The sequence below is a fragment of the Salvelinus namaycush genome, chromosome 35 (assembly GCF_016432855.1).
Source record: "Salvelinus namaycush isolate Seneca chromosome 35, SaNama_1.0, whole genome shotgun sequence".
Classification (NCBI taxonomy): domain Eukaryota; kingdom Metazoa; phylum Chordata; class Actinopteri; order Salmoniformes; family Salmonidae; genus Salvelinus; species Salvelinus namaycush.
Genome location: NC_052341.1, coordinates 29519292 through 29591380, shown reverse-complemented (window position 1 = coordinate 29591380; position 72089 = coordinate 29519292). Strand labels below are relative to the sequence as shown.

Sequence of the window (72089 nt, the reverse complement as noted above, 5' to 3'; positions counted from 1 at the left end):
GATGCAGTTCTTGATGGCATTGAGGGACTACAATCAATGGCCCTTTGTGCCCATAGAATCCATGTTGGACGATTACCAAATCTAGACTAGAATCAATGGCCCTTTGTGCCCATAGAATCCATGTTGGACGATTACCAAATCTAGACTAGAATTTCTGCTGAACAAAGACACCGCGCAGACATGAAGAACGGAAGGATTTTCAAAAAGTACAAACTTTTATGATGGTAAGAGGGCATAATATTGGCCGAGGCGTCGTGCAGAAGACAAAGTACTAGTACTACAAGGGAGACACTACATCGCAGGTCTGTTTTTGTGTGAACGGTCTTCCAATGACACAGCGCAGAAGATCACATGAACCACATAAAAACCCAGCCACCACAACAACAGAGAGCCATAGCCAGAAAAACAAAGGCTTCTCTTGTTGTGTGGACTATGATTAACCACGGCACTCCTGTAGTTTGACAGAACTGTACACAGCATTTGGAAGTGACTCATCCATAGGAATTCACTTAGTGACATTTACACATGGACACATTTCCCCAACCAGTATTTATTATAAGCTGCTTGATGTTCGTTCTTTCCTCAGGAATGAGTGACTTTGGCAAGGTTCCCTGTACCTATCTGTCCTCTATAGAGAACTTCAACAGTACGACAGCTATCAAATCTATCACGTAACAGTCTATGTACTATACATGTTTTCCCTCTGATATCAGCCTTAGCTCGACTCTCCTGCCTATCCAACCTCCGTCCCACTGTGGTCATGTATTAAGATTAGTGAACTTCCTCAGCCGAGTCCCAAGGGCCATAATTATACAGTTTGCAGATAGCATCACTGAAAATATTTATGCATTTCCGGAAAACATGTTTCATCATTGTCAATAGGCTATGCAATGGAGGACTATAATTTGTGCTAAAGAGGATCAGTTGTTTAACACTGATGTCCAGGCTTCCTCTAAAGTTCACGGAGACTGAGACATGTACAGGATATACAGTGCCTTGCAAAAGTATGCATCCCTTTGCCGTTTTTCCTATTTTGTTACATTACAACCTGTAATTTAAATGAATTTTTATTTAGATTTCATGTAATGGACATACACAAAATAGTCCAAATTGGTGAAGTGAAATGAAAAAAATTACTTGTTTCAAAAAAATGTAAGAAATTAAAAACAGAAAAGGGGTGGTGCATGCATATGTATTCACCCCCTTTGCTATGAAGCCCCTAAATAAGATATGGTGCAACCAATTACCTTCAGAAGTCACATGATTAATTAAATAAAGTCCACCTGTGTGCAATCTAAGTGTCACATGATCTGTCACATGATCTCAGTATATATACACCTGTTCTGAAAGTACCCAGAGTCTGCAACACCACTAAGCAAGGGGCACCATGAAGACCAAGGAGCTCTCCAAACAGGTCAGGGACAAAGTTGTGGAGAAGTACAGATCAGGGATGGGTTATACATTTTTTTTCCAGAAACTTTGAACATCCCACGGAGCACCATTAAATCCATTATTAAAACATGGAAAGAATATGGCACCACAACAAACCTGCCAAGAGAGGGCCGCCCACCAAAACTCATGGATCAGGCAAGGAGCGCGTTAATCAGAGAGGCAACAAAGAGACCAAAGATAACCCTGAAGGAGCTGCAAAGCTCCACAGAGTTGGGCTTTATGGAAGTGGCCAGAAAAAAACCATTGCTTAAAGAAAAAAATAAGCAAACACGTTCACCAAAAGGCATGTAGGAGACTCCCCAAACATATGGAAGAAGGTACTCTGGTCAGATGAGACTAAAATTGATATTTTTGGCCATCAAGAAAAATGCTATGTCTGGCACAAACCCAACACCTCTCATCACCCCGAGAACATCATCCCCACAGTGAAGCATGGTGGTGGCAGCATCATGATGTGTGGATGTTTTTCATCGGCAAGGACTGGGAAACTGGTCAGAATGGAAGGAATGATGGATGGAGCTAAATACAGGGAAATTCTTGAGGGAAACCTGTTTCAGTCTTCCAGAGATTTGAGACTGGGACGGAGGTTCACCTTCCAGCAGGACAATGACCCTAAGCATACTGCTAAAACAACACTTGAGTGGTTTAAAGGGAAACATTTAAATGTCTTGGAATGGCCTAGTGAAAGCCCAGACCTCAATCCAATTGAGAATCTGTGGTATGACTTAAATATTGCTGTACACCAGCAGGAACCCATCTAACTTGAAGGAGCTGGAGCAGTTTTGCCTTGAAGAATGGGCAAAAATCCCAGTGGCTAGTTGTGCCAAGCATATAGAGAAATATCCCAAGAGACCTGCAGCTGTAATTGCAGCAAAAGGTGGGTCTACAAAGTATTTACTTTGGGGGGGTGAATAGTTATGCATGCTCAAGTTCAGTTTTTTGTCATATTTCTTGTTTTTTTCAAAATAAAAAATATTTAGCATCTTCAAAGTGGTAGGCATGTTGTGTAAATCAAATGATACAAACCCCCCAAAAATCTTTTTAATTCCAGGTTGTAAGGCAACAAAATAGCAAAAATGCCGAGGGGGGTGAATCATTTCACAATGCACTGTATTCCAGGCAATCCATACAATTATAATACGGTAACAGCAACACCTAGCTCTTACTGTATCGTCAACCATCTAGGGTTATTAAAGTCAAGACAAGAGAGAGTTCCAGCTTTCTGTTTGCACATGCCCAGAAGGTGTAGGACCTCAACAGCCATGCAGACTAAAGAGAACACTGGCGATTAGCACCGCCATGACCCAGATCCACTCAGCCATTTAGTCCGTCAGTCACTAAGCAGCGAGAGATACAGAGAAGCATAGTCATGTCCTTGTTGCCAACAGGAGACTGCCTGTCCATTGACGCCGCCGAAGCTTGCACAGACTCATCCTCTGACGTGATGGAAAGAGGAGCAGCGAGCAAACCAAGGCACACGCAGATACCCGTCCAGCAGGGTGCGTCTGTGTGGCTCCGGCGCCGCTTTAAGGACGATCCGCAGACTAGCTACCACCGTGGCCCAAGTGGACACAGACCTGCAGCCGCCATTACACCAACGCCATTACCTCTTTCCACCTCGTGCTCCAGGACAGGGTCAGGGAGTTTGGTCACTCCGTCTGGAAGGGGTCAGTCAGTCCTTGGGTTCTCTCCTAATGGTTCTTTCTGTGCTTATGGTGGGGTTATTACAGTGTAATTGTCATTTAATGACTTTCAACAATTTAGGTCTCTAAGGGTCAGATGTTATCTGGAACTTACAGGCCTCCAGAACTAATACTGTAAGATACGTTTACTGAGAACAGTGGAACAGTTCCTAACTATTAAAGAGACTTGAAGTCATTATGGGAGAAGAAAAAACACACTGTCCATGCTCAGACTTGAAAAAAAACTTTCAGAAGAGGGTTTATGATGTTGAATCTTGCAGTTGCCACATAAAAAGTGACAAGCTATCGAGCAGCATCCAGGAATAAGCCAGAGGCCTGAGAGGATTGACAGCAAGGTGGCACAGAAAGAAGCCTACCATGCTCCGGACACACACCCACACATACACATGCACGCACGTGTAACACATGGGGATGTGTGAAACTTACTCTGCAGCCTGAAGTGTACCCACTTGCACCAGCAAATAGCTAGCTTTTCGTGTGGTGCCGACTGGTAATACACTTCAGGAGGGCGGTAGCGTGTGCTAGCAAGGCTAAAAACAGTAAATTACATCTAAATCATAGCACAAAAAGACCCTCCTGCTCTTGAACGTTTTTCACCGTTTTTACAATTAATAATGTTCGTTGCTGAGGCGCCCTATATCAACAATCCCGCCATGCTAATATATTAAACCTGGCCTGCTCCAAGAATATTATGAAGACCATTTTTTCATGCAGGAATTTGTCGGCCATAAATAAATGAATCCCGTCTGTGTTGGCAGATGAAAGACTATCTAAAAAAGACTTATGATATTTGTCTACTCCATTAATAGCCGCTCTTAATCTCTCCATTGCATTCCTGTTCTCTGGCACCATCTCAGAGAAAGAGATGGAGAGGGAGAGGGCAAGAGAGGGAGAGGGAGAGGGCAAGAGAGGGAGAGGGAGAGGGCAAGAGAGGGAGAGGGAGAGGGCAAGAGAGGGAGAGGGCAAGTGCGCGAGCGAGATCAAGATGGCGAGCTAGATAGGAAAGGAGGGAGTTAAAGAGAGAGAGAAAAGCGAGGTTGAGGTCAACAGAAGAGCTTGTAAAGAAAATAAAAAAATAAGCACCAGTGCATTCAGAGATGGCTGGAGAAGAGAGAGAGGTAAGAGGCCATACCGGGGTGTCGATCTTGATGAGGGCAATGTCGGCCTTCTCGTCCACGTCTGTGATCTTGGCGTCGAAGGTGGCGCCACTCTTCAGCTCCACCTTCACCCGGTGCTTATTGGCCACCACGTGGGCGTTGGTCACAATCAAGCCGTCCTCTGACACCACGAAGCCAGAGCCGCTGGCGACCGCCACCTCACGCTTAGAGAACACCATCCTGGGGAGAGGACAGACAGGAGACAGAGTGTGAGACAGGAGGACAGAGGGTGAGACAGGGAGACACAGGGTGAGACAGAGAGTGATGGTGAGACAGAGAGACAAGGTGAGACGGGGGGACAGAGGGTGAGACAGGGAGACAGCGGGTGAGACAGAGAGACAAGGTGAGACAGGGGGATAGAGGGTGAGACAGAGAGACAAGGTGAGACAGGGGGACAAAGGGTGAGACAGGGAGACAGCGGGTGAGACAGAGAGACAAGGTGAGACAGGGGGACAGAGGGTGAGACAGGGAGACAGCGGGTGAGACAGAGAGACAAGGTGAGACAGGGGGACAGAGGGTGAGACAGAGAGACAAGGTGAGACGTGGGGACAGAGGGTGAGACAGGGAGACAGCGGGTGAGACAGAGAGACAAGGTGAGACAGGGGGACAGAGGGTGAGACAGGGAGACAGCGGGTGAGACGGGGAGACAGCGGGTGAGACAGAGAGACAAGGTGAGACAGGGGGACAGAGGGTGAGACAGGGAGACAGCGGGTGAGACAGAGAGACAAGGTGAGACAGGGGGACAGAGGGTGAGACGGGGAAACGGGGCAACAGGGAAGCATTATTTATCTGTTTGCACCTAAAACACGTACAAGTAGAAGAACTGTTCTGCAAAATGTGTAAGTCCACATGTTCATGAGGAGACCACATGCTACTACTGCCAAACATACACCGGGATTTTGCTCACCGCAATTCCTCTTGAAGATCACTTGAACAAATGACCTGATGATGTGTTTATTAACAGGAGGGCCGGGGAGCATGTTTGTCTCCTTATGGCTACAACAGGATCCACTTTGTCAGGCTGACAACTATGTACACAGCTGTGCAAGGCAGGAGATCTGGCCTGACATCGACAGTACTAAATATAGGTATTTATTTGTCTAACACTCCCTCCACCACAATATAATTGATTAGGGTAATAGTTGGTAACTTTGTTGTCATAAGTTTTACTGGGAAAAACAGTATCAGATACCTGAGCCCGTATTCACAAAGTGTCTCAGAGTATAGCAGTGCTGATCTAGGATCAGTTGTGACTTTTAAATGATAATGAATAAGATACGGAGGACCTAATCCTTGATCAGCATTCGAACTTGGAGACGCTTTATGAATACGGCCCAGATACCTGTAAATCTACTGTGGTCAGTGTGTGTGTGTGTGTGTGTGTGTGTGTGTGTGTGTGTGTGTGTGTGTGTGTGTGTGTGTGTGTGTGTGTGTGTGTGTGTGTGTGTGTGTGTGTGTGTGTGTGTGTGTGTGTGTAGTAGGGGAGGTCCTTACTTGCGGTACAGTTCAATATGAACCACAGCGGGAGCGATCTTCTCCACCACATCAGCGATGAAGTTATATCTGTGGCGCAGACTGTCTGGATTATCCTGGCCTGAGAAAAAATTCCAGAAACACACTATTAACATATCATCAAATACATACAGGGGAATTAGTTCAGGGTTATACCATGTTTCCACAAGCCCTGAAATGAGAGGGTATCTCATACAAGCCCTGAAATGAGAGCATATCTCATTTCTGGGGGGGAAATGATTATTTTGGCTTGGACTGGACCAGTCCACAGTATCAATCTGTATAAAATGTTTGTTCAAAGTCTGAGCACTAAACTATATATAGATATACACTGCATTCAGAAAGTATTTAGACGTTTAGTATTTAGAAATGTTTGCACATTTATAAAAAATACATATATAGAAATACCTTATTTACATAAGTATTCAGACCCTTTGCTATGCGACTCGAAATTGAGCTCAGTTGCATCCTGTTTCCATTGATCATCCTTGAGATGTTTCTCCAACTTGATTGGAGTCCACTTGTGGTAAATCAATTGATTGGACATGATTTGGAAAGGCACACACCTATCTCTAGAAGGTCGCACAGTTGACAGTGCATGTCAGAGCAAAAACCAAGCCATGGGGTCGAAGGAATTGTCTGTAGAACTCCGAGACAGGATTGTGTCGAGGCACAGATCTGGGGAAGGGTACCAAAACATTTCTGCAGCATTGAATATCCCCAAGAACACAGTGGCCTCCATCATTCTTAAATGGAAGAAGTTTGGAACCACCAAGACTGGCTGCTCGGTCAAACTAAGCAATCAGAGGAGAAGGGCCTTGGTCAGGGAGGTGACCAAGAACCCGATGGTCACTCTGACAGAGCTCCAGAGTTCCTATGTGGAGATGGGAGAACCTTCCAGAAGGACAACCATCTCTGCTACACTCCACCAATCAGGCCTTTATGGTAGAGTGGCCAGACGGAAACCATTCTTCAGTAAAAGGCACATGACAGCCTGCTTAGAGTTTGCCAAAAGGCACCTAAAGGACTCTCAGACCATGAGAAACAAGATTCTCTGGTCTGATGAAACCAAGATTGAACACTTTGGCCTGAATGCCAAGCGTCATATCTACAGGAAACCTGGCATCATCCCTACTGTGAAGCATGGTGGTGGCAGCATCATGCTGTGGGGATGTTTTCAGTGGCAGGGACTGGGAGACTAGCCAGGATCGAGGGAAAGATGAACGTAGCAAAGTACAGAGAGATCCTTGATGAAAAGCTTGCTCCAGAGCGCTCAGGACCTCAGACTGGGGTGAAGGTTCACCTTCAAACAGGACAACGACCCTAAGCACACAGCCAAGACAACTCAGGAATGGCTTCGGGACAAGTCTCTGAATGTCCTTGAGTGATAATGCCAAGAGTGTGCAGAGCTGCATCAAGGCAAAGGGAGGCTACTTTAAAGAATATAGAATATAAAATATATTTTGATTTGTTTAACACTTTTTTGGTTACTACATGATTCCATATGTGTTATTTCATAGTTTTGATGTCTTCACTATTATTCTACAATGAAAAACCCTTGAATGAGTGGTGTGTCCAAACTTTTGACTGGTACTGTATATACAGTTGTAGTCAGAAGTTTACATACACCTTAGCCAAATACATTTAAACTCAGTTTTTCACAACTCCTGACATTTAATCCCAGTAAAAAGTCCCTGTCTTAGTTCAGTTAGGATCAACACTTTATTTTAAGAATGTGAAATGTCAGAATAATAGTATAGAGAATTATTTATTTCAGCTTGTATTTCTTTTATCACATTCCCAGTGGGTCAGAAGTTTACATACACTCAATTAGTATTTAGTAGCATTGCCTTTAAATTGTTTAACTTGGGTCAAACGTTTCGGGTAGCCTTCCACAAGCTTCCCACAATAAGTTGGGTGAATTTTGGCCCATTCCTCCTGACAGAGCTGGTGTAACTGAGTCAGGTTTGTAGGCCTCCGTGCTCGCACACGCTTTTTCAGTTCTGCAAACAAATGTTCTATTGAACTGAGGTCAGAGCTTTGTGATGGCCGCTCCAATACCTTGACTTTGTTGCCCTTAAGCCATTTTGCCACAATTTTGGAAGTATGCTTGGGGTCATTATCCATTTGGAAGACCCATTTGCGACCAAGCTTTAACTTCCTGACTGATGTCTTGAGATGTTGCTTCAATATATCCACATAATTTTCCTACCTCCTGATGCCATCTATTTAGTGAAGTCCACCAGTCCCTCCTGCAGCAAAGCACCCCCATAACATGATGCTGCCACCCCCGTTCTTCACGGTTGGGATGGTGTTCTTCGGCTTGCAAGCATTTTTCCTCCAAAACATAACGAAGGTCATTATGGCCAAACAGTTTCACCAGACCAGAGGACATTTCTCCAAAAAGTACAATCTTTGTCCCCATGTGCAGTTGCAAACTGTAGTCTGGCTTTTTTTATGGCGGTTTTAGAGCCGTGGCTTCTTCCTTGCTGAGCGGCCTTTCAGGTTATGTCGATATAGGACTCGTCTTACTCTGGATATTGATACTTTTGTACCTGTTTCCTCCAGGATCTTCCCAAGGTCCTTTGCTGTTGTTCTGGGATTGATTTTCACTTTTCGCATCAAAGTACGTGAAACTCTAGAAGACAGAAACGTGTCTCCTTCCTGAGCAGTATGACGGCTGCGTGGTCCCATGGTGTTTATACTTGCATACTATTGTTTGTACAGATGAACGTGGTACCTTCAGGCGTTTGGAAATTGCTCTACAATTGTTTTTCTGAGGTCTTGGCTGATTTCTTTAGATTTTCCCAAGATGTCAAGCAAAGGTGCACTGAGTTTGAAGGTAGGCCTTGAAATACATCCACAGGTACACCTTCAATTGACTCAAATTATGTCAATTAGCCTATCAGAAGCTTCTAAAGCCCTGACATAATTTTCTGAAATGTTTCAAGCTGTTTAAAGGCACAGTCAATTTAGTGTATGTAAACTTCTGACCCACTGGAATTGTGATACAGTGAATTACAAGTGAACCAATCTGTCTGTAAACAATTGTTGGAAAAATTACATGTGTCATGCACAAAGTAGATGTCCTAACCGACTTGCCAAAACTATAGTTTGTTAACAAGAAATTTGTGGAGTGGTTGAAAAACGAGTTTTAATGACTCCAACCTAAGTGTATGTAAATGTCTGACTTCAACTGTATATCCTATACTGTATACTATATAATATGTAAGAGATAATCAACAGGGGCTATGCGTTCTCTGGAAAACAATGAATTAAGTGGAAGGTGTGTTCCACGACGCGCTAGTGGAGTGGAACTGACCTTCTATGGAGTTGCATTATTTTCCAGAGAACACACAGAGCCACGCTAGAAATGTGTTCAGCATCCACCGAAGTAGCTAGCAAGTTTACTAGATAGCTACAGTAGTTGCCATGGTAACCAAACAAACAGACTTGCTATTTTAGCTAACCAAGCCATCAGTCCTGGCATGCCATTATGAAATTCGAATTCAACCAATTATGTTATCAATTCGAATTTTGCTCTAAAAAGTAGCTCAAACATAGGACACGTAAGAATGAACTGTAGCCATTGAATTATACCACGCAAATATATTGTGCGTTATAGGGAAATAATGCACGCTCTATAATGCCTTTCAAGCCAATCAGAAACAAGTATTCAACCATGCCATGGTATAAACAACCGTTAAGAGCGCATTTGGCCTCCCTATCATCACTATATCACTATATAAACAACTCGATTGATAACATCCACAAGGGTAGTGTGACTGACAGAATCCAGATCAATCTGAAACAGGGAAATTGGAAGATTCGCTTTGACGCTAGATATTGTACAGCATGGTCAGTCTTCTGATCTCCTCACTGAGCTTATAAAACTCAGGAAGTGACTCAAATCTGAACTTGTATAACCAAAACACTTTATTTTAACTTGCACAACTTTGGTTCGGGAACAGCTGCAGCGCGTGCAAAAACGTTTGCAATTACCCCTTTTCCTTTGGTTATTCATCTCTTCCACTTGGATCTGTGTCGGTCCAGTTAACGAATATCTCCAGGCCTATACTCCATTTCCTCCTTCTAATAAATAGCACCTTTCCAACCCACCTCGGAAACTGATGAAAGAGTTATTTTAAAACCCCTATTTGGTGTGGTTTGGTCTCACACAACCTATGATAGGCTAAACATAATGCACTGCAGATGGGCTGAACTGAGCTCTCCCAATCACCCCCAACCACAACAACAGAGACAGTCACACGGACACCTACACTCTAAGAAAAAAGGGTTACAAAAGGGTTCTTCGGGCTGTAACCACAGGAGAATCCTTTTTTGGTTCTAGGGAGAACTCTTTTTGGTTCCACGTAGAAGCGTTTTGGATTCCATGTTGAACCCTCTGTGGAAAGGGTCCTACAAGGGACCCAAAACGGTTCTACCTGGAACCAAAAGGGTTCTACATGGAATCAAAAAGGGTTCTTCAAAGGGTTCTCTTATGGAGACAGCCAAAGAACCATTTTAGGTTCTAAATAGCACTAGATAGCGCCAGACAGAGTGCTGGATGATGCGTAGACATTCTCCTTGCTCTGCATTGTGGTGTATTAGCTTCTGGCAACATGGTATCCATCCAACAGGTCCTAACAGCTCCATTAATATTATCTCATTCTAAGGAGTTTCACAGACCTAAAAAAATTCCCTCGACCCGACCTGCAGATAGAGACATGCACTCTGGCATGCCATGTAAAATGGCCTTTAATCAAATCACATAAAAATACCTTTTTATAAAGATCAAAGAATATGCTGTAAATTGAGGACTTTTTTAATCACTATGAGTCACACCATCTCTTTGGTGCACTGAAAGGCTACAGCATGATTGAACAGACACACAGGCAGGTTGGGAAATAGATATACAGAAGTAGTATTGTGGCATGTTGTTTTGACTCCAGTTAGCTAAACATAATGGAATTATCATCCAAGATAAACATATTTTGTGGATGATATGCGAGAGGAATCAGAAAACTCTTGACACACACACACGCGAAAACCGACTCACACACACGCACACACGCACGCACGCACGTACTCACACATACACGCACGCACGCACGCACGCACGCACGCACGCACGCACGCACGCACGCACGCACACACACACACACACACACACACACACACACACACACACACACACACACACACACACACACACACACACACACACACACACACACACACACACACACACCAAATTTAAATCACGTAGAGAGAGAAAATAATATCCCACTACCCTTACAGATGTGGGTTTCTCTGCCTAGCAGATCTCTTGAATATAGGGCATGGCCAGTCTATTTTTGCCCACTGAAGTGCCCATCAGTTATACTGTATGACACTGACACTTGGCTTGGCTGTCTGGCCGCATGGGTCCCTCTCATATCACACTCTCTGAGTGAAGTGAGAACATAGAAAGACCAAGGCTGGCAGGAAGGGTAATTGTAATGACCTAATACTGTAGATATGGTCTAAGACAACTGTGTGGAATAAATCTACTTTAACAAGTTATTTTTCATTTCCAACGGTCTGCATGTTTGAGGGATTTCTTGCAGAATCTGTGAGTCTATTGAAATACTACCACGATTCGCAATAGATCAAAACCTCTGCTGGGCTAACGTTGTGCCCTTGTCCTTGAAACAACTCTTGTCAATCAATCAATCAATCACCCATCCATCCCTGCCCATTCATGTGACCAGCGTGTCCATGCCTGCACATGGGCATTCTAGTCAAGCCTCCACTGGTATTCCCATGATGCTCTTGACACCAGTGGTTTATACATTTTTCCCCATGCGGAAGCTGCCCCTCTCCCTCTACTGAACGGCTGCATTTCAGTCTGGACCATCTGACTACCTTCAGATCACCCTTCAGCTCTTCAGAGTCTGGGCGATGGTCTTTCACTGTCAGATGGTCTGTCGCAGCGATCTCCATCGTGTCACTCAAACAGAGAACAGAGCATCATCAAGAGAAATAAATAAAGAGGTATTAACTAAGTATTAGTTAACTTAGCTACCAATTAAATAAAACAAACTAAACCAATTTGATTTGAACCAACTAAGTCTGTTGTGTACAAAACACGTTATGGTGGGAGATTTCATTCACATTTCTTTCCATTCAAAAGGTATTAAGTCACCAGCCCAGTGAACTTTCTACCTACAGTGTTTCGTTGATCTTGTATCCATGTCTGTCAGTCACACGTACTGTACATGCGAAACGAGTCACCTCATGAAGAACTGGGTTGACAAAACATGGCTCTATGACTGTAGAATTTGACCTAGATCTGGATCCATCTGGTAGAAGTTATACAATCTACTGACTCCATCAGGACCAGATGCTATGACATCACAGGTGGAAGCAGCTCATGTGACTCAGAGACCTTCCAGATCTTTGGCTTGGCTGAAACTCCTGGAGACCTCACTCAGCTCTGAGCAGTCCTGTGCTCGGTTATTGAGTGAAACAGCTATTTTTGGGGTGGTGAGGTAAACTCATATCAAGGTAAGCCAGTCCTCTGACCTGAAGGGGGGAAACAGAGTCCCAGAATCTGGGACGGAGTTTTGTGTTCAAAAGTTAGGAGAGGGAAGAGAAGGAGGAGGAAGAGGATGAAAATGAGGGAGAGGAGGAGGAGGGAGTGAAGAGCGGGGAGCAGGAGTTGGATACTCAAATGTTCAGACAGGGGCTAAACTGAGCTGAGATTTCACCTTCCTGTGCTCTGTCGTCTGTCTAATCTGATAGGGCTCAAGTTATAACAGAGAGGCTCTACTGTAGCTACTGATCTAGGTGTGAATGGTGTGTTCACAGCTGTGTATGTGAGTGTGTGTGTGTGTGTGTGTGTGTGTGTGTGTGTGTGTGTGTGTGTGTGTGTGTGTGTGTGTGTGTGTGTGTGTGTGTGTGTGTGTGTGTGTGTGTTTTCGATATATACCTCAAGGCCAAGCATCACAACTATACACATCGGCAGAAAGCCAGTATTTATTTACACTGCATACACCAAGTTCCCAAGAAAGTCCGATTTCAAACAGGTTTTGACCCTGTATTAATATAATAAAATGTGACTTTGGAATGAAAGACCTCTGGCATAAGATGCACTCAACTGAAGTACTGAAGTGCTGAGAGCTAATGTTTGCAGCCAGCTTTGTGCCAACTCAGATCGAACTATCTGCATGTGGAGCCCTACAAGTCACTTAATTAGTCAAAACAGCCATGAAGGCACACCACTGACATGTCAATCAAACTGCATTAAAATGTATTATTAACCAACAACTTAAGATATTTTTTAGACACGATATCATTAACATCACTTATCTCCTTGTGAAAAACATTTAAACACACTAAAGCTCTGTCTAGTTTGACTGGTAGGCTACTGTTAAATGTCTTGGGTGTGATTGTGATACATTCGACAAACTGGCTCTACCACTGGGTCCAAACTGCTCTACGCCACAGTGAAACAGATCCCTTTGAACCTTCATATTTACAGTCATTTCATTTCATTTCTTTGCAACATATTATTTAGGGAGCATAATTTACCGCAGACCAATTCACTGGATAATATCATCTCCATTTGGTTGAGGCCTACACCCTTACACATTATGGTTTTACGCACAATATCGTACATGCTTGCTGATGGGTCTACCAAAACATACAGTGATTTTGATACATTATGTTGAATTCCAACATTGACACATACCTTTGCTACAGGTTCCTCTCTGTATGAAGATGATCGGTGGCTGCTGAAGCTTCAGAGCCCGGTTACTCAATCTCTTCAATTCGCAGATGTTTCGGTAGGACACCCCGTCACTGCCGCACACCGGGTCCGCACCTTTGCAGACGCACACACCGTTTTTGCCCCGACGCCTTACTGTGGCGGACACCCCAATTCCGTCCGATATCGAGCAGTCCATGCCCTCTCCGCACTCCGGGTCCCCTAGTCTCCCCGTGCCGCCGCATACCTCACCTTCTCCGTGCGCACAGACCGGACAGCAGTCGCATTGGTCAAGGATATCGCCGGCCATACAGTCCGCAGGGATCGGGGGACATAGAAATTTGTCACATTTATCTGGACAGCCGATGACATATCGCTTGGCTCTTGACTCGCAAACTAAAGGAGCAAGAAGAAAAGTTGCGCAGAAGACGGACCAAAACATTGTTAAATATTAAAGTATCTAAAAATGTACAAAGTTGCCACAAAACTACTCTTTAAACTTTACGACTTTCTACAAAAAATATGTTTGATCTGCATAAATAAACGTTACATAAATTTGCAAATAAATGTCAGACGTTTTTCACTAAATTGAGCTTTGTTGGTCTACTGCTGTCAGTCGACAAAGATGCTCTAACTCGCTCTGTGAGCCTGCTGTGTGAGGTTCCAGAGTTTATAAAGGCAACTGGCACGTTGTGGCAATATAAACAAGACAGGCGATTGGTGGACTCTTCTGATGTGCAGAGGGTGCAGTATGCGTGCCTCCTCCACCCACCCCCTTACAAACACAATGTCAGAGTGTTACGGAGTTCATTTCAAACTGCGTATACTGTTCTATGTTCCTATAGGATACATTGCTTCATTCAGTTGAGCAAAGAAAATATTTCAACACACTTTTGCTCTTGTAGTAGCATAAGCCTACCCTTCAATTTCCACTGTGTATAATTGAGTAGGCCTACTATAGATGCAGTTACTGCACTGGACAAGGCCTAATTATTGTTGTGCTGCAAGTAAAAGACGCCAGAAGCAACTGCATGCCTGTTGATCATTGACTTTTCCATTGCCAGACTATCAATGTTAAACAAACTGGTTACGTAAAAACAAAAGCCACCATATGCTTGGTGCAGTTGTCAACAAAATGCATACAATCCTCTGAAGTTGAATTTACAGCAGGAAAAGTGATGGAATGAATTGAATGCAAAGGTTATCGTAGTTCAGTTTAAACGTTCAGAGTTGCAGCCCTTTGTTTTTGGGGTTGATGGTCTGGGTTGGGGCCAGGCATCCGCCCGTGTTGTCTCCCCTCTCGGAGTGGGTCAGGATTAAGTCAAAGGTTTCTGCATGCTACAGAGGCGTATCACATTATTCCGAGAGCCCTAATGTCTACGTCAGTATTCCCGGAATGCTCATCCATTCCATGGCATTCTACACGAACTCAAAAGCAAATGTAATCACTTCCATGTGCTGTTTGGAATGGATTGTCCGATTACCCTAAACTCATATTCCATTTTAAACGACAGATGCTCGCAGCAGTCATTTCCACGAGTGCTGTGAAACTAACTGTGTTTGTATGTGTTAACGTTACCTCCCTCATTGCCATAGAGACCCATAGAGTTTGAGTAGACCTGAGGGAGGCCTTTAGTATGACCTAAGGACTGACTACAAGGCAACAGGAACAGCAAGAGAGCTCTCTGTTTGTCTAAGTGTCGACAGCTACAGTGAATGTAACACTAATTCACAGGCACTTATGCTGGAGAAACAGTCTACTCTCCCTTTCTATCATATCCACCGGGAGTGAGAGCATTGGGAGTGTTTGGGAGTCGTGTTGATCACTTGTAGGATTTGACAGATTGTGACAGGAAATGGTGACGTATGATCATAACTAGCTTTCTCTAGGATGCCACTACAGAAAACCACTAACATCAACCCTAGATCAGTAGTACATCAACGATTGTCAGAGTTGAATGAATCAAAGTGTAATATAGTACATGTACTGTATTACAGTGCCTTCACAAAGTATTCACACCCCTTTACTTTTTTCCACATTTAGATGTTACCAAGTGGGATTAAAATGTATTTAATTATTTTTTATTTTTTTGCCATCTACACAACATACTCTGTAATTTCAAAGTGGAAGAAAATTTCGATTTGTTTTTTCAATTAATGGAAACTGAAACACTAATATATTTTGACGAGATAAATATTGAACCCGCTGAGTCAATACATATTAGAATCACCTTTGTCAGCGATTACAGCTGGGAGTAGTTCTTGGTAAGTCTCTAAGAGCTTTGCAAACATGAATTGTACAATCATTTGCCCATTATTCTTTAACAAATTCTTCAAGCTCTGTCAAGTTGGTTGTTGATAATTGCTAGATAGCCATTGTCAAGTATGCCATAGATTTTAAAGGCAATTTAAGTCAAAACTGTAACTAGGCCACTCAGGAACATTCAATGTCATCTTAGTAAGTATCTCCAGTGTATAATTGGCCTTGTGTTTAGGTTATTGTCCTGCTGAAATGTGGATTTGTCTCTCAGTGTCTGCTGGAAAGCAGACTGAACCAGGTTTTCCTCTAGGACTTTGCCTGTGCTTAGTTATACTCCTTTTCTTTTTATAAAAAAAACACCCTCCCTAGTCTTTGTCATTTAGTTTAGTATTGTGGAGTAACTACAATGTTGTTGATCCATCCCCAGTTTTCTCCTATCACAGCCATTTAACTCTGTAACTGGTTTAAAATCACTATTGACCTCATGGCAAAATCCCTAAGCGGTTTCCTTCCTCTCCGTCAACTGAGTTAGGAAGGATGCCTGTGTCTTTGTTATGACTGGGTGTAATTGATACACCATTCAAAGTGTAATTAATAACTTCACCATTCTAAAAGGGATATTCAATGTCTGCTTTAAAAAAAAATGTATCTACGAATTGGTGCCCTTCTTTGTGAGGCATTGGAAAACCTCCCTTGTCTTTGTGGTTGAATCTGTGCTTGAAAGTCACTGCTCAATTGATGGACCTGACAGATACTGTGGGGTACAGAGGTGCGGTAGTCATTCAAAAATCATGCTAAACACCATTATTGCACACAATGAGTCCATGCAACTTATTATGTGACTTGTTAAGCTAATTTTTACTCCTGATGTTATTTAGGCTTGCCATAACAAAGAGGTTGAATACTTATTGACTCAAGACATTTCAGCTATTAATTATTTTGTATTAATAAAAAATAAAACTAATCTAAAAACATAATTCCACTTTGACATTATGGGGTATTGTGTGTAGATCAGTGACACAAAATCTAAATGTAATCCAATTCAAATGTAGGCTGTAACACAACAAAATATGGAAAAAGTCAAGGGATGTGAAAACTTTTTTAAGGCACTATAAATTTAGAGTTCGCATGTTAATTAAGAACAATCACTTGTAAAAATCGACTTTGCAGTTTCATACGTGAAAAACATTCACATTCAAAAATCTCACTTTCACATGTGGAATTGCAAGTTCCAATATGAAAATCAATCACGTGAAAATCTAATTTGTAGGTTCACATGTAAGAAAATTCCACATATGAAAATCTGAATTTTACACGTGGAATTGCATTTTCACATGTGAAAACCATTCACGTTAAAATCACATTTGCAGTCTCATATGTGAAAAACGTCCCCATAGTTTTTCATGTGAACTTGCAATATCCACATGTGAAAGTGAAAATCAAATATGCCGTTTCACATGTAAGAAAACTCCAACTGTGAAAATCTCACTTTTGCATGTGGAACTGCAGATTCTCATATGGGGTTGAAATAATGTTATTCTCCTCACATGTGAAAAGATGGTGCTAAAACATGTTGTAGTAGCAATGTTTCCACCGGTGGAATAAGGGTGACCACATCTAAAAAGTCAAAATGCGGGACAAGGGAACAATTTTGCGGGACATTCGCGGAACAGTGGACAGAATACATTTTTGGGGGCAGGTTAGTGGATCACTTTCAAATGGCGACACACAGTAGTTCTGCTGTATGAAGATTCACTGCCTGTTAAAGACGCCGTCCTTAGTTGCTACATCCAAGGTAAACAACTACTGTATAGAATAAAAAACATGGTTAAAACTATAATATTGATATCATGGATGGTCAGTCCTTGCATCCATAGCGTAGTCTATGGATTTGAGAGCGGTTGCATTTCTCCAGCCCCATCCCTCAGCTTTTTACTGAAACGGGGAGAACACTTTGGCGGGAAGTACACTTTGTTAATGTTTCAATTAAAGATTGCCTCTTTAAACACCTTTAGTAGAGTCATAGTGTTATTATATGGTGCAATTCCTTAGTGGGGCGAGTTACTTTGTGCAATTAATATTAAAGAAATTTGTGCTCTAAGCAAATTGTCTGAATTACTGTCTGAATTATTATTATATCTAAATCTGAATTATTCATTTTGGGTGATTTTAATCTGGATTGGTTGATGCCAGTTTCAGATAGGCTGAAAATATAAGGATGAAATATATTTGTACTGAGCTAAATATAACTCATCTGATAACTAAACCTACTCGCTCCAACTTTAAAGTTACAGACGTGCAAATATCATACCCCCAAGACATGCATTTTTTTGGGGGGGTATGATCTTTGTGCGTCTAACTTTCTCACTCATCCTTATTCACGATTCATTCAGGACTATCCGTAATCATAGTAGTATCAACATTAATGTAGAAGTGTTTAGAAACATATTATATTCTTATTTACAATAAATGTGACTCCAAAATGACACAATACATGATTTACTATTCCTTTCTATTGGGCACAAAATAATCTGAAACTCAACCAAAACAAATAACAAATGCATCCAACAAGTTTGTAGTCACAAGCTTTATGTAATCATTGTGTGCTAGGAATATGAGACCAAATACTAAACTTTTGACTACTTTAATACAAGCTCTGTCAGGTTGGATGGGGAGCGTCGCTACACAGCTATTTTCAGGTCTCTCCAGAGATGTTCGATGAGATTCAAGTCCGTGCTCTGGATGGGCCACTCAAGGACATTCAGAGACTTGTCCCGAGCCACTCCTACATTGTCTTGGCTGTGTCCTTCGGGTTGTTGTCCTGTTTGAAGGTGAACCTTCACCCCAGTCTGAGGTGCTGAGCACTCTGGAGCAGGTTTTCATCAACGATCTCTCTGTACTTTGCTCCGTTCATCTTTCCCTCGATCCTGACTAGTCTCCCAGTCCCTGCCACTGAAAAACATCCCCACAGCATGATGCTGCCACCACCATGCTTCACCGTAAGGATGGTGCCAGGTTTCCTCCAGACGTGACGCTTGGCATTCAGGCCAAAGAGTTCCATCTTGGTTTGATCAGACCAGAGAATCTTTTGGCAACTCTAAGCGAGCTGTCATGTGCATTTTACTGAAGAGTGGCTTCCATCTGGCCACTCGACCATAAAGGCCTGATTGGTGGAGTGCTGCAGAGATGGTTGTCCTTCTGGAAGGTTCTCCCATCTCCACAGAGGAACTCTGGAGCTCTGTCAGAGTGACCATCGGGTTCTTGGTCCTCCCTGACCAAGGCCCTTCTCCCCAATTGCTCATTTTGGCCGGGTGGCCAGCTCTAGGTAGTCTTTGTGGTTCCAAACTCTTTCCATTTAGGATTGATGGAGGCCATTGTGTTCTTGGGGACGAGTCTCGAGTCTCATAGCAGAGGGTCTGAATACTTATGTAAATAAGGATTCATTTATATTTTTTACTGTTAACACATTTGCAAAAATGTATAAAAAACAGATTTTTCCTTTGTCATTATCGGGTATTGTGTGTAGATTGTTGAGAATTGTATTTATTTAATCAAGTTAAGAATAAGGCTGCAACATAACAAAATGTGGAAAAAGGGAAGGGGTCTGAATACTTTCCGAATGCACTGTATCTTGCCCTTCCAAAGGTTCAGAATCCCTGGCCAGCTCTCAGGTAATAATTTTTAAAGTTCTCATTCTATTCTAAATGTGCACCAGTCTGGTTTTAGACCTGGATTTAGCACCGTTTCAGCTGCTACACTTGTTTTAGATGTGTTAAATTGCCTAGATCATTAAAAACATTGTGCTGTCTTATTTATAGACCTTTCCAAGGCCTTCGACACTGTTGACCGTAACATTCTTATTCAAAGCCTGACTGAAAGAGGCCTGGATCAGGCTTCTTGCCAGTGATTTGAGAATGATCCTTCAGATAGGACACAACGTGTGATTTCTGATGGTGTCAAGTCTAGTTTCCTGGATATTACAAAAGGTGTACCGCAGGGGTCGGTTTTGGGACCTGTTCTCTTGACTGTTTATATAAATAGTTATCTTGTAATATTCATCTGTATGCAGATGACACTTATGTTTGCCATTTCCCCAACTGTTGACCAGGCTATGTTAGAGCTGCAATCTGACTTTGTTGCCTGACAGAAAGCCCTGTCTGGTTTAAAACGTTTACTTAATGCGGGCAAGTCTAAATATACAGAATGCTGTTCTCTAATTCTCAAAAAAAATCAGATGGACTACATATTTATTCATTGGATGGTTCTTCCATCGACCGGGTTCCCCCCTATAAATATCTGGGCACTTGGATCGACAAAGATGTAATGTTAACAAAACACATGGATGAGCTAGTTAAAAAGCTAAGATTTAAAGCGGGCTTCTTTTTAAGAAATAGATCTTATAGAAGCAGATTGTACAGTCAACTTTCCTGCCAGTTTTTGACTATGGTGACACCGTTTAACAGATTGCAGCTACTTTTTAACCTTTGGATGTTGTCTACTACAGCGCCCTTCGATTTATCACAGGGGACAGTTTTTTATTTTTAATTTTTTTTATTTTAAATTTTATCCCCTTTTCTCCCCAATTTTCGTGGTATCCAATCGCTAGTAATTACTATCTTGTCTCATCGCTACAACTCCCGTACGGGCTCGGGAGAGACGAAGAGAGACGAAGGGTTGTGCGTCCTCCGAAGCACAACCCAACCACGCCGCACTGCTTCTTTAACACAGCGCGCCTCCAACCCGGAAGTCAGCCGCACCAATGTGTCGGAGGAAACACCGTGCACCTGGCCCCCTTGGTTAGCGCGCACTGCGCCCGGCCCGCCACAGGAGTCGCTGGAGCGCGATGAGACAAGGATATCCCTACCGGCCAAACCCTCCCTAACCCGGACGACGCTAGCCCAATTGTGCGTCGCCCCACGGACCTCCCGGTCGCGGCCGGCTGCGACAGAGCCTGGGCGCGAACCCAGAGACTCTGGTGGCGCAGTTAGCACTGCGATGCAGTGCCCTAGACCACTGCGCCACCCGGGAGGCCCCACAGGGGACAGTTTTAATACTCAACACTGCATCCTGTATCAAAAGGTTGGCTGGTCCTCATTAAACTCCCGTAGATCACCTCATTATTTCCTTTCTGTTTGCAAATCTCTACTGCACCAGGTTCAGACTTCCCTAACTTTCCTGTTCCAAATATTAAAAAACATGAGATACCAAACACGTTCACAAGGTTGGTTAACTCTTGAGGTTCCTCGGGTCCCAACCGAACTAGGTAAATCCGTTTTTTTCAGTTTTAAAGCACATTTTGATTTAGAAATTATGTATGCAAGGCTCCCTTGTGAAAGGAGACCCTGGTCTCAATGGTGACTCCCTGCTTAAATAAATAAAGAACAAAATTCCTAGTATTGCAAACAAAAAGAATGATATTGAAATAGAAACATAAACCCCAAAGTATTCATAGCAAGGCAAAATAATGCAAGGAAATAATTTATAAATGCGCGTAACAAATGATTTGTAAATGGATGCGCGATTGAATAAAACACCTCCCTCTTTCCTGTAATTGTCCCTATCGATGGCTGTTATACTAGCCTTTGCTTTTGCTGCCTTTTTCCAGTTGCAAGTTTCAAAAAATGAATACCAGCAACATAGCACCCTGCGTCCCACTGCTGGTTTGTTTCTAAAGCTAAGCAGGGATGGTCCTTGATGGTCCCTGGATAGGAGAAAAATAAATGTGTGGAAATGAGGTGAAAACCAGAAACAATAACATGAGGGAAAGTTTTATGTGAAACTTCACACATATGTCTGAAAACCACATATCTGACTCATGAGAATTATTGTGACATTTTTCACGTGATTTGCTCACACGTGTTTTTTCATGTGTTTTTTGTTGTTGTAAGGGCCGTTTCATGGGACCCTCGACATCTCATCACAGTTTATGAGTGATGCTGGAGGGGAGTCAAACAGAGCTCCACCCCTCTCCATCCCCTCCGCCATGTCTTCTGAACCTGGCTGCCCCAGTACATATGAGTCACACCCGCTCGCTTTTCACAGCCCCATCATCAACACATAGACACACTCCACAGGACCCGCAAAGATAATGAGTCTCAACCCATTCCCATCACCACAGCTATGATCCAATTTACCTTTGACTCAACATCACACCACAAGAAACATAACTTTACTGTAGCTTCTGTAATACTGTGGATGCTGACAAGTAAGAACGTTCATGCTCATTGGGGGACAAGACACTATGAATATCAGGAATGGCTGAATTGCAATGCTCTTTTAATGTTATTTCTGCCAGCCCAGACACCACAAGCAGAACCAACAGGGTTTTGACCAGAGGTCGTCTAGTTCCCCACCCTTGTCCAGGACATATCCTGTTTACCTTCCATGTTACTGGCACATGTCATGCTACTGCCAGTGCTACAGCACATCCCCATTATGGCTGAGAAACGAGAGCGACCAGCAGTTGGCGGGAGAAAGATCAACAGTACAGTAATAGTGGACTGCAGCACACTGGTGCTGGAAGGCAAAGAAAGCCACATTAGTCACAAGAGACAATGTTCTTTACTGAATACTCCCTGAACAAGACTCCCAATTCTCATTGTCCTGTTGACAAAATATATTGGCAATCTTTGGGGATGTTTGTTAACCAGAGTTGTAGAGAGCCATCTTTCTATGGGAACACATTGTCCTCTATCCTGAACCGTACTGGTGGGGAAAAGATCCAGCTGAGTTCTACCATTTCTCTTAGTAGGTGCAGAAGTGCTGCTGTATGGTCCATTAAATTGATTAAGAAGCTTAGAAGTGTCGACCAAGTGCTGACGAAGCAAGTGTAGCTCTTTCTAACAGATTAAGGGACTGTAAAGTTGCGCAAGGAGACCTCAGGGGCCCAGCAGTGGTGCTTCAGCAGCGCAGTCTGGAAGTTTATAGGTCTGTGTTGGTGTTTAGAGTAGACGGTTGGTTGGAAAACGTGAGCCGAAGTGACATTGATGTCAAATTTACGTAATCTCTTGTAACATTTATTGTTCACTTTCATTTCATCTGGGAGCGCTTATTATTTTTTACAACAGGAAATAAACTATACACGTGGGGGAAAGGAAGTTAATTACAGCAATGCAGTGACAGAGTGGAGAGCTAACTATTCCAGGTCAATTTAACTACAGTTTTGTTTTGAACATAGTTTTGGTAGTGGAGGTCTTGGACTGTTTGTGTCTTTATCCGAATTTAGATCATGTGATCGATCATATTGCTTGCCAGCTGTGTCTGGCAACATCATAGAAGATATGGAAGAAGAAACTGGAAGCCAGGCATGCAAAGCAGTGATTAGCTAAGCAGGAAATGTATTGGCCATATTATGTCACATGTACTGTAATGTCTGGGGTTTCTCAGAACCAGTCAAATGTATATAGATCATATCTAACATTCAGATACACTTTTGCTCCATCACATTGTAACAGCTGGAATCAAGCATCTCTTAAGTAACACTAAAGTGGGTGTGTTAGTGACCACACACACACACACACACACACACACACACACACACACACACACACACACACACACACACACACACACACACACACACACACACACACACACACACACACACACACACACACACACACACAGAGCAATGAATCGAGGAGAAAGGGTGGGAAGGAGGGAGGGAGGGAGGGAGGGAAGGAAGTAGAGAGGGTGGGTTGGATTGCTGTGTTCTCTGGCTGTGCAGATGTTAGGCTCACACCACTCTCTCATTGTGAGTGATCTCCATTAAGCACCCAGGGACCAGTGTGGAGAAATCCTCAGCACCCTAGGAAAATAATGAGCTGGACCCAGCCTAGGGCTGGACGCGGCCATTGACACGCATTGGGGCGGACCATGCAGGCTCTGTTTACTCCCGTTGTTGTGGTTACAGAGTTCATCCAGCTGTTTATGTTGTCCTTGACTCACTTAGAGGCCTCTGTTAGGGGCCATGTCATCATTGCTGACATCATCACTCCCCGCCAAGGGCTCTGGGTTTGACAGGATGGACCTGAATATTTAGAAAAGGCCTGGGATCAGAACGGACCTGATGCGTACACCTGGCCCTAACAGCCATGGGTCAGCAGAACAGGCCTGGGATCAGAACGGACCAGATGCGTATAACTAGACCTGGCAGCCAAGGGACAGCAGGACAGACCTGGGATCAGTGGCTAGAGACCATGCTGTCTTCATAGCATCATTACACTGTGGTGTCCAACCTGCATGACTAGGTCGCTAGTTCCCCATGTGACCAAAACAACTCTGCGCCTGTTATGTAACTACAGATAACTGCTAGGGGGCTCCTCGAGATGAGAGCAGAGGCCAGCTTGAAGATTCATGTTTACGCTATCATCCACATAAAACGATGGCCTGAAGTGCAACCCGCCAGCACTGTTGATTTTAACTGGCATTGGTGGCATCAGAGGAGAGGTCAACTGTTCAACTTCACTCACTGGAGTCATCAATATAGATAGATTTCCCAGTGGTCGTTTCCCCCTGGGCAAACACTGGTTGAATCCACGTTGTTTCCACATCACTTCAATGAAATGACGTTGAACCGACGTGGAATAGACGTTGAATTGACGTCTGTGCCCAGTGGGTCCCCTGCTTGTGTTCTTTAGAGTTCCACTATCTGGCAAGCACATCCTTCTCAATACGAGCCCATTACGTGTGAACTGACACTTCTAATGAAGCTCTACGAATGTCCGTTTGAGTCAAAGTCAGAGTTACTCAAACCTGAACTCGGGAATGGCGAGGGATTCCAATTGTTGAGTCCTCAATGCAATTTGCTACAACAAGCTTTGGCCACACCAAATCCCTGCCAGTAACATCCAAACTCTGAGACCTGTTCCAATATGTTTAAGCAGTTTGTTATTTCTGAGTGTTTTTATTGGATGTACGTTTGTGTAATTGTAAGACTAATAGAGGCAGAAAAGGAGGGCCTAGCATCATTAGTACATGGTTGGAATAATGAGCCCCCTGCTCTTTCTCTCACTCGGTTCCCCATCCAAACAAGAGCTTTTGAGCAGGATTTGTTTCCTCATACCTGGCTCTGTGCATCATAACACTGTGACAGTGAGTCAGGCCTGGCCTGCTCCCAGAGCACGATGGATTCCAGCTGGGTTTACTACGAGATAGCAGGGACATCTCGGTCACAACAGACAGCTCCTTCCAACTGGTCAGTGTGAGGGACTGGCCATCTCTAAGTTTAGGTTTTGTGCACTACTTTTCACCAGATCCGTATGGGCTCTGGGGCACTATACAGGAAATAGGGTTCCATTTTGGACACAGTCTTAAGTGTAAGATGTGGCCTTGATCAGTCAGACTGATGGAATTCACCTTTGTTCGGAACACCAAATTGAGATGAATGAGAGACATTTGGTAAATATCTCAGTTGGCCATAGATGCCAAAAAGTAAGGCCAACAGATGGCAGTAGAGCCCTGCGTTGCCAAGTCCTTTCCTATGGTCTTACCAGGCCTTGATGTGTCAACTTTTAAAACACTGTAAAAATGAGTTACACCTCTAAATGCAATCTACAATAACATGGTGGAAAAGTTGGGGGTTACAAAAGAAGTGAACATAGCAGACATTGCATGTAATAGAAAAATATTTGAGCAAAACACTGGCTTGTGGTTCCTTCCTTCAGCACTAGTGTCAATTTTCTGTTTTGACCGCATCCAACCTCAAAAAAAGACATTATTTAAATGATTCGAGTCAACACAAATAAGAAGCAAAGTCACTCCAACTTGAATCCATTGATTTATTTTCAAACTCCACTTAATAAATAATGCACATGATTCAGAACATCAGGTACACAATTAAAAGGGTCAAAATATCTTTATTTATTTTTTTCCTTCTCTCTATAAAGAGAATGCAGGCACTTTACCAGCTATACAGTAGAGGTGTGCAACACAGTAACACGTTACAGGAACAGTACAGCTGAGAGGCACAGAACGCCTCCCCACAGACACACAAACTGTCACAGCGTACGGAAAAGTAGTAAAATAGTCGCACAGTAGAAAAGAGAAGAGGACCACAAAGGAACACCCATAAAACAGACCAAGGGCAGTGAGCAGCTTATCTGCCCACAAAGTGCCATTTGAAAGGCCCTGCCAAGAGGCCTATAGATGTGTTGTACACATACATGTCCTGTTTATGTCCTCCTGAGGGAGAAGTCTCTATTCAAATGCATGCTAACATTGGCAGGCACGTACAATACAGTGCAGGACTTCATTTGGCAAATAAAACAGAGGTGTGACAGTGTGTGTGTGTGTGTGATAGAGAGAGAGGGAGAACGAGAGAGCGCCTAAAACACAACAGGTGTAACTCTCATATGAACAGAAGGACTCAAAGCGTATCTATTTGAATGATGAATAAAAACCAGAAATATAACACTTAACACCCACTTTCTTTCTAAAAACGTAGCTGAAAGTAAGAAAGCGGCAGGGAAATTCATCTGCTAAGTTATCTTCAGGATGTGGTTCCATGTCTCATGATGTGCTTCGACAACAGCATGCTTTGGATAGAAACTAAAATGGTCATGTTAAAAGTTCACACAAATCTACACCACACGTGTATGTTTTTGTGTATGAGTGGGGTCGTCTCATTGACAACAGTTACAACTTTTTCACTTACATAACTATGAACACAAATAACATCTAGCCCCTTTTTTTTATATATTAGTCCCAACAACCCCGATAACAGTAAATCAAGTGACGCCTGGGAGGAGGAAGTGGAGTGGGAAATAATGACAAAAAAATGATTAGTGACTTTCTCAGCAGAGTAGCCAACCCAGTCCACCTCTTGTAACCTCTTGAGCCAATGGAGAGGGGATGATGTTCAGGAATCATTACAATACCAACAACAAGAGAGAAAGAGCAACACCCAACAGAAATATCAACAACGAAAGAGACTGAAATAGAACATCTGACGGCATCTCCTTGCCCTGAAACATCACGCCCTTTGCTGTGTTAAGAGAGGGTCTGGATACAGGGGAGAGTAGACGATCAACGGTCACAGCCAGGGACCACTTCCTGTCTTCCTGAGGGCCAGGTTGGCTCTGATTGGTCACGTTTGATTGGCTTTCCTCTTGTCGTTGTTGATGACTGTCCACTATGTCCAGTCCCCTTTCTGTCAGTGTGAATCCTGACAGGAGGGGTCAGGGTTAGAGGCTCACACCTGGCTGACATGCAGGTCTGAGTCCTCGAAGCTGAGGGAGGAGAGTTCCGGTTGGTCGCCCTCTACCTTGCTGCGCCGTCTCCATGGCGACAGCTCCTCCTGGTGGGCGTTGGTGGGGTAACGGGACGAGGCGCTCACTTGGACAGACGGGGGGTCTCCTGGAGAGAGAGGCGGGAGCGGTGCGGTGGTGGTGCCCCCTGGTGGCCTCGCCAGGGCAGCAGGCCCAAGAAGTCCTGGCTGTCCCAGGTCAGGGCCCGGGCCCCTCTGGGGCTGGTGGTAGGGGAGCTCTGCCTGGATGGGCGAGCGAGGGATGGGGGGTCCCGCCTGATTGCTGCTACAGTAGAAGGCGGAGGGGGTGTGGTCGCTGTGCTCCTGCAGAGTGTTGGGGGAGGGAACGGAGGTAGGGAGGGGGACAAAGTCATTCAGATTCAGAAGCACTGGATGCAGGGGAGTCAGTCAGGTCAGTCACAGCGCTGTAGCAGGGGCAGTGGCACAGGGTGGCAAAGGGAGGCAGGACAGCATCAACAGTAGTTGAAGCAGTGGTAGTATCTATAGTGGTGCAGGAGCAAAGAGGAGTAGTGGAGGAAGCTGGAGGGAAGCAGCGGCAGACTGAGGCAGCAGATGTAGTTGAAGAAGGAGGATGGCAGCACAGACAGTGGTGGTACAGTAGACAGTGGATGTACAGTAGAGCTCACTTGGGAAATGTTAGTATCTCACTGTCACATTTGACTCTCTGAAAAACACGACAGAGACAAAACAAAGAAAACAGATGGCCAAACGTTAGCGAAAAGATGACCGGTTACGACGAGCTAAAAACCTGTTGAGGAATGGCGAGTGAAAAAGTGGAAAAAGTGACACACAGGGTGAGACTTGAGACAAGAAGGACAGAGGGATGAAACCAGAATAAATGGGTAGAGCTCGGAGAACGTAAGTGTGTGTTGAAGGGGTGGGGGTGCACGACGACATGTTGACAAGAATCACAGTACTACTGGGTCATTAGAGAGCATGAAAGGCTTCAAACTACTAGACACACTTTCCCCAAACCAAAACGGTAACTAGAGACATTAAAATACATGTGGAAGTGTTAAAAAGTCTCAAAGTTGGTAAGTGTAAGATGTTGAAGCCAATGAATGAATGAAAGAATGAATGAAGATATACTGTGTGTGTGTGTGCGTGTGCGTGTGTTTCTAGGATAGATCAGGGAACATGCAACACCAGCCTTAGGCCTAGATACCAGCGACAGGTTACTGTACTACAGACTACTGCACTACAGCGCCCCACCCTACATTGGAACCCAGTGACGTAAGTGGTATCTATGTGGAATATTTGCTTGCACATGGAGGCCAGATAGAAGGCCCTTTTCATTTCTCCCCTCCATTGTCGATATAAAGGAATGGGATCTCAGTAAAAAAAAATGGCCACAAACTGACCTGGAAGTCACAAAATGTGTTAGAAATGTATTCAAATCAGTTGAGGAAGAAGGTAACCAGTGATGCCAGAGGAAGTTTTCCAAGAAGCCTAGTCAAGAACAGACCAGTCGATACTGATCTCTGGAAGGAGGAGGAGTGAGGTCATGTGGACCAGGCGAGTTAGTCTGGTCAATCAATGGCAGATTAGAGGATGTCTGTCCAGAACAGTTAGGATGGAGAAGGGGGAGGGGCTAATGATCAGCACTCAAGCATGAGATGGAAGTCTATCTATTATCTAGTGACTGGGCTTGCTTGGGTGTTTCAGAGGGGAATAAGCAGTCAAAGCTTCATTCCACTATACTGGACCAGGACTGTGTCTGAAATGGCACCCTATTCCCTACATAGTGCACATCTTTTGACCAGAGCTCCCCCTGGTCAAAAGTAGCGCACTGTTTAAAGAATAGTGTGCCATTTCAGACGCAACCTAGGACTACTACTTGGCAAAACAGAAATTAAGCTGCTTGACTGACACGGGGGATCACATACGTGCTGCATTCACCATTGCGGAATGTATACCTCTGTATACAAGGGTTCGACAGCCGACGGGCTTGACGCATCTGCAACAACACAGTAGTGCACAGCTTCGTTAGGAGAGAGAGAGAGAGAAAGAGAGAATGGGGGGAGGACACTCCGGCCAAGAGAGGGAGAGAGGCAAGGAGGAGAGAGAGAACAGGAGAGTGGCTGGATTTGGAGGTGGGGGTTTCTATTCTGTGCGGGTGTGACCGTCGGTTACGGTTCGAGGTGGGGTATCTAGCAGCGTCACCAGGTCGAGTAGAGATAGAATACTGCCTTGGGTACTGTAGTGTAAGCTACACCTGCAGTATGTCAATGAAAAACCTGGAACCCCTCCCCCAACTGTGATTGGAGTTTCTAAGCTGGGCTGGTGGGTGGGTGAATGGCTTACATCCAAACCGGATCTTAACCTTTACTCTTCAACAGCCAGAAACAGACTAACTAGAGACATTCTAGCCAAACCGGAACAGCGGATTTCGATCAAATATGGTTCCCTGCAAAGACAGTCAAGTTTCTCCATCTCGGAGCAGAGATCTCAAAATACTCTTCCTGGGCACCCACATGTCGTGCAGGCTTTTATTCTAGCCCAGCACAAACACACCTCATCCAACTAACCATCAAGCCCTTGGTTAGTGAACCAGGTGTGTCATGTAATACAAGGCTGGAACTAAAGTGTTGAAAGTTGTGACACCCTGTGGGTCCCAGGCAGAGCCAGTATGGAGGACCAGTGGCTCAGGCCCAGCCCCAGACTGAATACGTACAGAGGCAGCTGAGCGTCCAGGCCCCCGCTGGGCCACAATGGCTCCAGAGATGGCCTTTATCCAGCTGTGCATCTCCTCTGGACTGTCCGACTACAGAGGAAGGAAGAGGGGTCACAAAGAAAGAGAGAGAGAGAGAGAAGGAATAGGTTACTGTGTGCCAATGGCAATGGACAGTTACTGTATCTTTTCAATGGAATTCAGTCCATATAGGCAGACATTAACTGGAGAAAGAAATTGTCTCACCTGTATGTAAAAGGTCCTTGAGCTAGTGACAACTTCAAATAGATTGTCCCTCTGCATTAAGTCACTGGAAAGAAAGACATGAACACCTCTTTCAATAATATTCAAACCTTCCAGTAACGTAAATCACTGGGTGTGAACGTAAGAGAGCGCGTCGCCGTCGAAGGACGACAGTAAGCCAATTCTGTGAGTCCATATCCAACATTTACACTTCTCATCTGTGAGGACGCTACAGTTGGCAGCCATGTCTGCGTCCCACATGGCACGCTATTCCCTATATAGTGTATGTAGGCCCTGGTCAAAAGCAGTGCAGCAAATAGGGAACAGGGTGCCATTAAGGACACAGCCCACATCTCCCTCCCAGCCCCTATCACCTTGGCACTTGTCCCGCCGGTGTCGATAGCCAATCTGTCTAGCTCAGTGACTAAAGAGTAAAAGACACTGACCTCTGTTTGCACTCCTGAACTTTGTGAACCTCTTTCAGTGGGATCACACGCAGTGGCTCTCTCTCCTGAGAGAGAGAGAAAAGAGAGAGAGAAAAGAAAGAAAGAAAGGAGAAAGGGAGAAGAGGAAATAGCCACGGAACATGTTACACCATCACAATACATAATTAATTCAACACAAGCAACATGACATGAACAATCCAACGTGTAACATGACAGCACAGGAGCTAGTCCCTGATGTGCCCTGAACAGAGAGGACAGGCTGAGAGGGTAGAAGGGGGATGAAGGGGAGTACTCATGATCTGCCCTCACAGGCCTAGCTCTGATCCAGGGAGTTTCGTCACGCTTGCTTTTTACGGGAGGCTCAGCAACAGCACGTGACACCCTGGACAACAGCTATCACAGGCCTAGAATGAAGCTAGAGGACAAAAATTCATCCACCGTAGGACTAAACTGAGGACTTGCCTCATTTTCCCCATCTGCTAAAAGGTTCTAGGACTAAGCATATGATCATTGACAATAGGCTCTCTGACATTATGCTAGATTAATAGGAACATAACAGGATCCCTGCCCACCTGCTGCCAACCACCCATCCACACACACAGGCTGGGACATGCTACGCTGTCCACAAGTGGAGCACCAGGAATGGAATTCACGACGCATTCCACGACGTGCTGAGACAACAATCCCCAAAGGCAATACCCCAGTCCCCCTATAACCCCCCACACACACACAAACTATGAGATTACAGTGTGTGTGTGTTTGTCTGGATATGTTGTGTGTCTGCTTTGTGTAACAGTTTTGCTTCCGTCCCTCTCCTCGCCCCGACCTGGGCTCAAACCAGGGACCTTCTGCACGTTACCCATCGCTCCGCAAAAAGCTGCGGCCCTTGCAGAGCAAGTGGAACAACTGCTTCAAGGTCTCCGAGCGAGCGACGTCAACAATTGAAACGCTATTAGCGCGCACCACCGCTAACTAGCTAGCCATTTCAGACCGGTTACACTTGTCTGGATATGTTGACGTTGCAAGCCCGTGGACAGTCAATAGCGCAACCCCAGCATTATCATCTCTATAGGAGACGTATCTCTGCATGTCTTTGGCCCTGGGATAGAGGCACTAATGGCATTTCAGTAGGAGAGGATGGAGAGACGAAGAGGTCTGGACAGAGAAAGCACACACACTCAGGCCCAGTGTTAGGGCCAATGGGAGTCAAGCTAATTCCACTGCAGCAGCACAGCGACCACTCCTAAGGGAGGGGGAAGAGGCAGACAACGTGTCCCTCCTGTCTGAACTCGTTCTCTACCTCTCAGATCATGAGAGAGGGGGTGCAGAATGTGAGCGGGACAAAAACAGATCTATCAAACAATCTAGAAGTAATTTAGCCACAGTTCAGAATGTGAACGCTAAGAATCTAACCTTTCCCTCATAGAGGAGAAGTCAAAACCAGGCTTGTCGATTTGGAAGTCCTATTTATTAGTGGCTGTGCCAAGAGCTTTGGGAGCCGTGAACAATGCGCAGTCCTGGAGTCAACTCTTATCTGATTGGTGTGTGTGTGTGTGTGTCCGTCTGTCCGGGGCTCTAGGGCTCTGTGAAACACAGGTGCAACACAAAGACGAACTGCTGGCCAACGGGGTCACACAGCGCCTTTGTATTGTGTGGTGTGTGTGGTGTGTGTGTGTGTGTGTGTGATGGGGCAGGCGGGTGGGCAGCTCAAGGACATTTTATGTGGAGTGTGTGTCACCTCGCTCACAGACGCAGCGGTGGAGAGGAGAGACATTCCCACTCACCAGGTCTGACTTAAAGTAGCTGACCACGTTCTCCTCCAGTAAGAAGTATCTCCTCTTCCAGTTCTTCATCTGCGCAAGAGAAAGTTACAAACATTCGAAAGTCAAACATTCGAAAGTCATATACAAAATGGCCATCAACATTTCCAGCACCTCCAAATCCTTCGACTTGCTAAGAACGTGGCTAATTGATTGCTATTCTGATATTGTATAGGACCACGGTTTGCTTTAGAATGGCTGGATTACTGTGGTTAATATGGTCTATTTATAGGGGATAAGAGAAGGTACAGTAGTTTAAGGGTAGGACAACAATGAAGGATATAAATCACCCTCAGCACCCTGGCTGTGTCCAAAATATCTGGTCAGCTGCTTTCTAACTCATCATCATCCTAACACAACAACAAACACACAGCGCTGGTAGTGTTAAATGCTTGTAGCTGACAGAGAATCTCTCTGAGCCTGTGGTGTATTCATTCGGTATCATCCAGAGGAAAACGGACAAAAACCGGGAGCGACTACCTGGACTTGTCCAATAAGAAACACTCCTTTTCATTGTCTGTGCAAAACGTTTTCCACTGCATTCCTTTATGAATACGTCCATGGTTTTGAGCGTAGGCTGCTACAGCACTCTCTCCCCTCCCCCCCAGAAAGCGTCCTCCTCTACTGTCTACCTACCAGGGCTCCCTGCTTGACACAGTATCCAGCCTTGATGAGCGCCTGGTCCTGCACCCCCCGCCCCAGGAAGTAGGGCAGCTGGCTGTGAGCCTTCCGCAGGCCCCCCCTGTCTGCTCCATTCTGCCCCCCGTCGCCCTGCTCCTGCACCACAGGGAAGGAGGGAGGACACATACACATAAACTCAGCAAAAAAAGAAGCGTCCTCTCACTGTCAACTGCGTTTATTTTCAGCAAACTTAACATGTGTAAATTGTTGTATGAACATAAGATTCAACAAATGAGACAAACTGAACAAGTTCCACATACATGTGACTAACAGAAATGGAATAATGTGTCCCTGAACAAATGGGGGGTCAAAATCAAAAGTAACAGTCAGTATCTGGTGTGGCCACCAGCTGCATTAAGTACTGCAGTGCATCTCCTCCTCATGGACTGCACCAGATTTGCCAGTTCTTGCTGTGAGATGTTACCCCACTCTTCCACCAAGGCATATGCAAGTTCCCGGACATCTCTGGGGGGAATGGCCCTAGCCCTCCGATCCAACAGGTCTCAGACGTTCTCAATGGGATTGAGATCCAGGCTCTTCACTGGCCATGGCAGAACACTGACATTCCTGCCTTGCAGGAAATCATGCACAGAACAAGCAGTATGGCTGGTGGCATTGTCATGCTGGAGGGTCATGTCAGGATGAGCCTGCAGGAAGGGTACCACATGAGGGAGGAGGAGGTCTTCCCTGTAATGCACAGCATTGAGAATGCCTGCAATGACAACAAGCTCAGTCCGATGATGCTGTGACACACCGCCCCAAACCATGACGGACCCTCCACCTCCAAATCGATCCCGCTCCAGAGTACAGGCCTCGGTGTAACACTCATTTCTTTGACGATAAACGCGAATCCGACCATCACCCCTGGTGAGACAAAACCGCGACTCGTCAATGAAGAGCACTTTTTGCCAGTCCTGTCTGGTCCAGCGACAGTGGGTTTGTGCCCATAGGCGACGTTGTTGCCGGTGATGTCTGGTGAGGACCTGCCTTACAACAGGCCTACAAGCCCTCAGTCCAGCCTCTCTCAGCCTATTGCGGACAGTCTGAGCACTGATGGAGTGATTGTGGATTCCTGGTGTAACTCGGGCAGTTGTTGTTGCCATCCTGTACCTGTCCCGCAGGTGTGATGTTCGGATGTACTGATCCTGTGCAGGTGTTGTTACACGTGGTCTGCCACTGTGAGCACGATCAGCTGTCCGTCCTGTCTCCCTGTAGCGCTGTCTTAGGCGTCTCACAGTACGGACATTGCAATTTATTGCCCTGACCACATCTGCAGTCCTCATGCCTCCTTGCAGCATGCCTAAGGCACGTTCATGCAGTTCATTCTTGTGGTGTTTTTCAGAGTGCGTAGAAAGGCCTCTTTAGTGTCCTAAGTTTTCATAACTGTGACCTTAATTAACTACCGTCTGTAAGCTGTTAGTGTCTTAACAACAGTTCCGCAGGTGCATGTTCATTAATTGTTTATGGTTCATTGAACAAGCATGGGAAACTGTGTTTAAACCCTTTACAATGAAGATCTGTGAAGTTATTTGGAATTTTTACAAATTATCTTTGAAAGACAAGGTCCAGAAAAAGAGACCTTATTTTGCTGAGTTTAAGTGTACGAAGTACAAACACACATATACCTAAAAAAAAAAAAATTTTTAATCTTTGTTCGATTTTTCGTACTGTTGTATTGCTGTGCTCAGGGTACCTTTGAAAATGAGACCCTGGTCTCATTGCATTTCCCATTACTAAATAAAATTTGAATAAATAAAACACACACACAACTACAAAACCAATCTGGCACGCCAACGCAGACAGACAGACAGACACACAGAATCAGACGTGTGTGGGAAAAGCCCCCCACCACATCGTCTACAGTGACTAGAGATATGATAGAGAATTCACTGCCTGTTGCATGTGTCAAGCAGAAGTTGAGGCCCACTGCACCACCACCACCCACACAGGAAGTGACATCAGAGGCCATAGCTTGTGCATCTGGATACGAATTTTCACTTTCAGCTACTATTGGCTGGCTATACACCAGATACCAGCACAAGACAGGATATGACTTGTACTGCTCATAGCTCATACACAGCAGCAAACAAACAGTGACTGAGCTCCTCAGTCAGTGGAACACTATGTTCAATGTCTGTCTAGCTAAAATATGGCCTGATCCATGGACACCTTCAGACAGACAGTCTATTTACAGTGCATTCGGAAAGTATTCAGCCCTCTTCACTTCATCCACATTTTGTTACGTTACAGCCTAATTCTAAAATGGATTGAATAAAAAAAAAAAAATCCTCAATCTACACACAATACTCCATAATCACAGTGACAACAGGTTTTTAGAAATGTTAGCAAATTCATTCAAAATAAAATATAGAAATACATGATGTACATACAGTAATTATTCAGACCCTTTGCTGTGAGACTCGAAATTGAGCTCAGGTGCATCTTGTTTCCATTGATCATCCTTGAAATGTTTCTTCAACTTGACTGAGTCCATCTGTGGTAAATTCGATTGATTGGACATGATTTAGAAAAGGCACACACACCTGTCTGTATAAGGTCCCGCAGTTGACAGTGCATGTCACAGCGCAAAGACCAAGCAATGAGGTCGAAGGGATTGTCCGTAGAGCTCCGAGACAGGATTGTGTCGAGGCACAGATCTGGGGAAGGGTACCAAAACATTTCTGCAGCATTGAAGGTCCCCAAGAACACAGTGGCCTCCATCATTCTTAAATAGAAGAAGATTGTAACCACCAAGACTCTTCCTAGAGCTGGCTGCATGGCCAAACTGAGCAATCGGGGAGAAAGGCCTTGATCAGGGAGGTGACCAAGAACCCAATGGTCACTCTGATGGCTTTCCTTCTGGAAGGTTCTCCCATCTCCATCTCTGGAACACTCCACCAATCAGGCCAGACGGAAGCCAATCCTCTGTAAAAGGCACATGACAGTCTGCTTGGAGTTTGCCAAAAGGCACCCAAAGGATTCTCAGACCATGAGAAACAAGATTCTCTGGTCTGATAAAACCAAGATTGAACTCTTTGGCCTGAATGCCAAGCGTCACGTCTGGAGGAAACCTGGCACCGCACATCACCTGGCCAATACCATCCCTACGGTGAAGTGGTGGCAGCATCATGCTGTGGGAATGTTTTTCAGTGGAAGGGACTGGGAGACTAGTCAGGATTGAGGGAAAGATGAACGGAGCAAAGCACAAAGAGATCATTTATGAAAATATGCTCCAGAGCGTTCAGGACCTCAGACTGGGGTGAATGTTCACCTTCCAACAGGACAACGAACCTAAGCACACAGCCAAGACAATGCAGGAGTGGCTTCGGGACAAGTCTCGGAATGTCCTTGCTTGTAACTGTCTGAAACCACACTTGACTGAACTGTTCCAAGCCACAACAGAGCAGGTGGCCTTCAAATATATGTCAGATATGACATAAATATGTCAATATGCCAGATATGTCTAGAAGTTAACAGTAACTCTCCCAAAATCCCAGAAATGTCCCACTTTCTCCAGAAATCCCAGGTGAAGGAATCCTGGATATCCTGCTGATTCCAGGAATATTCTAACCAGGACTTCTGGAAAACCTGAGAACTCCATTAAAAGTTACTTGAATTTTTTGCATGTTCATATGAGTGGGCAAGGTTAGGGTTCGTTAAGTGCTGGGCCAGACTGGTGATCCTTCCTTACCTGTGTGGCAGTGATGATGGGTACCCCTCCTATGATCTCAGTCTTATAGGAGATCTGCTTCATGGAACCCAGCACCTCCTGAGGCATCTCTGCACTGGGCTGGCCGTCCCCCGACTTTGGCACCTGGAATATGTTAAATAAACATCAACTCCCAGAGTGCATCAGGAGCCAGGAGTCCAGGACCAGCAGAGTGGACAACATGCTCCGATAGCTTGTTAGATGTGTCCCTCTGCAGTCTCTGTAGTGATGTGATGTACTCCCTGCCTGCTTGTTAGTATATTTTCCATCAACTCTAGCCTGGGGGCTTCAGAGAGCCACTGCTACACTGTGGTGACTGGGGTCATCGATTGATGTGTGTGTGTGTGTGGCCCGCAGGCATTAGGGAACATCCCCACCCCTCTACTAGTGGCCAGGGCTCACACTCCAGTGCACGCACACAGTCAAACATTGACAGCCATCGGTCTATTAATAGCAGTGTGTGGCACAATATATGGAGTGTGTGTGTGTGTGTAGTAGGGCCTTTTGTATGCCTGACAGAGAGTGTGTGTTTGTGTATGGGAGCTTGTTGAGTAACAGTGCGGCTGTGTATGGGAGCTTGTTGAGTAACAGTGCAACTGTGTATGGGAGCTTGTTGAGTAACAGTGCGACTGTGTATGGGAGCTTGTTGAGTAACAACGCGACTGTGTATGGGAGCTTGTTGAGTAACAACGCGACTGTGTATGGGAGCTTGTTGAGTAACAACGCGACTGTGTGTGGGAGCTTGTTGAGTAACAGTGAGACTGTGTGTGGGAGCTTGTTGAGTAACAATGAGACTGTGTGTGGGAGCTTGTTGAGTAACAGTGAGACTGTGTGTGGGAGCTTGTTGAGTAACAGTGAGACTGTGTATGGGAGCTTGTTGAGTAACAGTGAGACTGTGTATGGGAGCTTGTTGAGTAACAGTGAGACTGTGTATGGGAGCTTGTTGAGTAACAATGAGACTGTGTATGGGAGCTTGTTGAGTAACAATGAGACTGTGTGTGGGAGCCTGTTGAGTAACAGTGAGACTGTGTGTGGGAGCCTGTTGAGTAACAGTGCGGCTGTGTATGGGAGCCTGTTGAGTAACAGTGCGGATGTGTATGGGAGCTTGTTGAGTAACAGTGCGACTGTGTATGGGAGCTTGTTGAGTAACAGTGCGACTGTGTATGGGAGCTTGTTGAGTAACAGTGCAGCTGTGTATGGGAGCTTGTTGAGTAACAGTGCAGCTGTGTATGGGAGCTTGTTGAGTAACAGTGCGGCTGTGTATGGGAGCTTGTTGAGTAACAGTGCGGCTGTGTATGGGAGCTTGTTGAGTAACAGTGCGGCTGTGTATGGGAGCTTGTTGAGTAACAGTGCGGCTGTGTATGGGAGCTTGTTGAGTAACAGTGCGACTGTGTATGGGAACTTGTTGAGTAACAGTGCGACTGTGTATGGGAACTTGTTGAGTAACAATGCGACTGTGTATGGGAACTTGTTGAGTAACAATGCGACTGTATGGGAGCTTGTTGAGTAACAGTGAGACTGTGTATGGGAGCTTGTTGAGTAACAGTGAGACTGTGTATGGGAGCTTGTTGAGTAACAGTGAGACTGTGTATGGGAGCTTGTTGAGTAACAATGTGACTGTGTGTGGGAGCTTGTTGAGTAACAGTGAGACTGTGTATGGGAGCTTGTTGAGTAACAGTGAGACTGTGTATGGGAGCTTGTTGAGTAACAGTGAGACTGTGTATGGGAGCTTGTTGAGTAACAGTGAGACTGTGTATGGGAGCTTGTTGAGTAACAGTGAGACTGTGTGTGGGAGCTTGTTGAGTAACAATGAGACTGTGTGTGGGAGCTTGTTGAGTAACAGTGAGACTGTGTGTGGGAGCTTGTTGAGTAACAGTGAGACTGTGTATGGGAGCTTGTTGAGTAACAGTGAGACTGTGTATGGGAGCTTGTTGAGTAACAGTGAGACTGTGTGTGGGAGCCTGTTGAGTAACAGTGAGACTGTGTGTGGGAGCCTGTTGAGTAACAGTGCAGCTGTGTATGGGAGCCTGTTGAGTAACAGTGCGGCTGTGTATGGGAGCTTGTTGAGTAACAGTGTGACTGTGTATGGGAGCTTGTTGAGTAACAGTGCGACTGTGTATGGGAGCTTGTTGAGTAACAGTGCAGCTGTGTATGGGAGCTTGTTGAGTAACAGTGCAGCTGTGTATGGGAGCTTGTTGAGTAACAGTGCGGCTGTGTATGGGAGCTTGTTGAGTAACAGTGCGGCTGTGTATGGGAGCTTGTTAAGTAACAGTGCGGCTGTGTATGGGAGCTTGTTGAGTAACAGTGCGACTGTGTATGGGAACTTGTTGAGTAACAGTGCGACTGTGTATGGGAACTTGTTGAGTAACAATGCGACTGTGTATGGGAACTTGTTGAGTAACAATGCGACTGTATGGGAGCTTGTTGAGTAACAGTGAGACTGTGTATGGGAGCTTGTTGAGTAACAGTGAGACTGTGTATGGGAGCTTGTTGAGTAACAGTGAGACTGTGTATGGGAGCTTGTTGAGTAACAATGTGACTGTGTGTGGGAGCTTGTTGAGTAACAGTGAGACTGTGTATGGGAGCTTGTTGAGTAACAGTGAGACTGTGTATGGGAGCTTGTTGAGTAACAGTGAGACTGTGTATGGGAGCTTGTTGAGTAACAGTGAGACTGTGTATGGGAGCTTGTTGAGTAACAGTGAGACTGTGTATGGGAGCTTGTTGAGTAACAATGTGACTGTGTGTGGGAGCTTGTTGAGTAACAGTGAGACTGTGTATGGGAGCTTGTTGAGTAACCGTGCGGCTGTGTATGGGAGCTTGTTGAGTAACAGTGCGACTGTGTATGGGAGCTTGTTGAGTAACAGTGAGACTGTTTTGTAGTCTGTCAGCAGCAGGATATAACTCAATGATGAGCACAACACTGTATTGAAGTCATTATAAAAGTTAATTATTACGTTACTATGCTCAACGCCCAGTCCCTTCCTCATACATGGATGTGGTTTATGAGTAATTGGAGTGAGACATCCTCTCCACTGAATCTTTGTCAAAGCTGATCCATAGGCACACAGCTCTGTTCTGTCCCTGCACCGCCTTTTCAAAGGGAGAGCGTTATTTTCTCAAATCTGTAGAGACAGTCCGTGACTCACAACACTCGCCTTCCCCTTTGTCCTGCCTGCTCTGGTCTGTGTGTGCGCGTGTACGTGTACGTGCCTGCCTGTGTGTGTGTATGTGTGCATGCGTGTACTCCAGGGCTAGTCAGAGGGGAGGGAGAGGAGCAGAGTAAGCCACTTTCGCTGCCCTGGCCCTCAGTGACGCACTCAGGGAAATGATCCCCCCCGTCCAGAGGGGTTTGGATGCCCTCTAGGAGACAGACATGGGCTCCTGGTCCCAGCAGACCGTAACACTGTGTGCAATGACTGTTTCATAAGGTATTTCTCTCCCGTGTTGACTTGACAGTAGACACATGCGTGGTATGCCCTGTCTTGTCATCCTCCTCCATCACGCCCTTCTTGTCCTGTAAAACTTCCACTCACGCTAGCTGAAATGGGATAACAGATCCTTCCCAGAGGGGTTGAGATGGGAGCAGTCTTGTACTACAGGAGGTGGTGCCTGTAGGGGGCTGTGACAAAGTGCTACTTATGACAGGTAGCAGGGCGGGGCACTCACTGTGATCTTGGTGGCGTTGTTGAGCACGTTGACCCACTCTACCAGATCCTGCTGATCGTTGGCCTGGAGGTAGAACTTCCTCATACCAGCATTGACGACTTGAGAGAGAGAAAGAGACAGATTTCCGGTCAGTTTTCAAACAGAGAACAGTAGCAGTTCTGCCAGTCAGGCCCATATGCGTCGCTGTAATATATTCCTGCTAACTAGTCTGACACTCAGAATATCATGCTGTTAACAGTCGACTGGATCCCAAGTTCGGAATCCAGAGAGAACTTTTATTGCATCCCAAATAGCAATCTATTAGTCCACGGGCCAGAGGTAAAATGTGTCCACTTTGGGGTGGCAAAGGTTTGATGGTATTAAAATATGATAGCCACTCCAAAATAGTCACTTTTTTTTTAGTTTCATACTTTTCTATATCTTGTTTATGGGAGTCTACGCAATAGAATGTTAGCCGGCTGATAAAGGAATGATGAGACAAGTTGGAATGTAAACATTCGCATTGAAAATTACCGTTTCAAACAACAATGGAACATTGTATTGGGTGGATCTTGTCTTAAAAACCATGGATTTTGGTAAATATTTGCCATCAGATCTAATGATCTATCATTGAAACAATAATGTTACAAAACATAATTGGGGTTGTTTTAGGGGAAATTTGTCATACTGAGAAATAATACAAGTGATCCAAATCTGGAACTTCCTGGGATAACTCAACAAATGACAGAGGACACCTTTAGAATGCTGGCCATTGCTATACAACAGACTATTACAGATGGCAATTAATAAAACCAATATTCTGAACACAAAGATATGCAAACACAAATGATCTCTAAAAAGGAACATTGGTGATTACGATGTCTTCTGTCCCTGGCCATCGTGATTTTAAAGTGATGCTCTCTGACCGTACAAGTTATTTAATGAAATATGTTACCTAATCATTCTGTAGCCATTAGTTCAGTGGCTGGTTAACAAATGTAATAGAAATGATGCAATTGGTGATAAAAAAAATCCAGCCTTTTATCAATTGGACCATTGCTGATGCCCTCAACAACCCTCAAGAGCCACTAATCAATACCTATTCAGTGGCCCTATACTACAATACACTACTGCATAAACAGTGTAACTAGATACCATCTATAAAATGCAGCGATTATGAAGTGATACACTTCTTGACTATTTCCACATTTTACTGTGTTACAAGTTGAGTTTTGGGTTATTGTCCCGCTGAAAGGTGAATTCGTCTCCCAGTGTCTGTTGAAAAGCAGACTGAACCAGGTTTTCCTCTAGGATTTTGCCTGTGCTTAACTCTATTCAGTTTCTTTTCATCCTAACAAACTCCCTACTCCTTGTCGATGACGAGCATATCCTTAACGTAGGTCGTCATTGTAACTAAGAATTTGTTCTTAACTGACTTGCCTAGTTAAATAAATGTTAAATAAAATAAAATGTAAAAAAACATGGTGCAGTATGTTAGACTCAGTCAGGGCTGAGGAAGGTTAACTTCATTAGGGTAGGGGGCACTATTTTCACCTCCGGATGAAAAGCGTGCCCCAAAGTCAACTGCCTGCTACTCAGGCCCAGAAGCTAGGATATGCATATAATTGGTAGATTTGGTTAGAAAACACTCTAAAGTTTCTACAACTGTTAAAATAATGTCTGTGAGTATAACAGAACTGACATGGCAGGTGAAAACCTGAGGAAAATCCTTCCAGGAAGTGCCATTACTTTGAAATGGCTGTTTTCCAATGAAAGCCTATCCACCATTTAAAGGGATAGGACCCAGATTCCATTCCCTATGGCTTCCACTAGTTGTGAACAGTCTTTAGACATTGTTTAGACAGGCTTTTATTCTGAAAAATGAGGGAGAATGACAACATTGAGTGAGTGGACCCTGGGATGTCCTCAGAGCTGGTTACTGCGCACGACCGAGAGCACGCCTTTCTTGTTTTCCTTTTATAATGACGAAGCTTTTGTCCGGTTGAAATATTATCGATTATTTAGGCTAAAAACAACCCGAGGATTGATTATAAACATCATTTGACATGTCTCTACAAACTTTACAGATACTACTTAGAATTTTTGTCTGCCTCTTGTGACCGCATTTGAGCCATTGGATTACTGAACAAAATGCGTCAACAAAATGGAGGTTATTGGATATAAAGAGGGACTTTATCGAACAAAACAAACATTTATTGTGTAACATGGAGTCTTGTGAGTGCAACCATACGAAGATCAAAGGTAAGTGATTAATTGTATTGCTATTTCTGACTTTCGTGACTAATCTACTTGGCTGGTAACTGTACGTAATGTTTTGTGTGCTGAGTGCTGTCCTCAGATAATCACATGGTTTGCTTTCGCCATAAAGCCTTTTTGAAATCTGATACGGCGGCTGGATTAACAAGATGTATAACACATATATTTTCAAGAATGTTAAATATTTGAATTGAGTATTTTTGAATTTCGCGCTCTGCAATTTCACTGGATGTTGGCCAGGTGGGACGCTACCGTCCCACACCCCCTAGAGAGGTTAACCTCGACAGTCAGGTAGCTAGTCGTAAAACTGTAGTCACAACACAAAACTGTGTAGTGGCAGAATAGATTGATGGGACTATTGGGGGAGGAATCCAAAAGTGGATCTGGATCATGCAAATAACTAGGCTAATAATATCCCAGAGATTTAGAGGGGGGGTTCCGATTGGGACGCCAGCATCCTGTCATGCAGGAAAGCGCGAGACCCCGACACCCCCCTCATCCAATGACATGCTTGGGTCGAGCCAGCGCTTTGCAGTCACTGGCGGGTCATCCTACTGCTTCCTTCTATTGAGTGTGGGGGAGCTATACTCTTGAGTGGGGCCGCTGAGGGACAAAGGGCCTGTTGAACAACAGCACGTCATATAGGAAACTGTCCCATCCAAACCTCCGCAACGTAGGGTGGGAGGAAAAGAGGGAAAAGGAGGCTGTGGAAGGAGGGGACAGGTGAACAGTGCATTTACTGGCTACCATCTATGAGCTGCACGGGGCCTCACATCATCCACCTTAGTGAACTAACTCATTCTAGTCCAATTAGTATAAAGGGGCCCTGAGAGAATGACACTGAAGACAAAGTATTGTGTGTGTGTGTGTGTGTGTGTGTGTGTGTGTGTGTGTGTGTGTGTGTGTGTGTGTGTGTGTGTGTGTGTGTGTGTGTGTGTGTATGTAAAGCACATGTTACGAGGCCCTGGTTTCTCATTTGAATCCCCTGGGGAGGAGTTGACAAAGCCCCCTACAGTGTGTTTGTCCGGTCTACTCTGATGAACAATAGTTGAAGGTTAGGGGCCTCCTTGCTACAAGCCTACTACCAACCCCCGAGCGCTCCCTCCCCAGTGCCCCCTGCTTCCTCCTTCAGAGCCCCCTCAGACAGCACAATGCCACCGACCAGCGCCAACCTGAGAGACAATACTTACCTCTGCGCTAGCCAAAACATACAGTACTCATACACATATAAAAACCACCGTCGAGTGTCGCAAACATTTGGTTCACGGATCCACTGTGTCAAATCCAGAGGTTGTAGGACTTACCGAAGCAGAACTCCGCCTTCGGTCGCAGCTTGGTGGCATCACTCACCTAGGAGAGAGAGTGATAGAAAGAGAGGAAGAGAATGAGTGAACGTGGGGCAGATGTTAATCTTTCCCATGTAGGCACTTAGCAACGGCACCTGATCGCTGCTATTCATTTTCGGGATAGAAAAACCCTTTCAGTAGAACCTTAAAAATGACTAAATAGAAAGTATGTAGACTAGATCATTTACCTATATATTGTTTTGGAATATAAATCTTTAAGAACTAGAAAACCCCATAAATAAAAGCTAGACTGTCAAGGAGAATTAAAAAATAAATAAGAATTTAGGAGCATTTTTGTGGTGGCTGGATTACTAATAGGACACGCAGGGCACATCCCCAGGGACCACGATTGGCGTCCCCAATGGTTTTATATTATAATGTTTGAGCATAAGAACACAGAATTAGCCATGGAAAAATGCATAGAATTGCAGGAAATTTTTGTTCTCACAAAGAAAAAAAGAAAAAAATCTCAGCTCCATGGAAATGTACAGAATAATAAGAAATGTGCCAAAAAAACTGCACATTTCTCTCTCTGCCGCCAAATATGGACCTATTTAAACCACGCCAATGGGCTGACCACGCTGACCATGGCTATTACGACCCCCACCACTCCCCACGACGGTTGCCACCACCAAATAAATAAAAACCTAAGGGAAACACTGGATGTTCACACCTAAGACTGTGGTTTGCCATGTCTGTGTCTGTCAGATGAGATATAATTGGACAACTTGACTGACCTTTGAGATGTAAGAGAGTTTGAGGGAGCCAACATGTTCAGCTCCTTTGGGCAGGTTCTAAACATGAGACAGAGACAGCGAGAGAGAGAGGAGAGAGAAATTGTGAGATCGCAAACCTGAAAACAACATAATATAAAGTGCTTAAATAGGACAGTGGTAGACCAGGAAATCAAAGGGACAGCTAGAGAAGGTTCGGAGGAGAATAGAACCGGAGTGAACTTGAGAACAGAACTTAAGAGTCGGAAAACTGTCTGAGAATCAAAGAAATTCAACAGTGATAAAGCATGAAACTTTTAGCAGGTCTTGGAGAAGGAGATGGAAACTAAACTGAATTAAATAATTCAGAGCCCAGGGCAGCATCAATAAATTACATCTTTTTTGGGGGCATGACCAAATCGGTCTTTGTACAAGTATTCCTCACTGAGCTCCCACTCCCAGCCAAACAAGATGACATGCATTTAAAATGGCCTGCATTCTCAGGAGAGTTCTTTTTCTGTTTACACCGAAGTTTGATTGATTGGTTAGCATCTACATCAGGTTTACAAGATGAATCCTTTCTCTTGTCATTTTATGCCGTGTAAAGGAATGTCCAAATCAGTAACACTGCTGTTATACTATAGGAGCCTCCATACTCAACTGGCAGACCACTGACCGAATCCGGACCCAGAACGGGGTCAATACGGACCAGAACGGTCAGGCTTCGACCCCGGTATCACAAGCACACAAGACATGGAAGAACGCATATAATTACAGGAAGTTAGCTTTAAAACAGCAACATTTTCTTCCGCCAACAAGAGGGTTTAGGGGGGGGGGGGGGGTCGCATTGGTTGCGGTGTGGGGGTTTGTTACTACGCCGATAAATTACATTATCCACCCGGACCTTTGCCACCTAGGAAATTTGGGTGACCGGACCTTCTCAAATAGTACGCGAGTACCCCTGTTAAAGAGCACTATTATACTGTTCCAACTGTAAAGCAGCTATACTTTATATATCGACGGGAGCGTAAAATCCCACAAGTTCAGAGATGAAAAAGCTCAAGTCATGAGCCTTACTTCACACGTCACGAGAGTAGAGATCTGGGGGAGGGACAGGTAGACGGACGAATGGACCGACGGATGGCTGGGCAGACGTACGGGTTGCGGTGTGGGGGGGTTTGTTATCCCAGATGTAACATCATCTCCCCAGCGGACGACACACACATTTCTTCTTGATGGGGCCCAGAGAGGTCTGGCCAGACCAGACAGATCAATCCAGTCCAACACGTTATGAGATTAGCTCAGTCCAAACACAAGCAGCTATTCAATCCATCCTACTGCTATTGTCCTACTACAGTGCACACAGTAAGTACACGAGTCAGCTTCAGCTGCTGCCCATTCAAGTAATGACATCAGCCTAAATGCATGCGTTAAGCAAACAGACAGACAATGACGACTGTTGAGGGTAGTGAGAGCGTCACAGCCCAACTCATGATCTCCTCTGTGAAATGTATGTAGTCCAGAACTACACGTCCCAGGGTATGTTCTGTGTACGTGCGTCTGCTCCTGTGTGCGTGTGTACTCCTCTGCTGTCCTACCTGTGGGTTGTCCATGTACCATACCAGGCTACCCTCCTTGGTGTCCAGGATGAAGTAGCGTCGGAGGAACTTGCCGCTGTTCTCATTCTCCTCGATGTCCAGGAAGCCACAGATCCTGTTCTGCCGATCCACGTAAGGCATCTCCCCGCCTCAGCCTGCTCATTCCACTGCTGCTAAGGAGGAGATGATGAGGAGGCGAGAGAGAGAAAGAGGAAGAGGAGTGTGCGTGTGGTGATAGAGAGAAAGAGAGAGGAAGTGGAAGAGCGATAGGAGAGAGACAAGAGGGAGAGAGAGCGAGCAGGAGTCAAAAAAAAAAAATCGGTCTTTCAGCTAAGCAGCCAAAGAAGCGATAAGTTAGTCTAGTCTACAGCTGTAGTCAACGGTACACAGCTACTACACCATTCCTACTCTTTATGGGACAGTCACATTCAACACTCCCCTCCCTCCCCCTCGCTCTACCACACCAATAGCAGAGAGGCACGGCTTATCCCTGATATGAATACAAGCGGGCAGATTTCACAAGGGGCTTAGGGAGGGTTTATAATGCCATAAGTCAACATTTCAACGCTGGCTACAGAGAGAGGTGGAAGGCTTATGCTGCTTACGCACTCCCACTCACCTGTAGCCCCTTGAATCCCAGACTGCCCCTTTAAAATGTCATGACAGCCAAACACTGATGAGTTCAACACAAGTCCAACTCTCTTTATAATCTCTCTGAAAACAAAGTGTTTCTTTCCATAAATGATACGCGAAGCACAGGAAAAAGAGGTCATCTAAATGTTAATGTGGTAACGTTCAGTGACCTTTTCTACTTTCCCCAATAGGTTAGTCGAACTAACTACAGCACAACTTCCCCCTGCATAGTCCCTGTCCTTGTAGGCACAACTTCCCTCTGCATAGTCCCTGTCCTTGTAGGCACAACTTCCCCCTGCATAGTCCCTGTCCTTGTAGGCACAACTTCCCCCTGCATAGTCCCTGTCCTTGTAGGCACAACTTCCCTCTGCATAGTCCCTGTCCTTGTAGGCACAACTTCCCCCTGCATAGTCCCTGTCCTTGTAGGCACAACTTCCCCCTGCATAGTCCCTGTCCTTGTAGGCACAACTTCTCCCTGCATAGTCCCTGTCCTTGTAGGCACAACTTCTCCCTGCATAGTCCCTGTCCTTGTAGGCACAACTTCCCCCTGCATAGTCCCTGTCCTTGTAGGCACAACTTCCCCCTGCATAGTCCCTGTCCTTGTAGGCACAACTTCCCCCTGCATAGTCCCTGTCCTTGTAGGCACAACTTCTCCCTGCATAGTCCCTGTCCTTGTAGGCACAACTTCTCCCTGCATAGTCCCTGTCCTTGTAGGCACAACTTCCCCCTGCATAGTCCCTGTCCTTGTAGGCACAACTTCCCCCTGCATAGTCCCTGTCCTTGTCGCACCGTGCAAAGCTTCAAAAAGTGCATCTGCTGATGCTCTCGACGGTTATAAAATGACACTGCAAATACCAGAGGCTGTTGGGTCGTGTTCATTAGGCACCAAACGGAAGACAGACCAAACAGGGATGGACTACCTGGAACTGTCCAATAAGACACGCTCTTTTAGTTGCAAAATGTTTGAACATTTAATGTGCCCACGAACACGACCATGGTGAGCGTGCTGTATTGAGGCCATACAGGCAGGGTAGAGTATATGCTGTCCCTGTGTAGCTTAAAGTGACGCTCGAGAGATTTTCTATCATTTCAGCCAGGAGTTTTGAAAGAAGTGCTCACGAGCCAAAACAGGTCCCCACAAATTGTGCACAGTTGTGTACTGTATCATCCATTTAGTATGTTATGTTACATCCTGCAAAAAAAATATATACAGTATATTAAAAACAAAAATGCAATTCAGATTTGTACAATATGTTACGAATTTGTAAGTGCTTAAGATCCCGGACTGCATCTTCAACTATCCAAAGCCTTCTGACATCAAAGGCCCAGGCCTGAGGCCCCAGCTCCTGTATGTGGTGTTGAGGTAATGGTGCTGAAAGCTAGGCCCGGCCATGCACCCATGCACACAGACCAACGGTCCAAATTTCCTGCCGCCCCGGGTCTGTCCAGGGGGAGGAAGTGTGAGCGTGGCTGAGGCATGGGACTATTTACAAACAGGCCGCCCCGCTCCAGTGCGAGGCTCAGCTGGCTGGATGGCATGCCCCCAGACCATGGGATCTCTCCAAGGCCAGTTTCCCATGTCGCCCTCCTCCGTCAATCACGGGCATCGGGGAACGTTGAAGTTGAGCCTGAAGTGTTGGGGGGAGCGTTTGGTGTTCAGAGGGGCTGCTAGGTAGTGACGTGACCTCTGGCCCAGTGGGAATAACTAACACACAGCGTTAAGGCTGTGGCTCAGGGGTTCAGGCTGATGCACAGGAAGAGCACTGCTGGGTGAGTAAACACACTGGGATTAACACACTTAGCCTGGCCAGGTGCCCTGGAGATCACACACACACACACACCGCAGGGTGGTATTTCAGGGCGCGTTCTCAGAGCATACGCAGAACAGCTGGCAGGCATACTCACAGTAATTTTCAACCTCTCCTTGCCCCAGTCTGTAATCCCCACATGTTTTAAGATGACCACAATCATCCCTGTTCCCAAGAACTCTAAGGCTTCATGCCACAATGACTACCACCCTCTAGTACTCACATATGTAATCATGAAGTGCTTTGAGAGGCTGGTTATGACACACATCAATTCCATAATCCTAGACACCCTAGACCCACTCCAATTTGCATAACACCCCAACAGATCCATAGACGACGCAATCTCAATTGCACCCCACACTGCCCTCACCCAACTAGATAGGTATTCCTCTTATGTGAGACAGCTGTTCATTGACTACAGCTCAGCATTAAACACCATTGTCATGACCAAGCTTAGGACCCTGGGACTGAACACCTCCCTCTGCAACTGCATCCTGAACTTCCTGACAGGCCGACCCCAGGGTACGCAACATCACCTCCGACACATCGACCCTCAACACTGAGGCCCCACAGGGGTGTGTTCTTAGTCCCCTCCTGTACTCCTTGTTCACCCACGACTGTGTGGCCACGCACGCCTCCAACTCCATCATCACGTTTGCTGACGACACAACGGTGGTAGGCATCCTCGGTGTCCAAATCACTAAGGACTTAAATGGACCACACACGCACGCAGTCGTGAAGAAGGCGTGACAGTGCCTCTTCCCCATCAGGAGGTTGAAAAGGTTTGGCATGGGCCCTTAAATCCTCAAAAGGTTGTACAGTTGCACCACTGAGACCATCTTGAATGGTTGCACCACTGCTTGGTATGGCAACAGCACCGCCCTCGATCGCATGGCGCTACAGTGGATGGTGAGGTACAGCCTAGTACATCACTGGAGCTGAGCTCCCTGCCATCCAGGACCTCTATATTAGGTGGTGTGAAAGGAAGGCGAGGAAAATCCTGGAAAGATTCCAGCCACCCAAGCCATACCGGTGCATCAAGTCTGACACCAACAGGATCCTGAACAGCTTCTATCCCGAAAGCCATAAGACTGATAAATAGCAAACAAAATGGATACACAGACAATCGGGAGTTGACTCACGCACACTGACACGCCCACACCCATAATGTGCTCACATACACATAACATGCACACACATTTATACTGACTCGCCACACACTTACATACGATCATCATATACACTGCTGCTACTCTGTTTATCATATATCCTTATGCCTAGTCACCTTACCCCTATACCTCTATCACTCCAGTATCCCTGCACATTGTAAATATGGTACGGAAACTGACCTTCTCGTGCTCTTCTTATTTTCATACCTTGAGTGTTTTTGTTCTACCTTTTGTTATTTTTAGTACTACATTGATATCCGTTACTGCATTGTTGCGTTTAAAGCTTGCAATAAAGCCATTTCACTGTACTTGTGCCCGTGACATTAAAACTTAAAAACACACACACAGGTCTGTACAGCAGCGGTGTCCTGCAAACAGGACACTGCTGCTATGCTATAACGAAGGAAATGAGGAACAGAGTCTGCAGTGACGGTACAAACAATGCACGGCTCAGTGCATGCGTGTGTGTGACTGTGTGTGTGTGTGTGTGTGTGCATTGTGGTGAGGAAGCAGAGGCACGCCCAGTAAGATGTAAGAGGAGAGCTCAGTCAGTCATTCTCAGCCTCCAGACATTCCCGTGAGGTTAGGGTGTCGAGAAGACAGGTCGCCTGAGGCGTTGTGGACAGATATTTGAAACCATGAAAACATTCCTGGGGCCTGTCACTCCAAAGTGTCCACCACTACGTCACAACGGGATTCGAGCTGTTAGCGTCCAGTGCTATACGAACAATGTGATGCGCTAATGCTTCTAATTACGGAAGACCAGTACAGACAAAATTATGTTCTTTTCATCCCCGCTATGTAAACAAGGCTGATTTCCGCGACAAATGTTCACTTGTGACACGCTGATGCTCCTTGACTGGCTCTCTGGCTATGGGCCTGAATGCTACAGCACATATCCATTAAAACCTCGGGTGTTCATGGATCATTCACTGCCTTCCCTGGGCCATACGCTCAGGCTGCTTTCTGAAAACGCCACCCAATTCTGTAGATGGTGCTCTACTTTTGACCAGGGGCTCTGGTCAAAAAGTAGAGCACTTTAGAGAATAGAGTGCCATTACGAATGTGCCCTCTGCCTGGACGGGTCCCGCACTAAGTTACTAGACTGGGTGCTCTTTTCATATCTAACTTGTGTTCTGTAGGCCTAGTGTAACAACTTGGATGTGCTTTCAGTCATTCAGCCTAATTACAGTGTGTTTGGAATGCAACAAAAATATCTGTCTAATGGGGTCACACAAGGAAGCTAAACAGTGTTTGCATACCAACCAGAGATAATGAGAGAGGGGGAGGAGAGAGGGAGAAAGAGGGGGGTGGAGAGAGAAAGAGCGAGCAAGAGAAAGATAGATACACCAATGTTGTTGTACACCAGCTTCCAAAGAAGGCGAAACTGTCAAATGAAAACCAACACTGTATGCTACCTGTGTTAGCTGTGGAAAGACATTCCTGGAAACGAACTGTCAAAATATGAGACAATTGAAGACTTCAATTAACTATCTAAACTGAAGACCATAATAAGTGGACAAGCTGAAATCAGGTGTCAGTGCTGCGCTGGAACTAAATCAAGACCACCTTGCCACCTGGCTGCAGACCTCCTATGTCCAGAGCGACACAGAGCAGAGCAGGGGCCCTCCTGGGGCCAAAGTACCAGGACCTCAGAATAGCTCCCTCCCTCTCCATCTGCTTCTCTCCTCCCTCTGACTTTATCCCTTATTTACTCTCTCTCTTTGCAGTTTTCCCTTCTCTTCTCGCCCTCTCTCTCTCTGTATGTGTACAGCTGTGACTTAGTCCTAGCCTCCCAGATCTCATGGTTGCCTGAACACACACACACCCTCCAGGGAATTGGGTTTTTGGTATTATTTTTAGGACCAGAAAACAGAGAGTGAAAAAGCGAGTAAAAGAAAAGAGAACCTGAATGTGGCCGAGCTGACGTTCAACCTTTTTATATAGTCGACCACACATGCAAGCTGCCACACACACACACACGTCTTTGACTCATGTCCTTGTTTCCACTGCGAGTGCACAAGGCCCTGAACTCAACCGCTCTGTAACCAATACCTATCAACACACGCCCTCCTACATTATGTTATATGCTTACTTTTGCGTATCACTGATAGGGGACAGTATATGGGACATATAGAACAGCGCAATGAAAAGGTGTGGTTTGGGGTTTTCGGTTATTCAAACAGTCATGGTGTGTTTTTTGGGCAAACAAACGAGCAATGTACAGGTATGAAGTACGAAGAAATTGACTTTGCCTGAAATACACTTCATTCCCGTCAGTGTTCAATTGATTGGTGTAATAACATGGTTAGGCCTATTATAGCTAATATTATTATATTAAACATGTGGAGTTTTTTTTCTAGACAATTGGCCTTTATTGGTTTTGGCCACATCAACCACGTGCTCACACCACTGATTCACACTCCCAATGTGTTATTTCCTTTTTTAAAGATTTTATTTATGATAACGGATTTTTTAAATAATACAAAATATACACATCCAAATGATAACAATACAGATGCATACAAACACGCACAACATCAGCCCTGCCCGGACCCTGTATGCACAACATCAGCCCTGCCCGGACCCTGTATGCACAACATCAGCCCTGCCCGGACCCTGTATGCACAACATCAGCCCTGCCCGGACCCACCTGCTCACACCCCCATCTCCAGCGCCCGTATCACTCTCCACCACATGGCCTCAAACGGCACCATCAGTTTCTCTCCGTCGCCCACGCACTTTCAGCATTTAGATAATAAAGAATTTGACCTTTCCATTGTGTCAACGCTGGAGGATTGGTTGATTTACAGTTAAAAGTCTAAATGATTTGAAGACGATTGACGAGAAAAGTATGGTCCAACCCGTCGGGTATCTCACTGCACCCAAAATATGCCATGTCTTGAAATATGCAGACAGACGGATTAAAAAGTACATTTACATTGTAATACTTCAATGTGTTATTTCCATTTCCTGTCACTTCACTGAATACAATCATCTGCTTAGCTGACTATACAGTATATGAAGACCTACTGCTACATTAGGAAAGGTTGAAATTCCTCTGGCGTAGGTGTTCTCAGCCAGTGTGCTATGTAGGCCTATATGAAAAGGACGCAAATGACATGGTTCCATTGCATTCAGCTCCAGACAATGGTAGATGTGTTCATATGTTTCAGAATGATATAGGCTGGCTACACACATAGGCACAGGTGCAAAGATCCTCCTCGTCGTGGTTGATTACACACATTGTACGAATGTGTGTTTGTTTTTCACTTTCTTCAGGCCGAGCAACTTTAAAATGTCTCCCATTTGTCTTCAGCATGATGAGATGGTCTTTCAAATGTATGACATCTATTTCCCTATAAAACCCCAAACCATAACAGTGGTGTGACTACTGTGTTACAGCATTGCCCACTTGTGCTGGCTGGTATTCAAACAGCTGTCTAGTGGTTGAAGGGCGCAGCCTCAACCTTGTTACAGTGGATTTGTGGGAGTATCGCCTCGCCTGAAGTATGCATCACTATTTCCATCAGACATAGCGGCACAGCACACTTGGCCTGTGTACCAAATGGCAACCTACTCCCTAAATGGGTGATTCTAAAGAAGTGCTGCAAATTGCAGTCCCAACTCCAAAAAAAGGTTTTTAAAAACAGTTAAGTCTCCAAACTTAGGACATTTATTCACATCATATTATGCTATAATTTAATCCAAGGCAATAAGAAACATTTTTTAATTAATGTAGTACAAATGTATTGTTTATACAGCTATTTTTATTTAGAGGTGGCTGTCCCAAACTCTGACTCCCAAACTTCATGTTTGAAAATAAAGAATTTACTGATTTTTGTATATTTTTAATTCAATAAAACATCTTGAGTTGTTCTAATATTACTATCAATGTGTCCCCTATATTAATTTAGCGGGACGCCACTGCTAAATCTTTGCCGCCACTCCAAAATATATGATTTAAAAAAAATAGGGATGGTAAAACATTTTCAGTGTAAACTTAAACGAATAAAACCAGATAAAGTATGTAGAAAAGATAATGGACCTATATACTTATAAAATCAGCTTTGAGAACTAACAACAACCATAAAGAGACAGGGATAATCTAACATTTAAAAAAATTGCATTGATTTTGTTATAATGTTTGAGTTACTCAGATCGCATAAGAACACGGCATTATCCCTGTGTAGAATTGCAGGAAAGCTTTAAAACTACAAATGTACTCTCAGCTCCATGACAGAATGTCTAGAAATGTTCTCAGTCCCATGCCAAAATGTGTACAATTGCAGGACATTAGCTTTTAAAAAACTCAATCTGAGGAGAGGAGAGGGCTGCAGCATTGGCCACGCCCACTACCTCGCCACCAACGCTAACTTTACCAACTATGCAAAAAAATATCCTAGGGGAAACACTGAGTATTATTACATTGAAAGATACTGATCTAACTTGTAATTTTTTACACTTTTTTCAACATCTTTCTCTAAAAAAAAGCTGTCCCACCTTTTGTGGTCACTACCGAAACACATACAGTTGAAGTCGGAAGTTTACATACGCCTTAGCCAAATACATTTAAACTCAGTTTAACAATTCCTGACATTTAATCCTAGTAAAAAATCCCTGTCTTAGGTCAGTTAGGATCACCACTTTATTTTAAGAATGCAAAATGTCAGAATAACAGTAGAGAGAATGATTTATTTCAGCTTTTATTTCTTTCATCACATTCCCAGTGGGTCAGAAGTTTACATACACTCAATTAGTATTTGGTAGCATTGCCTTTGAATTGTTTAACTTGGGTCAAACGTTTTGGGTAGCCTTCCACAAGCTTCCCACAATAAGTCGGGTGAATTTTGGCCCATTCCTCCTGACAGAGCTGGTGTAACTGAGTCAGGTTTGTAGGCCTCCTTGCTCGCACACGCTTTTCCAGTTCTGCCCACAAATTTTCTATGGGATTGAGGTCAGGGCTTTGTGATGGCCACTCCAATACCTTGACTTTGTTGCCCTTAAGCCATAACTTTGGAAGTATGCTTGGGGTCATTGTCCATTTAGAAGACCCATTTGCGACCAAGCTTTAACTTTCTGACTGATGTCTTGAGATGTTGCTTCAATATATCCACACAATTTTGCATCCTCATGATTCCATCTATTTTGTGAAGTGCACCAGTCCCTCCTGCAGCAAAGCACCCCCACAACATGATGCTGCCACCCCCATGCTTCATGGTTGGATGGTGTTCTTCGGCTTGCAAGCATCCCCCTTTTTCCTCCGAACATAACGATGGTTATTATGGCCAAACAGTTCTATTTCTGTTTCTTCAGACCAGAGGACATTCCTCCAAAAAGTACAAACTTTGTCCCCATGTGCACTTGCAAACCGTAGTTTGGCTTTTTTAATGGTAGTTTTGGAGCAGTGACTTCCTCCTTGCTGAGCGGCCTTTCAGGTTATGTCGATATAGGACTCGTTTTACTGTGGATATAGATATTTGTACCTGTTTTCTTCAGCATCTTCACAAGGTCCTTTGCTGTTGTTCTGAGATTGATTTGCACTTTTCGCACCAAAGTACGTTCATCTCTAGGAGACAGAATGCGTCTCCTTCCTGAGCGGTATGACGGCTGCGTGGTCCCATGGTATTTATACTTGCATACAATTGTTTGTACAGATGAACATGGTACCTTCAGGCATTTGGAAATTGCTCCCAATGATGAACCAGACTTTTGGAGGTCTACATTTGTTTTTCTGAGGTCTTGGCTGATTTCTTTAGATGTTCCAATGATGTCAAGCAAAGAGGCACTGAGTTTGAAAGTAGGCCTTGAAATACATCCACAGGTACACCTCCAATTGACTCAAATTATGTCAATTAGCCTATCAGAACTTGTAAAGTCATTACAACATTTTCTAGAATTTTTCAAGCTGTTTAAAAGGCACAGTCAACTTAGTGTATGTAAACTTCTGACCCACTGAAATTGTGATACAGTGAATTATAAGTGAAATAATCTTTCTGGAAACAGTTGTTGGAATAATTACTTGTGTCACGCACAAAGTAGATGTCCTAACCGACTTGCCAAAATTATAGTTTGTCAACAAGTAATTTGTGGAGTGGTTGAAAAACGAGTTTCAATGACTCCAACCTAAGTGTATGTAAACTTCTGACTTCAACTGTACATACAAATATTGTAGAATGAATGTGCCTTAAGCCACACCCCTACAAATATCTCCATGTGATGGGATTGCACACCTCTCCAGCATGGCCACATGGTGAGTAGTCTGTCTGCAAACATTTTGGAGAATATGAGTACGCAAGTTGGTATATCTTCATGAATTTTTCAAACTACCGTTTTGGGATTTAAATATATGTTTCCTAGGACATACATCTGTCCAAATTAAAGATAGCCAGCCATATGTTAGCTATGGGGGATTCTTTAAAGTCCCCCAAAAATAAAAAAAATTGTCCAAACCAGAACGGTCAAAATTGAAACAATAGACACCATAGAAATATATATAGGTCTCATCTTTGTATCTGTGCCATTATGGCGTCTGTGACATGAAGTTGCATGCGCCAAGCTCTACCAACTGAGCTACAGAGGACCACCATGTGGGTTGTGGACAAGTGCACACTATAGGAAAAAGTGTAGACCATTGAGATGCATAGCCATCAAGGGGGCTCAAACCCTCCAAGAGCCCAAATAATGGCCAAAACATAGACATCTATAATGTACTGTACAGTAATGCAGCAGTTCTCACCTGATCGGTCACAACCCACATTTTTGAATGGTTTTTGAGTGGGTAGCGGGTGTCTAAAAAATAAATGTTCATGAAAAAAAATACTCCAGTCTGAACTGAAATGACTAAAGCCAGGTAGAAAGTGTTTAGAGATTATAATTAATATACTTTTTTTATTTTAAAATAACTTCATCCCTGAACAATTTTTATTTAATCCCAGTATTTTCAATGTAGAGCTATTAACGCTATTTAGCAGATGTAGTTGATCTTGTGGTCTCAAACCAGTGAGCTTCTTAATATTCTTAAATCAAGAATATGGGCAAAATGTAATTATAAACAATGGAAAAGGTGGGAATGTTGTTCCCTTGTCATTATTGTCACATTTACTATCAATATAGCACTAAAAATTGTTTTACAGATTGCATTTTGGCCTATTATTTTCATGCGAATATTGGGTTGTGACAGAAAACCTGGTTCAATTTGGGTCCCGATACAAAACCAGTTGAGAACCACTGCTGTAATGTACTCTACTGTACTGTACCCTAATGTACAGTACTCAAGTTTACTCTACTTGAGTTTCTTACAATTGAAGACAGGGCCAATGTACTCTTGATCAAGGCCAATGGACAACAACAACTCGGTCTTTAACTTGTCATGGTCTCAACATACTGGGTCTGGATCTTGGTATCAATGTCCTGGTATAGATATTGGTCTTGGCTCCTGGATATTACCGTAGTCTTTGGTTTACAAACCATAGGCAACCCAATTTGAAGACAATACTTTCTTATCATTGGCTGATCACTCCCAACCCATAGGAATTCCCACCCAGTTGACTACTTTTAAACAGTGGAAGCCCTCAATGGCAATGTCTATACTAAAACAAGTTATATCCATCTACAGTCCTTCATTTCTCTGTGATTGACACTTGACACCGAAATGCCTGTTATTCTGCCAAAGATAGGTTGAAATTGAAACATCTAACCACATCATTAATTAGATGCATAATTCATTCAATCATTTAAGTTTCAGATTCATACAATCAACATTGAACATTTTTATAATATCTATAAATTAAATGTAAAGGTTTTGAAAATGAGGTTAAAAATAATGTCTTTACTATGTTGTCAATGTGGTATGCAAATAACATCTCTAAAATTAATTTGTAATATGAGCTTAATCAAAATGATCACCACGGTGCATGATTCTCCCTTTATTGCAACTTTTCCACTCTGTTTATGTAGTGACAAATTTAGTGGTGTTAAAGAATTCAGGTAAATACTTCAAATAAAGTGTGCCAGTAGTATATACAGTGCCTTGCAAAAGTATTCATCCCCCTTGCTATTTTTCCTATTTCGTTACATTACAACCTGTAATTTAAATTGATTTTTATTTGGATTTCATGTAATGGACATACACAAAATAGTCCAAATTGGTGAAATGAAAAAAAAATGATGCACATGTATTCACCCCCTTTGCTATGAAGCCCCTAAGTAAGATCTGATGTAACCATTTACCTTCCCTGAAGAAGCTGCCAAGCGCCACAGCGGGCATTGGAGTGTCTGTCCATAGGACCACTTTAAGCCATACACTCCACAGAGCTGAGCTTTACGTTAGAGCGGACAGAAAAAAGCCCTTGCTTAAAGAACAAAATAAGCAAACACGTTTGGTGTTCGCCAAAAGGCATGTGGGAGACTACCAAAACATATGGAAGAAGGTACTCAGATTAGACTAAAATGTAGCTTTTTGGCCATCAAGGAAAACGCTATGTCTGGTGCAATCCCAACATCACCTCGAGAACACCATCCTGTGGGGATGTTTTTCCCCATCGGCAGGGACTGGGAAACTGGTCAGAATTGAAGAAATGATGGATGGCGCTAATTACAGGGAAATTCTTGCGGGAAACCTGTTTCAGTCTTCCAGAGATTTGAGACTGGGACGGAGGTTCACCTTCCAGCAGGACAATGACCCTAAGCATACTGCTAAAGCAACACTCAAGTGGTTTAAGGGGAAACATTTACATGTCTTGTAATGGCCTAGTGAAAGTCCAGACCTCAATCCAATTGAGAATCTGTGGTATGACTTAAAGATTGCGTACACCAGCGGAACCCATCCAACTTGAAGGAGCTGGAGAAGTTTTGCCTTGAAGAATGGGCAAAAATCCCTGTGGCTAGATGTGCCAAGCTTATGGAGACATACCCCAAGAGACTTTCAGCTGTAATTGCTGCAAAAGGTGGTGCTACAAAGTATTCACTTTGGGGGGGTGAATAGTTATGCACGCTCATGTTCTGTTTTTCTGTCTTATTTCTTGTTTGTTTCACAATTAAAAATATTTTGCATCTTCAAAGTGGTAGGCATGTTGTGTAAATGAAATGATACAAACCCCCTCAAAAATCTATCTTAATTCCAGGTTGTAAAGCAACAAAATAGGAAAAATGCCAAGGGAATAATTTCGCAAGTCACTGTATTGTACAGGTGTTTCTACCTGAGATATGTTGGAAGGCATGTGCGCTGAAAGTTTGGGAAAAATGGGATACAAATTAGCTTTTTTTTTAACCACCAATTTGCACCACTTCTGTAGAATGACCCATATATAGATGTAGGATCTTAATTTGATTACCCTGTAGTGCTGAGCGATTAGTGCTTTTTGGAGGTCATTATGGTTTTGGCTCGATTATTTAAAAAATAATAGTTTTTTCCATTTCGGTTTCGATTATATTGGTTGAATGCTATAACACAGAATAAAACAATGAATAAAAGTCCCATGATGCTAGTGACTTCCCATTACTGCTTATCACTTATTAACCATATGTATTCACATTACTTTACAAAAATATTTCAGTTGTGAATATTACATTGGTTTTATTTGATGACTATTATTTCATTCATCTCATCTCTATAGAGCTGCTGTCTATGCTGTCTAACAAAATCCCTATTTTGTAGTTCTTCAAAGTAAATAAGGCATACTTTTATGACTGCTGAATATCAACTATTGAATCACTTGGATCATGTACTGTATTTTCAAGTAGAGTTACATCGAAGCTACACCTGCTCTCTATATCCCTCACGATTATGCATTCTTGGACAGTACAGTGAAGCATAGTACAGTAAAGAAAAGTACAGTAGAGTGCAGTACAGTATAATGTACTGAACTCTACTGTGATGTGCTGTATTGTGCCATACTGTGATGTCTAGACTTGTAAAATATAGACGTCTATGATTGGTTCAGATTTGGTCTTTTACTGAGCGACCCAAATATAGTCTTGTTTGGGGGCGGAGCTCATTAGAATAATAGCCAGTGTGTAGAATAATACCCATATATGCAAAGGCTGATATTGCATATTTCTACCTATTCAGGATGCATCACCTTGTAGAGAATGACGTTCATATCCATAATTAATAATTTATGTTATGTACAGAAAGGGGGACCTATGATTTAATTCCGTTACTGGGTGTAAATCCACGTCACTGACAGTGTAGTTCAATAACCAAAATAGATTTTCTCAAAGTCAAGGTGTCATGTCATAGCTGACACCGCATTCTTTCTGCAGACATCTTTGAATCTTAATTCTGAGCAGATAATTAACCGTTTTTGGAAAACGTGAGGGAGATTTGACCGTAATACTGTTCCCAAACGTTGCATCTGCACAGTTCTCCAAGTAAATGTGTTTTTGTGAAAATGTATGTGTAAATTGTTCCAACGTAGTCCTTGTGCATAGAGTTGTATGATTTGTTACACTTTGAAATCAATGGTTTTTGTTTGGCATACAGTTTAAAGTGAAACATCTGAGAGTCTCAGCGTAATTCCGTTCTCGTGGAATTGCCCATTGTAGATCAGGTTTAGCGGGTTGTTTTTGAATTTGATAGATTTATAGGCTACTGTTACGTAGCAGTTTGTATGAACAACAATAACAGACAGTGACACATTGAGGACAGTTCAGCATTCCACACAACCATAATACTTCCCCTGATATGACGAGAAACACATAGGCCTAAATATCATGTGCGACCGTAACATTGTATAAAGTAACTTTGATTCTAACAATGTACTGATACACAGTATCAAAAAGTGTAACATCGAATGAAGTCGGCTACTGTAAAATTGGCTATGTAGGCTATATTTACATTCAGGGTGCGTGCAATGTCCCTCGAGCTCTACGTGTTCATGCGAAGCTACGTTGTATCCTAACATCGAATGCTAACACATTAAAGAACCTTTCAGGAATACTTACATATTTATGTTCTTTCGGAATGCTATTGGCAGCTTGAGAGATCTTTTTGGATGAACCGAAAGGAGTTTCAGCACATCTCTCCACCACGTATATTTCATCTATGTGAAGCTAGCCACAATAAGAATAAGACACAATAGAGGAATTTGCGGTTTGCCTTCAAAATAAAATCCCCCCATTGAAAGTGATTCAAACGGATGCAAATAGTGGAATCATGCCATATTTGCAATAGATAATGCTAAACAAGGTCTGAATGTTGTTATATAAATGCAACAAAAGACAACTAATTTAACACAAAAAAATCGCACTGTGGATGTATTAGACTTTAGAATTGCATTGGGGCGTGCGTATATGCTTATATGCACTGTACAGCATAACCTATGGATGTTGCAACCATGGAATGGGTTATCAGCCTACTCGGTGACTCTCACAGAACACAACTATGTAGAGTTTACACAAATATTAGCATCTTAGCTCTTATTAGAGAGCTTATTAGGGAACTTTAACTGTGGGAAATCAGCTCACTACACAGCCTATTGTGTTTATTGAACATACGTATTGGACTGTACAGCCTAAACTAGAGATTGTGCACCCATGAAATGGGGTATCAGCCTACTCGGGGACACCCACAGAACACAACTATGAAGGGTTTTCACAAATATTTGCGTCGTAGCACATATTGCTGGACTTTGAAATCGGTGTGAAATGAGCAGCATTAAGTCACCAGTCAACCTACTATGTACTAAACATTCATATTACATATTTTGTTGAATTGTTGAATTTATATAAGATCATAATGTTTAACATTATCTAGCCTAAAAATGGCATGATTCTGCTATTTGTATAATTTTGAAATTACTTTCAATGGAGGACTTTTATTCCCTATTGTGGCTAGCTTCACACAGGTGTATATTTCCTTCCTGTCCCAACGTTTTGGGAATAGGTAGAGGGTGGAGGGCAGGCAGGTGGGGCGTGTAGAGGAGAGTTTACAGTTTTTATGGTTAGAGTAGGCTAGCATTAATATTTTTTTGTACGGCAGACCAACCTTTATTTCAGGCTGTATCACAACCGGCCATGTTTGGGAGTCCCATAGGTGTAGGCCGTCATTGTAAATAAGAATTTGTTCTGAACTGACCTGCCTAGTTAAATAAAGGTTACATTTAAAAAATACAAACTTTATGAGGCCACATATTCAATTTCCCCACCTTAGTTCATATGCTTCAAACGTATAATGAGACAGATTCATTCAAACCTATCATACTTTTGCTTATTATGTTCCCTTCTTCTATTTAATTTGGTTTCTGTCTATTCTATTCTACTCCCTTCGGATCCTTCTATTCTACTCTGCTCTCTGGAAAGCCACTAAGGTCCTTTGCCAGCAGAATTCAAACCGATCAAAGACTTTTATATCCCTTCTAACTCACCAAAATACAACTATTTCACATAGCCTCCCAGTAAAAAAGGATGCATGCTTCAAATCAAATGTTATCGGTCGCATACACATATTTAGCAGATGTTATTGTGGGTGTAGCAAAATGCTTGTGTTCCTACCTCCTACCTCCTACCTACCACAAGCATTGTGTTCCATGACTATGTACATAGGGCAGCAGCCTCTAAGGTGCATGGTAGAGTAACCAGGTGGTGGCCGCCTAGTGACAGTGACTAATGTTCAGGGCAGGGTACTGGGCGGGTGGCGGCTAGTGGTGACTATCTAACAGTCTGATGGCATTGAGATAGAAGCTCTTTTTAAGTCTCTCGTCCCAGCTTTGATGCACCTGTACTGACCTCGCCTTCTGGATGGAGGTGGGGTGAACAGGCCATGACTCAGGTCCTTGATGATCTTCTTGGCCTTCCTGTGACACCGAGTGCTGTAGATGTCCTGAATTTCTTCTGCCTGTGGTTGAAAAGGCACTGTTGCTCTTTCTTCACCACACTGTCCGTGTGCGTGGACCATTTCAGATTGACAGTGATGTGTACACCGAGGAACTTGAAGCTTTTCACCTTCTCCAGAGCGGCCCCGTCGATGGGGATGTGCTCCCACTGCTGTCTCCTGAGGTCCACAATCAGCTCCTTCGTTTTGTTGATGTTGAAGGCGAGGTTATTTTCCTGGCACCACCCCTCCAGGGCCCTCACCTCCTCCCTGTAGGCTGTCTCGTTGCTGTTGGTAATCAGGCCTACCACTGTTGTGTTGTCTGCAAACTTGTTGATTGAGTTGGAGACGTGCTTGGCCACGCAGGCAAGTGTGAACAGGGAGTACAGGAGGCGGCTGAGCACGCACTCTTGTGGGGCCCCCGTGTTGAGGATCAGTGTAGTGGAGGTGTTGTTGCCTACCTTCACCACCAGGAAGTTCAGGACCCAGTTTCACAGGGAGGGGTTCAGACCCAGGGCCCTGAGCTTAATGATGATTTTGGAGGGTACTATGTTGTTGAATGCTGAGCAATAGTCAATGAACAGCATTCTTACATAGGTATTCCTCTTGTCCAGATGGGATAGGGCGGTGCGCAGTGCCATGGAGATTGTGGCATCCGTGGATCTATTGGGGCTATATGCAAACTGAAGTGGGTCTAAGGTGTCACGTAAGGTGGAGATTATATGATCCTTAAATAGACTCTCAAAGCACTTCATGATGACAGAAGTGAGTGCTACGGGGCAATAGTCATTTAGTTCAGTTACATTCACTTTCTTGGGTACAAAATATTTTGGTCTTTGGTCAGAGCACCCCAGTTACTTGCTGACGAATACTTTCCTGAGAATTGTACATTGACTGAAATATGTGCCATGTCTCGCTCTCTATCAGGGCGCAACCTGGGACTGGATGAAGGCATAACAAGGAAACAACATCTGGTTTACCATTTTACATTTGACAGGGGGACTTCCCAGCCCTCAACTGATCCTTAATATGCAGCGAGTTGCTCTCGGATGGAGTGCATTTCTGTGTTTAGACAGTAGGGTCTTTGTGAAGACGTGAGTTTAACCAAGTTTAAAGACGTGAGCAAGATGCACACTTGCGCTAAAACAGGCAGACAGTGTGACCTAGAATCCTCTCGTACCCACTCACTGTGGGAGCCGTGCACTGCATTTCCACTACAGTGCATTTTCAGTCTCTCTAACCTAAAAAAGGAGATCATAGGCTCAATGGAGAGATCGGAATATAGATGCAATTTGATTTTTGAGGCATCCATTCTTGACAGTCCCTTGTGATATGCAGACACCAGTTTTTCCATGGCAATTAGCTCCCCGGCATAAGTGGTCGGTTAAATATTGCACAGCACCTGACATGATGGGTGTTTTACAGGAGTTGAGAGTGATCCCTTATTGATGTCACTTGTTAAATCCACTTAAATCAGTGTAGATTAAGGGGAGGAAACGGGTTAAAGAAGGATTTTTTAGCCTTGAGACATGGATTGTGTATGTTTGCCATTCAGAAGGTGAATTGGCAAGGCAAAAGATTTGAACGGGGAATGGTAGTAGGTGCCAGGCGCACCGGTTTGAGTGTGTCAAGAACTGCAACGCTGCCGGGTTTTTCACGCTCAACAGCTTCCCGTGTGTATCAAGAATGGTCCACCACCCAAAGGACATCCAGCCAACTTGACACAACTATGGAAATCATTGGTGTCAACATGGGCCAGCATCCCTGTGGAATGCTTTTGACACCTTGTAGAGTCCATGCTGAGACTAATTGAGGCTGTTCTGAGGGCAAAAGTGGGTGCAACTCCATATTAGGAAGGTGTTCCTAATGTTTTGTACACTCAGTGTATTTGAACTGAAAGGCCTGAGGTTATGCACTCTATTTTGAGCAATATAGAAGTTTAGGTTAGTGGGCAACTTAACAATAAGTAATTTATGAATGGTATAACTTATGTTTCCTAAATTACTCAAACTAGCATTTACAATTGAGACGATATTCAATGTGTATGTTCTGGTACATGTTCATTTTAGATGAACTGGCATCACTAGCTAGGTTTTCATCCAATTGGCAACAGATTTTCATGTGACAATAAAAGATCTGCATAAAAACAATATGCGCATTTTCCCACCAGAAATATGTTTCCATCAAATGAAATTGTGCGTGATGACGTAGTGCACATAAAAATTACTTTTGCGGTTTAAATAAAAAACAACATTAAATTGGTTTGCATCGCATTTTCAACTCTGTTTTTTTTCCCCCACAAAATGTTTTTGCGTTATATAGCGAATGTGCCCACTAGCCAACAGCGTGCATATACGGTATAGTGAGGATATAACCTACATGAGATTATTATGGACAAAAGAGCAAAATAATTTATAATTTGTATTCGTCAAAAGGCAGCCAAGCATCGATCATCATTTCACCAGAATAACACCCTCAATATTTATTGGAAAGGAGCATCAAGCTCATCACTTTGCACTTTCACCACCCTGTGAAATTCATCATCATTTATTTAATCTGTAACCTAATAAACTGCGTGCTTGTTTCCCGAGTCGTAGAGGGAGGACCACACATGTCATCGCGTGACTCCAAGTTTACTTCAATATGATGGTTATTATATCAATATTTGCGCGAAAAATTGTTTTCCACCGACATTAATCGCATAATTAATTTTACCAACACAAAAAGATTCCACGTTGTCTAGCGTATTTTGTTTAATCGCAATTTGGAAAATGTACACAAATTTGCTGTTTCCATTAGGCCTGTCTTGAATGTTTTTTTTTTTAAATCGCATAAAAAGGTTGGATAGATCCGTGGTAAAAGAAATGAGAGATTTTGAGTCTTGGCAGGCCCTGCTAATGACCTGCTCACGAAAACTGTACATCTAAAGAACAGTCAATCCACATGAAGTGCTCCTGCCAGGTGTATATAAATACGAACCATGTTTATCAGTCACTCAAGGAGGCTCCTCAGAGGTGGAAGGGGCTAACCATCTTCCACAGTGAATTTAATAAACATTTAAATTGTGAAACATTAAAAAAGTAATCATTTTTAGATTAAACTAGACTAAATATATTAACGGCACCAAATAATTGATTAAAACACACCGTTTTGCAATGGTCTACAGTAGCCTCAACAGCACTCTGTAGGGTAGCACCATTGTGTAGCCGGAGGACATTAAGTTACATACAAAACCTAGGAGGCTCATGGTTCTGACCCCCTTCCGTATGCACAGTAATTATGACAACTTCAGAGCTTTTGCAGCATGAACTGACATGTTGACCACCCGATAAAGGATCAGAGAAGGAATCTAGTACTGAAAGCATAAGCATAAGCTAGCTAGCACTGCAGTACATACAATGTGGTGAGTAGTTGACTCAAAGAGAGAGAAAGACAATAGTTGAACAGTTCTGAAGAAATTGATTCCTTTAAAAATGATGGAGAAATAAGAGAGAGCATTTTTTTTCACATTCACTTTGCTAGGGAATGCAGCTAGCTAGTTTATCCTACTCAAACACCCGGCTCAAACAGAGAGGGATGTTATGTTAGCTAGCTGGCTATAGTTATCCAACACTGGAACTCTTCCAAGTTAAGGTAAGCTTTATTATTGTTTTTTTCACCTTGTCACAGACAGCTGATGTGTTGTGCACTGAAGTCCACAAGTGAAGGGAAAAGGTGAGATGGAATTATACAACGTGTGAAATGTTCATGCTGTATGTGGCTGCTATGAAAGTGAACTGGGTTTGCCTGTGATTGGGGGTGTATTCATTCCGCCGATTCTGTTGAAAAACGTTTCTTAAACAGAAGCAAATGGAACAAAACAGGGATAAACATACCTGAATTTTTCCAATAGAAACTCCATTTGCAACTGTTGGACTAATGATTACACCCTACATCAGCTAGATGCAGGCAAGATAAGCTAGATACAGGCAAGAGTTTGCTATATTGAATGTGTCACTGTCACCTTGATTACTAAACAAATTCTGTGGAACTGTGCACCTACGTTGTAAACTTTCATTCATTGGCTAGGTTGTAGTAACCTCATGATGGGTATAGGTCAACATTTTGTATCATGTAGTAACCTAAACCAGTCGATGTTACATTGAACTGGGTGAATGGAAAATTAATGAAAGTCATCCAATATGCTGTAATAGAAATAAGGCCATGCTCATAAAAAAAAGAATCGTCCTCCCTCATCTTAAATGTCACAGACCGCCACTGCATTGACTCCTGAGTTTGCCAATAAACCTCCGTTTTCCTGGGCGGCTCTACATTTGTGTTTTCTCAGCTGTACCTGACCCTACAGTACATAACTCCACTGGTCAGAATTTTACCCACTGACAGTCAGCATTTTTTAGACACAGAGAGACTTATTACTCTGCTTCCTGGTAGAGCAGGGGCCTGAACCACATGGGTCAACATTTATAAAGCCTCCAGACAACTGCTCACCACAAGGCCAGCAACTGCCTTCAAAGAGCCATCTCCCCAGAGAGGGTGTGCAATGTCCCTTGTGGTTCAGCCTGGTCTCATACACTAGATGTAACATAGTAAACGGTAGTGATTGGAGACCGAGGCTTTCTGAAGGCTTCAGAGCTTTCATCAAATTGTGCTGAAAAACAGTTAATTACACAGAGCTTCATTATCGGTTTACATTGCACATTAGTGACATCTGCTTGTCAGCAATAAATAGCAGTGTGTGATTATCAGATAGATATTTTATTTTCTCCACTGTTTTCATCAAAACTCCGTGGCACAGCCTATAATAAGTTGGAATACCAGGTTCTCACATCATGCTTCTCTTTTTTGCCTTAAAGTTTACTATTTTTTGAAAACAGAATCTATGGCATTGTTTAGGATGCGTAAGACAGAAGTTTATACCTAACTAAATTTAAAAAACAGTACAGAAAGTGTCATGTCACATAAAACTATTTTCAAAATAGTGTTCCTTTAATGGGATTCAACGTCATACCCTCATGTTCCTGAATGTTCCATAGTTCCCTACTCTACCTGTTAAGATACCGGTCAGGTGAAACTATGGGTGTTTCTCAAAATGCACACTACCATGCTCCGAGCATGAGTTGGTCAGAGTACGAGTCCAAATCAAAGTATACGAAGCGGAGGGCACTTCTCGAATGCGTACTCCATTTGTACATATTTTGAAGCATGCATCGATGCAAACTTCAACAGAAAGTATGCAAAGAAATATGATGCAACCAAGTAAAAAATTACGTAAAATTTATTGAAATCAATTATTTAAGCTGACCAACTGGCAGGTGTCTTCACTGACATTTTCAACATGTTCCTGATTAAGTCTGTAATACCAACATGTTTCAAGCAGACCACCATAGTCCTTGTGCCCAAGAACACAAAGGCAACCTGCCTAAATGACTACAGACCCGTAGCACTCACGTCCGTAGCCATGAAGTGCTTTGAAAGATTGGTAATGGCTCACATCAACACCATTATCCCAGAAACCCTAGACCCACTCCAATTTGCATACCGCCCAAACAGATCCACAGATGATGCCATCTCTATTGTACTCCACACTGCGCTTTCCCACCTGGACAAAAGGAACTCTTATGTGAGAATGCTATTCATTGACTACAGCTCAGCGTTCAACACCATAGTACCCTCAAAGCTCATCACTAAGCTAAGGATCCTGGGACTAAACACCTCCCTCTGCAACTGGATCCTGAACTTCCTGACGGGCCGCCCCCAGGTGGTGAGGTTAGGTAGCAACACATCTACCACACTGATCCTCAACACTGGAGCTCCCCAGGGGTGCGTGCTCAGTTCCCTCCTGTACTCCCTGTTCACCCACAACTGCATGGCCAGGCATGACTCGAACACCATCATTAAGTTTGCAGACGACACAACAGTGGTAGGCCTGATCACCGACAACGACGAGACAGCCTATAGGGAGGAAGTCATAGACCTGGCCGGGTGGTGCCAGAATAACAACCTATCCCTCAATGTAACCAAGACTAAGGAGATTATTGTGGACTAGAGGAAAAGGAGGACCGAGCACGCCCCCATTCTCATCGATGGGGCTGTAGTGGAGCCGGTTGAGAGCTTCAAGTTCCTTGGTGTCCACATCAACAAACTAGAATGGTCCAAACACACCAAGACAGTTGTGAAGAGGGCACAATAAAGCCTATTCCCCCTCAGGAAACTAAAAAGATTTGGCATGGGTCCTGAGATCCTCAAAAAGTTCTACAGCTGCAACATCGAGAGCATCCTGACTGGTTGCATCACTGCCTGGTACGGCAATTGCTCGGCCTCTGACCGCAAGGCACTACAGAGGGTAGTGCGTACGGCCCAGTACATCACTGGGGCTAAGCTGCCTGCCATCCAGGACCTCTACACCAGGCGGTGTCAGAGGAAGGCCCTAAAAATTGTCAAAGACCCCAGCCACCCCAGTCACAGACTGTTCTCTCTACTACCGCATGGCAAGCGGTACCGGAGTGCCAAGTCTAGGACAAAAAGGCTTCTCAACAGTTTTTACCCCGAAGCCATAAGACTCCTGAACAGGTAATCAAATGGCTACCTGGACTATTTGCATTGTGTGCCCCCCTCCCCAACCCGTCTTTTAATGCTGCTGCTACTCTCTGTTTATCATATATGCATAGTCACTTTAACTATACATTCATGTACATAATGTACATACTACCTCATTTGGGCCGACCAACCAGTGCTCCCGCACATTGGCTAACCGGGCTATCTGCATTGTGTCCCACCCACCACCCGCCAACCCCTCTTTTACGCTACTGCTACTCTCTGTTCATCATATATGCATAGTCACTAACCATATCTACATGTACATACTACCTCAATCAGCCTGACTAACCGGTGTCTGTATGTAGCCTCACTACTTTTATAGCCTCGCTACTGTATATAGCCTGTCTTTTTACTGTTGTTTTATTTCTTTACCTACCCATTGTTCACCTAATACCTTTTTTGCACTATTGGTTAGAGCCTGTAAGTAAGCATTTCACTGTGAGGTCTACACCTGTTGTATTCAGCGCACGTGACAAATAAACTTTGATTTGACGCAAGGGAAAATCAACTCTGAATTCAGAATGAAATGTGGCCTATTCTCATCTCATAAGTTGCCTGACTACACTATTTTATCTTGATATGTTAAAAATTAATATGTTCATTTTGGCATGTTTACCTGCCTACTTACTGTAGAGGTAATACAGTAGGGGGAGTGCGGGTGCTTCTCAAATGTATTGTTTTAGGCACTCTCCACCCTCTCGTCCTCACAAGAATGTACTCAAGAGAACGTGGTCGGAGAATGCACTCGGAGCATTAGTGTGGAGCATGGTAGTAAGCATATTGAGAAACACCCTGCATGTAAAAAAAATCCTTACTATATTTGTAAGTACGGTGTTCAGTAGAGGTCAGTGTTTGAAAGCAGCTTGGAATTGAAGAAAGCACCAGAACCACAACGAAATCAGAGGGATCTTGCATTTTGCAACACACGGTTTAAAATAAAAAGCATGTGATGAAGCAAAGCTTCGGAGGTCACTGTTGATGTGCTTCTGAAAAAGTTATACACGCATTGGCACACTGCTTCGAAGTTCGCTGCTCGCATGTTTCAGAGCTCCGGTATCAAATGTAACATCATTAGTGAATGTAAATCCTGGACACTCAAATTAGTGTGATGTGTTACATTTAGTATGGTTACATAAGACATAAGGTTACTTGAAGCAAACACGAAAGGAGAGTGGGTGGATGGGTAGGCATATAGTGCGAAGGTCTAGCAAACCGAAGGTTGCTTGTTCGAATCTCATCAAGGACAACTTGAGCTAATTAGCTACTTTGCAACTACTAGGCATGTTAGCTAACCCTTCCCCTAGCCTAGCTAATGTTAGCCAGCTAGCTAACATTAGCTGCCTAGCCAACGTTAGCAACAACAAATTGGAATTCTTAACATATCATACGTTTTGCAAAATCTTAAAATATTGTACTTTTTGCAAATTTGTAACATATCATACATCCACAAATTAATACATACCATACGAAACTTAACATATCATACTCAATGGAATGTCTCGGATTTACATATACAAAATGCTCTGAGACCGGGTTGTGTGGTTAGGATACATTACAGCCAACACAGTTTGCATCCTAAGTGGCACCATATTCCCTTTATAGTGCACTACTTTTGACCAGGGCCCATAGAGTTCTGGTCAAAACTACTGCCAAGTGATGTGAAAGTGCATGAATCTGCTCCTTGTCTAATTACTGTAATTGTGTCCCTTTTACTTCGACAGAGTAAACCATGACCTGTCTCAGAGGAAGACTGCTCTTTTAACTGGTTTAGTCAATGGGCATAGCTTGGTTGAGCGTGGCTTGGGTTAAAACAGGCTGTTTGCCTAACAGATAACCACATCTTCTTTTCTATCAAGGCTACACCACTGAGAAAAGTCCTCCTGCCTGGATATGTCTGGATACTTTAAATCAGACAGGAAGTGTGATGTTTACGTGTGTTAATGAGCACCATGGAGACTGTCTGGCAGGGGATCAGACTGCAGGGAAGGCGAGGGCAAAGGTCACGAAGATGGGCAAGCTGTGGCCATGAACACCTGCACACAGAGGAAAGAAGAGGTAAAGCAGTTCAGTATTCATCTATCAGAACCCTCTAAATACAACATCAATTTGAAAACAATGCCCTGTTAGCTAGTATCTGAGTCAATCATCTTGAAGTTTATTTGTTTAAGCTACCCAAGTTATCAATTTCCTTTTATCCAACTAAACCACAACATTGCAGTACTCATATCCTGAAAGTACTAGACCCTATCTCCTGTACTGAAATCTCACAAACACTTTCTCCACCCTCCCTTTTCATGCATCATCCCTTCTCATCCCTCCATACCTGGCTCTTGCAGGTGCGCTTACTCAGCCCAAACTCCTGGTTGATGGGACTACCTTTGAACTCCTGCCACTGGACGAGCATACGGGCCTGCATATTGATCTGATAGGACACGACCAGCTCTGTTATCATACTGAAGGGGTGCCTCTCACACGCCCGCACAGACATGGCAATGTCCCAGTGTCTCAGTCTCTGCAGTGGACCACAGGTACACAGCCATTCACTCCTCGTTCAATACTGTGTTTACTTGGTGTAATTTATCTGCTGCTTATTGCTTTTAACCTTGCCATATGCACTTGAGCAGGTAGCCTAGTGGTTAGAGCGTTGGGCCAGTAACCGAAAGGTTGCTGGATTGAATCCCCGAGCTGACAAGGTAAATATTTGTGGTTCTGCCTCTGAGCAAGGCAGTTAACCAAATAATCCCTGGGCGCCGAAGACGTAGATGTCGATTAAGGCATCCCCCTGCACCTGATTCTGAGGGGTTGGGTTAAATGCGGAA

At 44.0% G+C, this 72089-nt stretch overlaps 2 protein-coding genes across 5 annotated transcripts in view; both read right to left on the bottom strand.

Moving 5' to 3' along the window:
• LOC120029895 (serine protease HTRA1B-like) overlaps positions 1-14203 on the bottom strand; it is a 25230-nt gene extending 11027 nt beyond the window's left edge. Inside the window, exons 1-3 of the mRNA XM_038975203.1 lie at positions 13560-14203; positions 5807-5906; positions 4288-4492 (exon numbers count right to left, since the gene is read on the bottom strand). Of these exons, the coding sequence (XP_038831131.1) occupies positions 4288-4492; positions 5807-5906; positions 13560-14016 (762 nt within the window). The 5' untranslated portion in view covers positions 14017-14203. The remainder of the gene's footprint in view (positions 1-4287; positions 4493-5806; positions 5907-13559) is intronic.
• Positions 14204-25599: 11396 nt separating this feature from the next.
• Positions 25600-60919, bottom strand: LOC120029711 (pleckstrin homology domain-containing family A member 1-like). 4 transcript variants are annotated; one of them, XM_038974980.1, is made up of 13 exons: positions 60807-60915; positions 46250-46422; positions 44676-44732; positions 43897-43942; positions 40337-40434; positions 36653-36775; positions 32917-33057; positions 32245-32313; positions 30461-30525; positions 30018-30081; positions 29775-29864; positions 28987-29057; positions 27040-27403 (listed from the first exon to the last, which is right to left on the bottom strand). In XM_038974980.1, the coding sequence occupies exons 2-13, from the start codon at positions 46388-46390 to the stop codon at positions 27166-27168; spliced, it is 1203 nt and encodes a 400-aa protein (XP_038830908.1). In that variant the 5' UTR covers positions 46391-46422; positions 60807-60915; the 3' UTR covers positions 27040-27165. The 4 variants fall into 4 exon arrangements, with proteins under 4 accessions (XP_038830907.1, XP_038830909.1, XP_038830906.1 ...); XM_038974979.1 differs by lacking the exon at positions 28987-29057 and having other exon boundaries at positions 25600-27403; positions 46250-46419; positions 60807-60919; XM_038974981.1 differs by lacking the exon at positions 28987-29057 and having other exon boundaries at positions 25600-27764.
• Between the last annotated feature and the right edge of the window lie 11170 nt (positions 60920-72089).

What these genes read in the sequence shown, in the direction of transcription:
- LOC120029711 (XM_038974979.1), bottom strand. Translation starts at nt 46,390, where the DNA reads ATGCCTTACGTGGATCGGCAGAACAGGATCTGTGGCTTCCTGGACATC. An exon ending in AACTCTCTTACATCTCAAAG is followed by an intron (nt 43,943 to 44,675) that starts GTCAGTCAAGTT and finishes TCTCTCTCCTAG; the next exon opens with GTGAGTGATGCCACCAAGCT. An exon ending in CCATCATCACTGCCACACAG is followed by an intron (nt 33,058 to 36,652) that starts GTAAGGAAGGAT and finishes CCTGTGGTGCAG; the next exon opens with GAGCAGGGCGACGGGGGGCA.